General features: G+C 37.4%; 1 protein-coding gene across 1 annotated transcript; it reads left to right on the plus strand.

The window, feature by feature from the left end:
* The first annotated feature begins 3874 nt into the window (after positions 1 to 3874).
* On the plus strand, positions 3875 to 57218 carry Slc6a15 (solute carrier family 6 member 15). Its single transcript, XM_006990180.4, has 13 exons — positions 3875 to 3969; positions 4552 to 4745; positions 24754 to 25197; positions 29972 to 30129; positions 30488 to 30614; positions 31673 to 31854; positions 39148 to 39258; positions 43072 to 43313; positions 43416 to 43608; positions 48975 to 49167; positions 50486 to 50645; positions 54498 to 54660; positions 55883 to 57218. The coding sequence occupies exons 3-13, from the start codon at positions 24909 to 24911 to the stop codon at positions 56252 to 56254; spliced, it is 2190 nt and encodes a 729-aa protein (XP_006990242.2). The 5' UTR covers positions 3875 to 3969; positions 4552 to 4745; positions 24754 to 24908; the 3' UTR covers positions 56255 to 57218.
* Positions 57219 to 72089: the final 14871 nt, after the last annotated feature.

Genomic DNA, 72089 nt, shown 5'->3' on the forward strand with positions numbered 1-72089 from the left:
GGATTCTCTTTTAGCAGATTGATTAAAAACAACAATAACAACAAAAATGGGCAATAGAAATAGCTATAACTTTAGAGTGCTGTGCTGTGAATCGTTAGTGGTTAATTTTGTAGACTGATACCCAATAATCAGCCGATGATGCCCCTGGTTGCTGGGTCCTAAAAGAAGCTCCAAAATCATTGATAAAGAAATATGGTTGTAAGATTGGGGCATAGAAGACATTTGGAAAATGCAAAAAAAAATTCCCCTAAATAAATCTATTTTCAGCTCGTCTGTACACTAGATCAGAATCAAAAATTACTTTATAGCAGATAAACTAAGTATTTACTGCTGAATGTGGTCTGTGTTAAACACAGGAGGAGGTTTCCTTACTCATGTTTCTTTTCACACCAGCACTGGATTTGTGGAATTGGCAGAAGTAGCAAGTTATAATCTGTACAAAACCATAAACATTCTGACTGAATGTGTACCAGAGCGACAAAAGTTCCACATTCCCCAGAACTAAATCCAATGCACGGCCTCGTAAAACAAGGGCCTGTGAGTTTACCCCTTCCATAATGCTGTGAGACGGAGGCCATTAATAAGGTAAAACTGGGAGGCTAGGGTCAGAAATGATGGCCTTCTGTCACTTTTGGGTCCTGACAAATCTTGATCTGATCTTCTGCTAATTGACATTCTTATTACTTATCAAAATCTCAGATATTCTCTCCATTATTCAAAGGCTCTGGTTTTTAAAAATCCAAAGTAACTATAGCGCTGATGAAGGTGTTTTATACCAAAAAGTCAGTCTCCCACCGTGTGTGTGTGTGTGTGTGTGTGTGTGTTGGTATTGTATGCAGTTCTGTCAGCCTATTATATTATATTTTTAACTATTTAAATTTAAATGTTATTTTATTTTCATCTCTTTTCTGTTAATAATGACTTTTGTTATGGGAGTTTCTTCTAATCTATTTGATTATTAAGAAACTCTGAATCCTCTTTAGAAACACATTAGCTCAGATGTAAGAATACATATGATTAAATGCAGCCAACCTTTTTCCTGGAAATTGTAGAGGTCAAATCCAAATCAACTATGAAATGAGAAGGAACCACATATTTTCTTTTTAAAATTCAGATTGGGAGAAGATTATGCAGTCACATGAGACTTTGTAAGTGAAGGTTGCATATTCGAAGATTTAAAATGCACAAAACTGAACCTAATAAATAAAAAGCAAACACATTTTTTTCTTTCATGTGTGTGGGTCTATGTATGTATGTGTGTGTTTGTATAGCTCAGGTGCCTGTAATCATAGGAGCCAGATGTCAGATTCCCTGTTCCATTACCTTCAGCTTTCGCCCCTCTGAGACAGGATTTCTCACTGGACCTAGAGTTAGTCTTGCAGCGAGCAAGGTCCGGTGATCTCCTGTCTTTGCATCCCCCTGCTTCCAACAATGCTGGCTCAGTCTTTATGTGGGTGATTGGATAAAAACTCCGGTCCTCATGTTCAGTGCAGTGAGTGCTCATATCCACTGAAACCTCTCTCTCTCTCTCTCTCTCTCTCTCTCCATATATATATATATACATATATATATATATGTATATGTATATATATATATTCCTTTGAAGCCAATATGCCTGATCTAATGAAAAAGAATAAACATGTGTCAGGGTACAAAATACAACTCAAAAATTCCAACAGAATTTATATCATAAACATCAACACATAGGAAAAATGCTGTTATAAATCATAAGCAGTAAAATTGAAATTATAAGAGTGCTTATAAATCACTCACGGGCTAGTGTAGGAGTATTAAATAAAAGATTTATAAATGATTTCATGGGGTGTAAATACATTGATCATAGATTTGATACTTGCTACTGTTTTCAATAGTATGGCCCGAAAGACTAACCTTTCTTTACTTGCTTTGACATAATATTCCAGTGGCTTCTGTTCTCTGTCGGGGTACCGTCCCCTCCTCCACATCAACACCATGTGGTCATTTTGCACAGCATGATGAAGTTCGAATTGCTAGCATGACAGATATTAGCGAATTGTGCTGTAAATCTTGGAAGCAATGTCGTTAAAATGAAAATGTAAATACATTTTACCTGTGACTGGAGTTCCCTGTGCTCAGGACAATCTTTCTAACCCTAGTCCACTCCTTGTTTTCTAGGTGACTAACTCTTGTTAATTTTTTCCCTTTCCTCTCATTAAAGAAATCTGTAAATTAACACAATCTTACAAACTCTTTCAAAGCTGGTACTGGGGCCAGATCTACAGAAGACAGCAGGTCTAAGCTTAATTTTTAACTAGTTCTGTAAGTTTTGAAGTCTTTTTTTTTTTTCCTGAGTGTCATCTTTCTCAATTCTCTGAATTAGGAAAATTCGCTATACTAACTAGTTGAAGAGATTAAGGAAAATAAGATAAAACCCCTAGGTCCCTAGCCATAAGTTCAGTATTTCAGTTGTTTTCTCAATTTTTCCTTTTGGACATGAAATACCAGTCATTATTAGGGGCATCATTATATTTTGTGACAAGTAGCTTGTTCCATGCATTTAAAGAAGAGTTTGATTATCACTGGAATAGTATCAGGAACATGGACTTTAAGTAAGCACTAGTTTCAAGGAAAATATTCATGGGAACAAATCTGTCACTTTTCTCTCACAGATAAACCTAATCTTGATTTTAGAGGACAGTACTATCCATTTTCTGAAGTTCTTTTCCTAGACTATTAAGATTTCTGTTTTAACATTTAGAGCAATGTATAAGTCTATGTAAACATTTGCCTGTCATCAGTATGTGAGGGAAAAAAAACCCACATTATTATCTAAAATCTTCAGTAAGAAGCTCCTTGTAGATGTTTTCAATTTTTCCTTTGTTTTTTTTTTTTTTTCTCCTGAAAAGCATCAACACTAACAGATGAGGGAGCCTCCTAGAGACAAACTTTCACATTTAAATTTTTTTTTTTAAAAATTTTGGAGACAGGGTAAATTTTTTTTTTTTTTTTAAATTTTTGGAGACAGGTAAAAGTCCTAGCTGTCCTGGAACTCGCTTTGTAGATCAGGCTGGCCTCAAACTCAGAGATCTGCCTGACTCTGCCTCCCGAGTGCTAGGTTTAAAGGCGTGTGCCACCACTGCCCTTGGTTTAATATCTATTTTTAAAGGTGAGGTTGAAGAGAGGCAGATGGGGAAAGCACTCATGGTTCCTTTACAGGGATTAGTGGCAATGTTCTGACGTGAAATTCAGGTCTTGTGATTTCTCTCCAAGAAATCCCCAGGATTTCTCACTTTGTGAAACCCTATCTAATAGTGGCTTTACTACCAAAGTCAGCCTTAATTGGATACAAGCAATCAAAACCAAAGGGATCTTTGCAAGGCCTACATGGGCACAGACATTTCTACTGATAATATTAATCATGTAGAAATAAAGAAATGTACCTCGCTAAAGAACGAAAGCCATTCTTCAGCAATACATTCTAGGGTCATTTTTCTTTTTCTTTTCAAATTTCTTTCAAAAATTTGAAGTTTCAACGACCATTCATTTAATGCCTAGGTAATATGTTTAGGAACTGTTCAGAGATTCTACAAAGGAGGCAAAACTCCGTGATAATCGATATGTATTTATTTTAGGAATTCTCCACGTGGCCTAATTGAAAGGATGCTTTGAATATCGCAAGAGGTAAGTCAGACTTCAGCTGGTGGACACCCCTCTTGAAAAAAAGAATCTAATCCGTGGACGCAAACCTAGAGTGAGGTCCAGCTCTCTTAAAACCACTTTAACTTTGCACAACCTAACCAGAATCCCTGAGGCTGTCAGTACTCAGCTGAGATGCAAAGCTGCAAGCGCTTCCCCCCCACCCACAAAATATGTAAATGGTGGCATGGGGAGAAAGCCCAGAATCCCTCATCTCTAGACTCCCTCCTTACTGATTCTAGGAGAGTCGGAGAGCAGGATCCTTGCAACTGTCCTCCCAGAGACAAAGCCCGGGTAGGCAACTAGTGTCCATCCTTTCAGCAGAGTGGGTTAGAAGACAGATGTTAGAACGGCTCGGGGGGTGGGGGGTGGGGGAGGGAGAAGGGAGGGGTAATCTGTTTTGTTGGCTTTACGTGGGGCTTCCCCAGATCCACCTAGCATCCCGGCGGCCTAGCCCTGCGCGCTGGGAGGACGCAGCGGGCAGCCGCAGTGGCCTCTGCGTCATGGGGTGGTGGGGAGGAGAGGCGGCTCCCAGCCTGCAGACCTGGCTCGATCCTTGGCGCCAGGTCCCCGCCCGCAACCACCTCCTCTCCCCCGCAGCCTGTCGGGGGGCCGCAGCACAGGCGGGCTGGGCACGTGGGAGCCTCCGTCACACCCTCACTCATACACACACACACACAGACACAGACACACACACACTCACACACACACACACACACAGACACACGCTCACACACATACACGCTCGCTCGCGTGCGCACACACACACACACACACATACACACACACACACACATACACCAAAACACACTCACGCACACAAGCACAGGAGCCCCGGGAACCGCGCACCAGCATCCCGTGTCATTTCTCTGGCAGACACAGGCGCTCACGAGTCTCTTGGTGCCAGGCTGCAGGACAGCGACTCCCCGAAATCAAGCCTGCCCTTGGAAAGCTTTTTCTGCTCTCCAGACAGCTCCTCTGAGGCCTCTGCCACCATCACCTGGATCCGACCCTTTCTCGACCTAGGAAGGTGGAAACAGTAAGAGGTGCTGGGTCAAGAAGCACCAGAGGTAATGTCACCCTCCGGTGCTGGGGTACCGCGGTGGGTAGGGTGGGGCTCTCTATCAGCTACCCGGGAGTCAGGCGCCAGGAAGGACAGCGGGATGCACGGATGGAGCTCCAGAAAGACTCAGACAGGATCCTGGGATGGGAGGAGGAAGGGCAACGGGAAAACGTGGAAGGGTGAAGCTGGTTTCTGAGGATACCCTCTGGCTCTTCGTCCTGCACCTGTGCGAACTGGGGTTCGGGTGGTGCGGGTCTGAGGCGGTACTTGTGGGGAGAAGCACGTGGGTCAAAACGTGCCTCCATCCTTCGTAACCTAGGTGGAAACTGCCTAGTGCATCCGAGGAGACCGGCTCCTTTCCAAATCAAGTTGGGGATTGCAGGGCAGGGTTTGACACCAGCGGAGGTCCGAGAGGAAAGTTGGTGCCAGGGCAGAGATGCGCTCCTAAAGTAAATGGGAATCCCATCCTCATAAGGGTGGGAGGTGAGGCGGGAGAGACCCTTGCCTCCTACCTGAGGGGTTGTGGATCCTTGGCCACAGCCGCACAGTCTATCAAGGCAGTGTATTCATGACCCGGATTCGATTCTCTCTCGCTTGAGGCATCTTGTGACGGGCTGTCCGAAAACCCGTCTTTAGGCATACACTCAGCACGTGGCTGCTGAAGAAAAGCACAGCTTCGGGCGTCTCTGCGCATCCGGGAATTGGACAGGGTGGCAGAAAGGGTTGCGGAAAGGATGGTGGCACTGCGATCTTAAGGAACAGCCTGCTGGAGGGGGATGCCCTTACGCCTTCTACGTAGTTCATCCATCCACTCGACTCGTCTGTGTGTGACAGCGCAGAAAGATTTGAATATAGGAATGTTGTACACTGGAGCGAAAGCCATACATTCCTAACTTATGCACCAGCCTTAAGCAAAGGAATGAATCCGGATCCCATAGGGGTACTTGGTGGGGGTAGCGGTGTGTGTTGGGGGGTGGGGGTGGCAAGAGAGACCGGCCCGCTTTCAAAGGCTCCATGGGAGGATTTTTTTTTTTCTTCCAGTGAGCTGAGAAATGGCATTGAATGTGCTTGTTAACACAGCAAATCTGGCTTCTCTCTTTCCCTTTCATCCTCCACCCTAGTGGAGAGAGGTTGGAGTAAGACTGGGCGGGGCCTAGAGGCCAGCGTGGTGACGTAGTAAGTGTTTGGGTGCTTATGCAAATAAGACTGCAGCCATTGCCTCTGGTCCACCCTCCGAGTCTCTGCAGGTCTTAAAGGTATACCCATTCCTAGGTCTGAGTTCTTCCTTGCAGACCTGAGAATGATTGGGGGTTAGGGGTGGGGGGAGATGAAGGCTTTGCTTTGGGTGCCCCATTTAGGCTTCTTTCAGTCTTTTCTGTAAAGGGTATTTTATGACTGCCAGTGCTTGGTTGCCTTTCTGGAAAGCCAAAATCAGAGCAGTTACATCCAAGCTTCAAAGCCTGAATGTCTCATTTCTACGTTATGTCTTATTAAATAAGACCTAATTGCATCTTTCTCAACTTTCTTAGCCTGGAGTTGTTTGGGCACTTTATAGGGCACTTTATAAAATACTGGATGGAACGAGGTTTCTTGTTTGTTCATAAACAGTATGTGTATTCCTCTCACATTAACTTGGATGAGGTTGTATTATCCTACCAAATTTAAAATTAAATTAACTGACCATTTTTCTCCAAGTGAGCCTTAAGTGCATTCCTTGTGTGTTGCTAGGAGACAAAAATTAACAAAATTTGAAAGGAAGTTAGTGTCTCCATGTTTATTACTTAAAAATATATTACTGCACATTTCTAGTTAAAGAATCATGGTAAAATTCCAATACATATTTTTTGGAAAAGTGTTTTGTCATCTAATTAACAATAAATAGGGAGTTTTAAAAGTAGGTGATCTATCTTTTTGGAGACAAGCAGGATACCTTTCTATAAATTATTGAAATATCTAAAAATAAGTCAAAATAGATATAACTTGAGCCTTATGATTATAATCATACACTTACCCAGTGTTAGCATGTGCATGTTAAAAATGTTTCTCTGTCTTAAAAATGTACAAAATAGGAGATGCTTTAATGTTTCTTTAAACTCTGGAGTTATATGCAGTCAGTTTAAAAACATTACTCTCTTAGAATGGCAAAACTGAAAAAGACCCCAGTGGTTATTACAAACTTCAGGTTTTTTTCTTTTGCTTCTTCTTTTATCACTCAACTTTTTTGTTGAAGATTATGTTAATTCTTTACCACTACATATGCATGATCGGATATAATAATATATTAATATGCAGACTTGACTTTGAAGTGATTTCTGAGCAGATGGCATTATTAACAAAAATCCATAGGCATAGTGAGATTCGTGGAAGACATCCAGTGTTCTACAGCCAGAATCTTTCGATTCAGTCTTGGTTTATTAACAACATTACTCTTTTGCTGGTATTTAGTAATTCTGTATAAATTTCTTATGCTAAAATGTCAGCTGTGATCAGTCATTATCATTTTCTCTGAGAATTACCAACCCTAAAGATAGGGATGCAGAATAGTTAGAATAAATAAACATTATTACTAGATAACAGGAAAGAGAGAAATGTTTTAGCCTTGATGGCCAGGTTACTTCATTTCTTTTGAGATTAATCCTCAGCGATGTCCTCTGAGCGTGACTGAATGTAATCTCTGAGTAGAATGCTCATCATGGAAGCTTTCTCATGCATCAGACTGGAAAAGATCACAAAGATGACTCAGTGAATGGAAGAAGGCACAATCGCTCTCAGATGGTGTGTGTGGTTATGGAAATTGAGAGAGCTTTATAAAGAACAACTTGGTAATTCTTATCAGAATTGCAACAGTACTTTTGATCCATAAGTTTCACCACCAGGAATTTATTCTGTAGATTCATAAATGCAAGATATGCAAGACAATTTATTGGGATTCTCTACTAAGACACAACGTATGCATATAGAGTATAAACACCAGGAATATTGTAAGGCTATTAAAATAAGTCTAGTATGTTAAGAACAAAAGTGTTGATTTTTAACATCAAAAGCAAAAGAAATGCAGAATTGGAATTAAAAGTTGTATGAAAAGAAATAGGTTAGGGAAGAAAACATTGTAAAAGTGCAAGGATCAAATAAGAGCCCATGGTAGAGTAGTATTCAGGGCATCCATATAATCAAGTTAAGGAAGTATAAAAGCCAAAGAGTATTTAGGCATTTTACTGTTGTTTTCAAATTTGTAAGGAATTTACTCTTTCAATAATTTTTCATTATTTGTTTTATTTTTTGAAATAATAATTACATTTCCCCCTTCCTTTACTTCCTCCAGACCCTCCCATACAGATTGCTTTGCTGTCTTTCAAATTCATGGCCTTTTTTTTTTTTTTTTCCATTGAGTGTTGTCATATACATCCGTATCAGTCGACACATTGTTACTTGCATGTATGTTTTCAAGGTTCACCATTTGGTGTCGGTAACCAATTGATGAGATCTCCCTGGGTAAGACTGTTTCTTTTGTTCCATTCTTAGCATTTCTCATTGCCTATAGTTTTTTTTTTTTTTTTTCTGTAGAATTCAAACTGGTTAGGCGTCCCTGCCCCCTCTTTGCAACAGAGAACATTAAGGAAAACCACAATAAATAAAAATTCAAAGCTGTGGTGCCCAGTCCTAGTGGATAAATCTACACTTTCTTACCTAGGACTCAGAGAACTTTGAGCAAGAAGGGGAAAAAAAAATTGGAAGAGCCAGATGATAAGTAGTTTGCTGTGAGACTGTGTCTCCTAGTAATGTCAGAAGCTGCAGCCACAAAATCTAACCTACATGGCTGCCTAAATGTGAGCTAAACAAGGATACAACAAAACATATGGTAAAGGTTGGGGAACAGCCCATAAGGCTAAATATTTTTTACAATAAAATTGTATGAGAGAAAACTTAAGATATAATTTGTTAGCCATCTCCTTCATGGTTTCATTTAGAGTAGATTTAGTTAAATTGCTAAATTTAGCTGGGTATATAGAGACATAAAAACAAACAAACAAACAGCACTTTTTAAAAAAATCAGTGAATGCATGAAAGATTTTAACTTTAGTTATGAGATATTTACAAAATCACATGTAGTTGTTAAGCAATGAGAGCACTTGTTTATGAGTTAAAAAAAAAACAACTTTCTTGGTACTGTTAACCTCTTTTTCAGACTATCCTATAAAAGCATTCTCAAAACATTGACTTTGCTTTAATCCCAGTACAGAACCATCCCAGGATGCAGAAAATACCTGGGCCTCCTGTTCATGACCAAAGCCATTTCATTCCATTTCAAGAATGTTAGGAAATAGAACCATTCAGTAAACAGGTAGCCTTTCCACATGCCTAGTCATCTTCATTCTCACTCAGGTTTTTTTTTTTGTGTGTGTGTTTGTGTGTTGTTGTGTTTGTTTTTTAATGTGTTTCAGTAGGTTGCTCCATGGCATGGTTGTATCAGAGTTTAAGCATTCACCCACAGGATGGCATCTGGGTTATTTCCAATCTTCATCTATTGTGAGGGAAGTTGCTAGGGAGATTCCTGCACAGGTTTTTACAAAATATACCTTTGCATTTATCTGGGACATGTGTTTAGGGATGTAATTGCTAAGTAATATCGTAATCCCGCACTCAATGTTAAAGCAGTTTCCATAAGAGAAACTCCTTAACTGTTTTCTGGAGTAGGGGCCATAGTTTACATTCTCCTCAAAGATAAATGAGTGGTCCACTTTTGATTCATCCTCAGGAGATGTTAGACATTCTGAGGGGGATGTAGTGTCATTTCATTGTGGCTTTGTTTCCCTAATGGATATTAATATTAATCTTATTGTGGTGGTATTGTGTTCCCCAAAATATTGTATACCCTAATAAACTTATCTGGGGTCAGAGACAGAACAGCCACTAGATACAAAGACTAGAAAATGGTGGCACTTACACCGTTAATCCTAGCACTCCAGAGGTAGAAATCCCTCTGGATCTCTGTGAGTTCAAGGCCACATTGGAAATAGCCAAGCATGGTGACACACGCCTTTAATCCCAGGGAGTGGTGGTGGAAAGCAGAAGGGTATGTAAGGCGTGAGGACCAGAATCTAGAAGCATTTGGCTGGTTAAGCTTTTAGGTTTTGAGCAGCACAGTTCAGCTGAGAACCATTCGGATAATAGGACACAGAGGCTTCCAGTCTGAGGAAACAAGATCAGCTGTGAAGTTGGCCAGGTGAGGTTAACTGTGGCTTGTTCTGTCTCTCTGATCTTCCAGTGTTTACCCCAATACTTGGCCTCAGGTTTAATTTTATTAATAAGAATTTTTAAGATTCATGCTACATCTTATCTCAAGTGTTTGTCATCCACATAACATTCAGTAGACTGTTCCACTAGGTTCTTCCCTCAATTTGTACTTTATAGTTTTATTTATTTATTTACTTATTCATTCTTGGTGTGTGTGTGTGTGTGTGTGTGTGTGTGTGTGTGTGTGTGTGTGTGTGTGTAGGCGGAGGAACAGGGATTCTCTGTGTAACAGTCCTGACTTTCCTGGAACTTGCTTTGTAGAACAGGCTAGCCTCGAACTCACAGAGATCCACCTGCCTCTGCCTCCCAAGTGCTGGGATTAAAGGCGTGTGCCACCACCTCCTTGCTTGTACTTTGTATTTCTAATGGATGAGTTCAAGGACCATTTATATACCCGTAGTGTGAGATTTTTGCTCATTGTGTGATCTTCAAACATTTTCTCCAGTAGGGACCAAATTCAAGGCCTTCTCTTTGTTAGGCAAGTGCTTTACCCCTTAGTTAAACAATCAACACCTTTTCTTAGTATTCAGCTTGTTTCTCTCCTTTCTTTTCTTAATTAAATTGAGAAATGAAATAATATAAATACATTATTTTCCCCTCCCGTCTTACTCTCAACCCTCCCATGGTTCCTCTTCATCTCCTCCTAAATTGATGGCCTTCTTTTAATTGTTATTGTTATATCTATATGCATACAAATGCATAAATATATAAATACAGTCCTTTGAGTTCATTTATTGTGTCTTGTGTGTATATCCTTTCAGGACTCATCTGTTTGCATTAGATAACTAATGAGGGGGCACATCCCATGTAGAGGCTAATTTTTCCTCTCTCAGCAGTCATTAGTTGCCGGTAGTTCTTTGATTAAAGGTGAGACAGACTCCCTAGAGATTTCTCCCCTTCTGAATTAGCATATCATTGTTTAGGTCTTATTTAGGCAGCCATATGGCTGAGATATCATGGATGTAGTTTTCCAGTCATTTCTAGGAGACACGATCTCATAGCAGATTTCCTGACATTCTGGCTCATAAACCTTTCAGCCCCCTCTTGGCCAATATCCCCTGAGCCTTAGGTGCAGGGTTTGTGTTGGTGTGTCTTTTTGGGTGGGTAGACAATCCACTGATGTCTGCATCAGTTTGTGGCTGTTGATTCTTTTTTATTGTTTGTTTTCATCTTCTTAATATGTCTCTTCATAGTGGAAAAGTATATTTTGAAGCATAGCTTACTAACTTTGTGTTGATGGATCTTGGTTTTGATCTCTTTTCTTAGCTCTAGTTCTCAAAAACTCCCTGGTTATGTGTTTTATGCTTTATATTCAAGTCTATAAACCATTTTTTGTTAGCTTTAGTATAATGTTTAAGGCTTATTTCATTCAGAGTTGGAGTTTTGACTAAGGATGTTGATTTTTTTCTAGATTAGTTTATTAAAATAGCTGTTATTTTCCTACTGGCATTACCTTTGTATTTTATCAAAAATTCTCTGGGCACATATTTTATTCATGTGCATTTTTTTTGGATAGAGTGTTCTGTTCCACTGATACATGAATTTGTTTTTGTATTAGCCCCATTCATGTTACTTATTATTATTTATAATGTATTTTTGTGTTGTTTGTATTCTGTATTACTTTGTGTTTTAATAATTACGGCTTTTTATTTCTTTCCATGGACTCTCGGTTATGCTCATTCTTTTTGTTAGTGCATAATATTTTTTCCTGGCTTTTCTTGATATTTAATATGTTGGATATAAATTTTTTAGGCTGTTTACATGATGGAAAGTTTTTCCTTTTTCCTCAATTATGGCATGTAGTTTTGCTGAGTATGTTAGTTTAGGCTAACTGCCATAGTCCTTTCAGATTTAGAAAGCATTACTGCAGGCTTTCAAAGTTTCTTTGGAGAAATAAACTATTATTATCATGGGTTTTCCTTTTTATGTGGCATGAACTTTTTAAAAATTTTTTGTAGCTTTCAATACATTTTCTTTGCCATGTATACCTAGGGTTTTAACTATAATATATCATCAGGATTTTCTTTTCTAGTCTTGTCTATTTGGTGTTCTGTTTGCTTCTTTTATCTGTATGGGTATGTCTTTCCCTAGTTTGGGAAGTTCTCTTCCAAGATCTCGTTGAAGATCTGGTCTACAGGAGTGATTTGGGATTCTTCTCTTTCATCTATGCCTGTAATTCAAAGGGTTGGTTTTTACACGGTGCTTCATATTTTATGTATGTTACTTTCCTGTGTTTCCTTACATTTTTCATGTTCCTAAATCTTCTACTTTATCTTTGAGTCCTGGAAGTCTTGATTTTTTTCTATTTACATGGCTTTCCTTTGCATTTTTTTAGTTGACATACAGAGTTTTTCAATTCCATCTTCATTTCAGCATGATCCCTTCTTAGTGTTTCCATTTCCTTACTGAATTCTGTTCTCAAGTCCTGCATTGTCTTTCTCAATTCCACTAGTCTTATGTTTGTGTTGTCTTGGGTATCACTCTAGCATTTATTTCAGTTAATTTCCTCCTTGATTTCACTGAACTGGTTGTTTGTGTCTTCTTTGAGTTCTTTGATACAGTTTTTAATTATTCTTTTAAAATTTAGTGTCCTGGGGTAATTCTTATTGGCAAACATTTCTACATGACTGGTAGGTTTTAAAGACAAAGTACTGGCTTGATCTTTCCTACTGTTAGTATTTCTGTGATGTGATCTAGGTATGCAGGCTTTCTTAGTTAGATTTGAGTTTGTTATGGATGAAGCAGGTTGGGAAGGAAGAGAAGATGCTGGTGTGGGTTGGGGCTAGGGGGTTAGGAATAGGTTGGATGGAATGAAGTCAGGTGTACAAAAGACACTGGGCTAGTGTATAGGATGACACTCTCAGTCCAAGCCAAGAATGTGAGGTAGATCTGGCTAGGGAAAAAGATGGAGTGTGGCATGGGAAGGGCCTATGGTCTTGGGTACAGGTAGAGAGGGTTCTGGCAGAAGCATGGAAATGGTTGTGGTGCAGGCAAGGGAGGCACACTAGGCTGTATCACTGCATGTAAGACTCAGACTAGATATAGGACAGTTGGTAAGAATGCATAGCTGGAGAGGGGAAGGGAGCCGTACCAGGATAGACATAGGAGAATGAATTAGGGGGTCTATTTGGTTGGAAAAATTTGACCCAGTTCAGAAGGGACCAGCTTTTGGTGACAGGTAGGGTAGGACCTGACAGAACCCTAAACATGAGTTTCCATGTACAACTTGGGTGGCCAGATTAGGCATGGACTTTGTTTTTGGGACCCTGGTTAATTCTGGTGGTTGTTGAGAATGCATTAATGGAGAAGATCAGGAAGGCTCACCAGGCTAGACCCTGGAGAAGGGAGTGGGAGGTCTAGCTCTGCCTTTTTTTCCCTTCCAATCCTTCAAGACCAGTTTGTGCTACCCAAACATCTTTAAATATGTGTCGTTCCTCCAGAGTGCAGTTCACCTAGTGGAGGCTATATTCTTAGGAAAACAAACAAACAAACAAACCATGAAAAATCCTTGTCTGTTCTCTCAGAAGCTAAAAATTGCCAATAGCTCCAGGGATAAGAGTGGAATTATGTGCCTAATTCCTCTCTCCATGCTGGGGTTTGTTCAGGCTTCACCTTCTACTGGTTTTTTAAAGTTGTCCTAATCACTGTGAGTTCTTGCATGCAGCTGCCCTGCTGTTTCCAGGAGACAGTTTCCTTGTCTCCACCCACTACCTCTGGCTCTTAGACTCTTCCTCACCTGCCTCTTCTATAATGACCCATGAGTCTTGGAAGGCAGAGTACAGTATATATGTTCTCTTTAGGGCTGAGTGTTCTTCAGTCTCTTATTCTCTACATCTGGGCCAGTTGTGGTTTTCTGTGTAAGTCACCCCCTACTGCCAATAGAAGCTTCCCAGATGAGGGCTGTGGGATACGTTGGCCTATAGGTATAAGTCACTAGGAATCAGTTTAATATTACATCCATTTAGCAGAGTAACAGTGGTAGATTCTCCCTTGGAGGCTATATTTCTCTCCATAATTTTTTTGGACTGATAATGGTGCAGGATATGGGTTTCTTTTTGACAAATAGAACTTAGATCCAGTTGGAAAGTAGTTGTTTACAATTACAATTTGTGTACCACTATTTGTATCAATGGGCATTTTTTGTCAGGCTTCTGATTATTGTAACTCACAGGATGCACAGCTCAGCAGGATTATGATTCCTTTTTCCTTTGTTAGTGTGACGAGTACTTCTAGCTCTATGGAAGCTAACTCGTAGGGATACATCTTCCAGGTGCATGCCAGCTTAATTTTGCCACGTTCTTTGATTCTAGTATTTGGTGTCTTCTACAGTAGGGTCTAATTGGCAAGTTCTGGGGGCGGGTAATCAAGAGTAACAGTAATAGCTTGTAATGTTTGGGGGTGGGGTGGGTCTAAGAGATCTCGATGGCTACCAACTCCAAATGAAGTAACACATTCCTGGCACTGGCCTTTTCATTTGTTGGATTCTGGTGTCTATAATAGTTCATTGTTGCCCTGTTGTAGAGTAATTCCATTCTGATTATTTTTATTAATGGGTTTGAAACTTTTATAGCAGGTGGCTTCCATATGTCTTTTTGGAAGGTTATTTAATGTAATTTATCCCTCTCCAGGCCCCCTCCTATACCCTGTCCTCCATTTCCATCTAATTTATCACTTCCTGTTCTGAGATTAACCCTTTATACCAATATGCCAGGGTGTTCTACCTCCACTCCATTAAAAGCCCCACCCAATGGCCACTTAGTGATATCCTGATCACTACTAATATTTAATGGTTTGTACTCAGCATCATTTCCCTATTGTCTATCCTAATTGTTTCTGGTAGGGATAACAATTTCCCCTATCAATGCTGACTATTATTTCACAATGTGAATATAGTGGGTTAAATTATTCACTCACTTAGGCACATATATGCAATTTCTGACATGAGTTCTACTGTTGATAAATATTTGCTATAAACATTTTATATAAGTTTTGTAAGTTTTTATTCCTCTGGTATGTGCAACGGCATGGTCAGTGATCACTCAAAGAAGTCCATTGTTAGGTTCAGAAATATTTGGATAGTTTTATTCATATCAGACATATCCTTTTGTGTCATCATCTGTAATATGTAATGTAGTCAAGTTTCTTCACAACCTCACCAGTATGTGATGCTAATACTTTTTACTATTGAGTTATTCTGGTAGTGTATATATTTAATAAAGGATAGATTATGACTTTGGGATTGTCACTTGTAAAATATATTCTTCCCCTGCCTTTGATGTATCATTTGGTTATCTTTTTCCTTAATGCAATAGATAGAGATAAAGGGAATAGAAATTTCAAAAGAAACATTAGATTGAACTCTATATAGATTAAATATTTTTATAACATTTGTCAACATCATTTTTTTCAGCATTTCACAAATTTCTCATCTGTTTCCTTTTGCAATTATTTCACAACTTTAGAGCAAATAGAATATTGTTATTTTTATCCTGAACATTGTAATAAGGCTTGATTTTTTTTCCTTTTTATTCAGATAGTTTGTACTCTATATTCTATGTTTTAGAATTAAAAAAATAGATGTAATTAAATCCAAGATGAATTTCGAATTCAACACTCAGATTAATATTTAAAGAAAACTGTAGCCAGTAAAATTTAACTTGTTAGAATTTGAATTTCCTAATATAGATTTGTGGGTGTTCTAGTGCATTGTGAGCATAAAGCTTCTGGCAAATGCCAAAGCTTAGCCTGTGCTGGCTGACGTGTCAGAACTATCCCTCATCACAGTGCAGGCAATTTGGCCAGAACTGTATCTCAGTCCAGTGTAGTCGAAGCTGTAAAGCTATGCTTCATATGTCTGTAAGATGCACATATCCCTCTGTCTGCAATGCCTCTGCATAGTTTTATTATAAGTGTTAATTAAAGCATATTTCAGAAAGGCTATAAATAGTTTGGAACTGGGAACTCCTGAGACATGGGGCAAAAAATGACCAACGTATTGAGGTAATTCTGTAATGAAAATATCAGTGTGACCTGGGAAAGAAGAAGATGAAGGAGAAGAAGAAAAGCATAGAGAAGAGCTAACATCAAAATCATAACAAAATGAAATGAAAGGATAGTTGCTTTTTAAAATCCCTTTGGAATATCAGCAGTCACATTATGCCAATAGAATTGGCGAAATGGCCAAAATCCTTGCAAAAGGTGGTTTCTGAAAACCAAGGCAACAAAGAAGTAGTTTAAGTAGCTGTATGTCAGAAGGATGAATTGAATTTCTAAATTAAATATATATTCTGAAAAGAAACTCATAGTCTCAGAGGGCTTTATTGGTAAGTACTGCCAAATGCTTAAAAGAGAAATACTAATGATCCTATACGCTTTCTTTCAGAAAATAAAAATCATGACAAACCTCCTTAAACTCCTTTTATAATAGCATTAAAATTAAACAAAAACAAAATATAAGAAAAACATTACACTCACACTTTTAAAATATCTGTAATAAAATATTCAGTTTGTGAGTGTGTGAGTGTGTGTGTGTGTGGTGTGATGGTCACAATTCACTATAAGGAGAAGCTTTGGCGAGGTATGGTAGCCACACTCATCTTTGTGTATAAGGATAAGACTTAAAATGTAGTAAGGAATTACTCTGTTCCAGCAAAATACCAGGCATGGTTTCCCTTCCATCGAGTGGCCTTAAGTTCAACTAGACAGCAGTTGATTGCCCCAACCTGTGAGTGTCAGTATTGCACCTTTGGTTGTTGTGGTTCATAGGTGTTAAAGCTGGGTGGGACTGTTAATCACTTTCTCCAGAGGCAGCTTGCATAACATTTTCTGGAACTGTGAGAGCTAGACCACAAGGAAAGAGGATATCAGGTTAGATACCATTAAGTCATCTGAGTCCTATGTCCTAAGTGTGTGGTGTCTTCAGCAATAGGGGCCCAACCTTCAAACCCTAAGAGTAAACCATTGGTAACATGGATGTCTATATTGTTTTGAAAGTTATTTGGACTACCCTGACCAATCATCTAATAGGAGAGTCCTTGTGCCTAGAAATAATGCAGAGATCAACAGATCCTGGGCACCTCAGGATCTACATCATGGTTCCTGTGTTTATGGCTCAGTGGTTATCATAGGAAAGGGAGTAGAAATACTGTAAGAGCAGAATACTGGGAAGTCTACTATGAAACAGTCTTTCCTAGAAATAGCTGCATAAATAAGAATGGACTCAAGGCAATATTAATGGGTATGTTAACATAGAAGTAGGTAGATTTTGTGGATTGTCACCTCTATGCAAGGAACTGCAGACAGCTAATTAATGACTGCAAGGAGGAGAGGCAGCTTTTCCCAGGGACTAGCCCATATAATGGTAATTAAATACAGAGAGCTCAGCCTTGAAACCACATATACAACAACAACAACAAAGAACTCAGAAGGTTGTATTTATATTTGTACATGATCATGAACATACACACACACACACACACACATACACACACACCAATAATAATCCAAGAAAAAGAAGCTATCAACCTGAGGGGGGGCAAGCATGGGAGAGGATGGAGAGAAGAAAGGGGGAGATGAAATTGTTGTAATTCTATTTCAATTAAAAATACATTAAAAAATAAAATATGCTGGAGCCAAGGTTTAAAAGTAATTTTCACAGGTTTCTTCTTAGTGGTACATTAAACACAAAATACATACACTATTACATAAATTAAATCAATTTAAGAAACAGTTTTTAGTATTCTGTATTGGCATGTTAAGGAGTTATATAATTATTTTAATAAAGGCATAAATGTATGGGTCAAAGTTCAGTCTCTTATTCATGTTTCAAGATAAAAATTATAAAACCCACTTCCTGTTTAAGAAGATGTAACATTCTTTAGTTGATAAAAATATGTACACAAAAATTCAATTGCTAAAATTTTACTTAATTGAAATAGTAGATTTCCCCAGTTATATTAGTCCATAAATAGGGATGTCTGCTCTTTTTTTATTATTTTTTATTTATTATGTATACAGTGTTCTGCCTGCAAACCGGAATAGGGTTTATATTGTTTTGAAAGTTACTTGGACTACCCTGACCAATCATCTAATAGGAGAGTCCTATAGCCAGATCTCATTACAGATGGTTGTGAGCCACCATGTGGTTGCTGGGAATTGAACTCAGGACCTCTGGAGAGCAGCCAGTGAGTGCTCTTAACCGCTGAGCCATCTCTCCAGCCCTGTCTCTGTTTTTTTTTTTTTTTTTTTTTTTTTTTTTTTTAAGATTTATTTATTTATTATGTATACAGCATGTATGACTGCAGGCCAGAAGAGGGCACCAGATCTCATTACAGATGGTTGTGAGCCACCATGTGGTTGCTGGGAATTGAACTCAGGACCTCTGGAAGAGCAGTCAGTGCTCTTAACCTCTGAGCCATCTCTCCAGCCCGGGGGATGTCTGCTCTTATCACCTTTGTTCAACAATATATCTTAGCCAGTAACAACAGTTGAGTGAAAGATATTAAAATTAACTACGTAAAGAAGCACAAGTTAAATTATTTCCATTCATTGATAACATGATCACATAAATATATATTCCAGGTTATTCTATAACAATGATGAAATATAATTTATAATCACTAGAAGGGAGAAGGTTTGAATTTACAATCAGTTGTATTCTATATACAGTAAAAAATGAAGTAAAAAATTAAGAAAGATTATAATATTATGAAAAATGTAAGGTAACTAGGGGTAAATTTAACAAAATATATTATGAAACATTGTTTAGTAAAATTGATGAATACTCCTGTAAATGTAGTGATATGCCATGCTCACGAACTAGAAAAGCCCAACTTTCAGATGCTATTGTTATCAAATGAATTTACATAATTAATGTTATACTGTTTGGAATACCAGTAAACTTGGTTTTAATTAATTATTTGTGTTTTAAAATTTTAATTTTTAAATTCTTTCTTGTTCTCTCTCTCTCTCTCTCTCTCTCTCTCTCTCTCTCTCTCTCTCTCTCTCTGTGTGTGTGTGTGTGTGTGTGTGTGTGTGTGTGTGTGTCTGTCTGTCTATGACTCTGTCTGTTGGTCTATGTGTGTGTGTGTTTGTGTTTGTATGTACATATGATGGTATACATATTGAGATGAGAGGACCACTTGTAAGAGTTGTTCTTTTTTTTTTCTTTTCTACCATATGGGTCTTTTGTAACAAACTCATCTACTCAGCTAATCAGGCTTGGTGGCAAGTGCATTCACTATCTGGACTGTTTCACATGTTTTTATTGTTGTCTTTATTGGTTTATTGGTAGCCCTTAACTAGCTGATTTCAACATGTATGTTGGAAGACAGAGACCCAAACTAAAAAAATTTAAAGCAATTTGTAACAAGAAGAAAATACAAAGTGGTTTTTATTGTAACTATATATTGGTTTAAAAAGGTTTGGGGTCAAAATTGAAGTACTTCAAAGGATTTTTTTGTGAAAAATTATGTGTGAAGGTAATTAAATCAATGAAAAAAAATGTAGGGATGGGAAAATTTAAATACAAATTTAAACAAAGTTCCCAACATATTTTACGAGTAGATATTCTTATACACAGATTAAAAGAAAGATAAAATACTTTGGCATTTAAAACAACTGTGTTATTTAGAGTTCTTGTTTGCAAGTTATGGAAACCGATGCTGGCAAAGAAGCAAATGGAAAAAAAAAAAGGGAAAGGTACTGGCACAAGGCCTCACAGACACACCAGGGTGCTTGGCAATGAGATGGAAAGGGGAAAGAATGAAAGCAGTTCCTCTGAGTCAGAAGCGGGACCCATGACTACAGAAGTAGTTGTGTTCTGTCCATGACACATTTGATGGAAATTAATGAGCCACCAGCTTTTCGATAATGTTGTGTCTCCCAATGATGCAAACCCCAAACAAGGAAGAGAATCTAACAGGACAAATATGGAGAATTGTTTTCAAAAATGGTGGTGATGGTTTTCTCTTATGTCATCACACACCCTTTGTTGTATGGCTTTGTTGCCCCTTCCTTAAAAAAATGGCATTTATTTCTTCTTTGTTTCTATCTAAAGATTAGCTTGCACCTGGGCGTGGTGGTGCATGCCTTTAATCCCAGCACTTGGGATGCAGAGGCTGACAAATCTCTGTAAGTTCAAGGCCAGCTGGGTCTACATGGTGAGTGCCAGGACAGCTAGAGCTTTAGAGTGAGACTCTATCTCAACACCCCTTTAAAACAAACAAACTGTTCAAAAAATTTCGCTAGCAAAATAAGTGGTTTCATTATGAAGTTTCCATACATTGGTTGTATTGGTTGATTTTCCTTGCCTGTTCCTGTCTTCCGCCTCCCTTCTGGGCCTCTTTTACCCTTCCTTTCTCAATATGCCTCATTCCACTTTTCAAATACCATGTTTTCTACCATTCTCTATAACTCTATTCCTTAAAACCTCTTCTCTCATATGGGCCTCTTTCTTGTTTCATTTCCTCAACTACACTCAGTTTTATATAAATATACTTATGTAATATTAGAAAATAAGATCTGCATGACCTAGAATTGTGGAATAATCCTTTTATATACTGTAAAGATGTGTTGCACTCATAGTTAATAAAGATCTGACTGGTCAATAGCTAGGCAGGAAGAGGTTAGGCCAGAGAGCCAGTCTGAAACAATGTGGGGAAGAAGGAGAGCTGAGCTGGCAGCAGACAGCAGATGCAGAGGAATCAGGAGAGGAACACGTCATGCTGAAAAAAAAAATGGTACCTTCATGTGGTAGAGTGCAGATAAGAAATAGAGGTTCACTTAAGTTGTAAGACCTAGTTAGTAACAATCCTAAGCTATCAGCTGTCATTTATAATTAATCATAAGTCTCTGTAATAAGCCGGCAGTCCTGATGAAAAACTCTGCCTACAAAGAACATGTGGCATTTGTCTAAACTTGATATAGTTCATTTAATATACGTTCATTTCATGATATATCCAATTTCCTGTAAATTGCATAATTTCACTTTTCTTTATGGTTGAGTAACATTACATTGTGACTGTGCACCACATATTCATTATCAATTCATCAGTTAATAAACATCTCATCTGATTCCATTTCATGGTTATTGTGAACGAAGCAGTGATAAACAGGGATATACAAGTATCTTTGTGGTCAGATATAGTCATTTGGGTATATACTAAGGACTAGAATATCTGGGTCTTATAATTTTATAGAGAAACCTTCACACTGGTTTCCACAATGGCTACATCTGCTTACACTCGTACCATGAGTAAATAGGATTCCTTTCTTCGATATACTTCCCACATTTTAAATTATTTATTGACCATATGTGTTTCTTCTTTAGAAAACTTCCTGATTAGTTCATTGGCCTATTTAGTTTGGTACATTTTTTTTTCTTTAACTTTTGCAGTTCTTTACATATTCTAGATACTCGAATCTTATCTTCAGTATAGCTGGCAAAGATTTTTCTCCCATTCTGTAGACTGTCCCTTTACTGTGCTGACATTTTCTTTTATGTGTACACTTTTACAATTTTATGTAACCCTCTTTGTTAATTTAATGCTGTTTCCTGTGCTATTAGGGTGGTATTCAGGAAATTCTTGCCTCTACCTTGAAATACATCTCCTGTATTCTTCTAGAAGTTTAAGATTTAAAATTAAGGTCTTTTATAATTAATATTGGTTTATGCAACATGATATATATATATATAAATATATACATATATATATATATATATATTCTTTTGATGGCAAAATGGATATCCAATTTTGCCAGCACTATTTGTTGAATAGGCTGTATTTTTCCCACCTTCATCAAAAATAATGTGGCCATGACTGTGTGGGTTTATTTCTGGGTCCCCTATTCTGTTCCATAGGTCTAGATGTCTATTTTATTCAAATCAGTGTGCATTTAGTTGTAAGCCTGTCTCTGACCAGTGAATTGTTTTCAAATATGGCTCAGAGGCTTACTAGTACATTTGCTTGGGCTTACCTTCTGTAGGGTAGAATATTGGGATATATTTTGGGAATCTGTGTTTACAGTATAGACAGTGGGTGCCAGGATTTTAGAAAGTCTATATCTAGTAGAAATACAGTTACCAGAATGCTAGTTTGCCTCCAGAGTGTTTGAGGTAGAGACTCTAAGGCTGTCATATTGGAGCTGAAAGAGGTCTTTGGTGCGGTAATATGGCATGTTGTAACTGGTGTAACAACTGTCCATGAAAACCTACCTCTCATTAGTGAACCAATGAATCATACACAGTTAAAACTCTTGCTTTGTTTGAAATTAGTAGGTTTTGAAGTGATCCAATGTGCAGGAAAATAACTTAGTATTTAGGAAAAATACCTGCTGAAACATGGAGCAACATTTATTCTGGACATACAACAAATTAACTATAGACTAATACTTTCAAAGGAGTGAACAGTAGGAACAGTAGTAAAAGGGGACACTGGTCGCACCTTCTCATTGAGATGGTATTTTCACAAGAACTTTTGTGGGGCAAGCTAATTATCATTTTCAATTTACAGATGAGTTAATTAACTTGGCCAAGATCATAACACACCTAAGAGTTAGAGAGGAGATTCAACTTCAGAAAGCCTATGTTTATAAAATAGATTTAAATATTTGGTAGTGCTCTATCTCTTCACATGGGCATATTAGTTCTTATAAGATTCCATTATCATAGAAGAAGAAAGCTTATATGAGAGCTTGAAGAGATGAAGAAGTTGAGGACAGCATTTTTTAGCTTATTAGGGTCCTAGCCAGGCGGTCTTGGCACACGGTTTTTAATCCCAGCACTCGGGAGGCAGAGCCAGGTGGATCTCTGTGAGTTCGAGGCCAGCCTAGGCTACCAAGTGAGTTCCAGGAAAGGCACAAAGCTACACAGAGAAACCCTGTCTCGAAAACAAACAAATAAACAAAAAGATTATGAGGGTCCTGTCTAAACACTCCTACTTCTTTCTTGAAGTAACAACAGCACTTTTACACTTATATTTTTACCTGTTCCTCTCATTTTATTTCCCAGTTTTGATACATTCTTTTAAATTTCAATCTGCATCTTCCTCTCAACATAATTTCTACAAATTATAAATCCTATTTCCTGTTAAAGCCCCAGTGTCTGTGTGACTTTTGTTATGGTGATCCTTGTATGGCTGGAGTGCGTGATCCTGTAGCCTAGTTCCCCAGTCTGCTGCCCCATGGGACTCCACTATTCTGACAGAATGGAGTACTTGCCAGTGGCCCTCATAACTGCAATATAAAGCAATGTGCGTTTGCTTAGGTGTGATCTCTTGGTTGCTTAGCACCCATTTCCCTTATTTGTACTTATGTTCTGTGTTTGTATTTCTGCTTTTGCATCTTCTTCAAGCTCCACTCCTTCGTTTCTTGTGTCTATAAAATGCTAGTTCATTCATCATAATGACTCCTCTTGGGAGGATAGGAGAGGATTTCTATCTTGGTATGTATATTTTTAATACAGTAAACATTATCTTACCATGACATATAAATAAATGAAGGTAGCTGGGGGAAATTGACTTCTTAGACTGAGGTTTTTTTTTGTTTTGGAAGAGACCTCGGAAAACATTTTTGGTCGAAAAGTCTGTGCATAATTTAGGTTTTGTAAACCATAACGTAGTCTTCTGCTGGACCACAAGATAAGTGTTAGATAATATATGCAACTGGAAACATAAGGACCATTGGGTTGAAAGATATTATACTTCGACTGAAAGGGAGTAAGGGCATACCGAATGTAAGGAACAGTCTAAATACAGGCAATGTGTTGTGACATTCATGATAGATCTCCTAAACGTTGCCCCTCCATACACCAATCAGTTTGACAGCTTTCCCATTTTAGGTTTGTACACTATGTTTCCTATCCTTTGCATATGCAGACACCGATGTAAGAAGTGCATAAAGCATATCTTCATGTAAATCGTTCTGACCTCTTCAAAAGGGACTGAATATATCACTGGTTTTCATCAGAGATGGACAGGCAGGATTTCTAAGTGTGTCATTCCCCACTGGAAAAATGTGAATTTCTTGATAAAATAGCTTTGAATAGGTTAGAAGAGAAAAGAGATGTCACATTCCAGTGTACAATGCTGATGAGTCAGACAGATAATTGGTTTATTTAGTGCATTGTCTACATGTAGTAGGCAAAATTGTGTTGAAATACTCTGTTGTTATTGTTTAGTTATTGAAGATGGACTTTTCTCTTTATTAGATATAAATTCCTTAAAAGTGGGTACTGTATGCTTCATTATTGTAACTATTGGGTGCCATCACAGTTAATAACAAGCATGTGAATGGATGAAGAGTAATTAATAAATAGAGAAGATTATTTAAGACAGATTTACATGGTGGGTTTGAAGTTATATATGTAATTGTAATGATGAAAAATAACACATGTATAAGAAAAGACCTACTTGAGTTAGAGAGGAAAAAAATTAAGAACACTAAAAAATAAGTAGTAATGAACTGCCTATATACTGTACATTAAAGTGGAGATAAAAGTTTATTTTTTTCAAGGAGGAATTTAAGTGAAAGAAATGCATGTGAAACTCATACACATTCTAATTCACATGCTTTTGAAATTATTGAATTCTAAGTGACCAAAATCAATCATGTTTTATAGTCTTAGAAAGGGACTCTAGCATTAAAAATGAGCAAGGAAGGATGCTGAAGTATTGTTGATATTTTCACTATTAAATATCACATTTCAACTTTTCATTTCACAGGTACCTTGAGAGTACTGGGATCAGATCCAGGATCCCTAAGAATTTCTCACCTTGAATCAAGGATTTATATGATAGTCTTCTCAGATTTACTTCACTAAAAAAAAAAATTAAAAATATATTTTCCTCAAAGGTGTATTTAAAAAGAATACTTTCCAATGCCTAAGAATAGCAAAGTGGTAAAACGAGATTTAGACGATGAGGTCATTGAGTCTGTCAAGGACCTTCTGTCCAATGAAGATTCTCCTGAAGATGCTTTTAAGAAGAGTGAACTGATTGTTGATGTTCAAGAAGAGAAAGATACAGACGCTGAAGATGGATCAGAAACTGATGATGAAAGGCCAGCTTGGAACAGCAAACTGCAATACATTCTGGCTCAAGTTGGATTTTCTGTAGGTCTGGGAAATGTGTGGCGATTCCCATACCTATGTCAGAAGAACGGAGGTGGTAAGTTGTGCTTGTTTGCCTTAATGATGAGTTGCTATGCTAGTAAATGGCAGTTCCTTATTTCAGGTCGCTCCTGTTGCTGCTACACTATTGTTATTTCCGAAATTGTGAATTCCATTATAAAGCCAGGGAGACTGGGTTGCGGGAAGGGAGCCCAGCTCTGTGTTCAGATTAAGTTTCCATAGAAACAGATGGGCGTCCTACAAACACTCAGGGATTGCTCAAGGTAACACATTCTCAAACTTCTGCCCTGGATACTATAAACATTGCTGAAGTCCTGATGGGAACTTTTCTAATATGTGTTACATTCTTTTTGCATGTCAGGCTTTGGCGTTCAGTAAGAACCTAAAGCCGACAACACCACAGAGGAAACGTATGTTCTTTCGGTGACTTATTACCTCTGGATTTTACATTGTTTCATTCTTTAGCAAAAGCAAAAGTAACATGTAATTCAGAATGATTATGGTCTTTAAATGCCCTAGCACTTTTTGGATTCATGAGAAAGAGTGAAGCCAGTAATTACCATAATGCCGGTCATTCTTTGTCCTTGGGGGTTTTACACCATTAATTCCAGTTCTGTAATAGTATGGAATGACATCCAGGTTCAACAAGTACTGTAAAAAAAAAGGAGAACATTCTTAATTTTAAACAAAAATAATTTCACCATTATCAACACTTTTACTATATATAGTGGGCACATAATTATCAACATTTTAAAAAGAAAAAAAAAAACACTCTTAAAATTCTGTGGAAAAACCAGGCATGGTAGTGCACACTTTTAATCCCAGCACTCAGGAGGTAGAGGCAGGTGAATCTCCGTGAGTTCAAGGGTAGCCTAGTCTATAAAGCAAGTTCCTGGACATCTAGGGCTATTACACAGAGAGAACCTATCCTTCAAAACAAAGCAAACAAACAAACAAACAAACAAAAATCCTGTGGGAAAAAGTCAATATAAAGGAGGATTTTTTTTACTTAAGTTTTTTTATTTTATTTTATACTTTAATTTAATTTTACATATCAGCCACAGATTTCCTTGTTCTCCCCCCTCCTGACCCCCCCTTCCCCCCTCACGCACTCCCCATTCCCATCTCCTCCAGGGCAAAGACTCCCCAGGGGATTGAGTTCAACATGGTAGATTCAGTCCAGGCAGGTCCAGTCCCCTCCTCCCAGGCTGATCCAAGTGTCCCTGTATAAGCCCCAGGTTCCAAACAGCCAGCACATACACTGAGGACAGGTCCCGGTCCCACTGCCTGGATGCCTCCCAAACAGATCAAGCCAATCAACTGTCTCACTTATCCAGAGGGTCTGATCCACTTGGGGACTTCTCAGCTATTGGTTCATAGTTCATGTGTTTCCATTCATTTGGCTATTTGTCCCTCTGCTTTTTCCAACCTTGGTCTCAACAATTCTTGCTCATACAAACCCTAAAAGGAGGATATTTTAATGGTTCTGTCGTCACCCAAATCAAACTGAGGGAATTCTAGATGTCGCTCAAGAGTGAAATGTTTTCTGACTCACATGAAATCATAGATTCACTCTCCAGATCAAGGGAAAATGGAGAAAAGCCAATTGTTTTGAATGTTATAATATATGCATGTAAAGTCTGTCAAAGTAAATATGGGTAAAAGTACATATTCTGATCTGGGGAGATGGCTCACCAGGAAAATTCCATGGCGCACAAGCTTGAGGCCCTGAGTTTCCATTCCCAGCACACACATGAAGGCTGTGCAGGGTGGTAAGCGTCTTTAACATTGATATTCATGGCAGAAATTTAGGCGAATCCATGGGGCTTGCCAGCAAGCCAGGTAAACCAAAACTGTGAGTGCCAGTCTCAGTGGGAGATCTTATATCAAAAAATAAGGTGTATTTTGGTAGATGAAGATGCTTGATATTGACCTCTGGTCTCCACATGCTCATGTGCATGTGAGTGAACTTCCCTCCCCACACATCCACAAATCCAAACCTACATATTCTGTAAGGTACATTTTAATCACCAAATGTTATGAGGATTATTCTGATATTATATTCTGGTCTTTGACAATTTGGTTGGCTGAAAACAAATGTGGTTTTATTTGACATTAATTATAATTCACACACACATACCCCATGTCAAATGAATAGAGATATTCATATGCAATATTTTCCTAGTTCCTAAGATAAAATGCTAAGGTATTAAGGTGATTGAAGTATATTGAGGTGTTTAGATAATTCCACCAGGAGTGCAGTAAGAGGTTTGGGAAAGCAACTTATTTATCAGACCTGTCAGAGAGCTAAAAATTCAATTTTACATGAAATGAGCCACACATTATGTATCATTCATAAAACAGCAATTCCCTAGCAAGTTGATAATATCACAAGGGAATTATTTATTGTGTCAAAGAGTAGTACCTGTGTATGACTGTTTTTTTTTTTTTTAATGTTTTCTTGTTTGCTGGCTGGCTTGCTTTTTTGTTAGTTTCTCACTACACATTTCATATTCTAAGATTGGCAGAAATTCTTAATTTGAGACATTTCACTTTCTACACCTTACTGGACATCCTGCTAAGGATGAAGGCAGCCTCAGATGAAAGTCAGGTCTCATTCCTTTTAGTATGACATTGACCTTGATGGACAGCTCTTAGAAGCTGTTAGCCAGACAAATCTCTATACATATTTGTTTTTATAAAAGTAAAATTCAAAATAATTTCCCTACTGTTGTTTTCTTGCCTACAAATGAAAATAGAGAGCAGTATTGCATGTCTCGTGAGAAATAGGCTGAATTGGAGAGGGGTAAAGACTGTGTAGCATAGTTTCCTAGAAAACTGAGAAGTATCTTAATCAAGCATAAAACAACCAAAACCCTTTATTCATGAATCATTGGAGGCATTTTTCTGAATAACAGAAAAAAAAGAACCAGGTCAAAACATACATTGATTTGTGAAGATACTACTTTTTCTGCACAGTGCCATGCTTACTAAATCTTAGCATACAGAGGATGCCTCATATTTTGAAGTCACTCTGACAGTTGGAAGTCTTGTTTTTTTTTCTCTTGTTTGAAGCCATGTGACCTTTCCTTAGCTGCCTCATTTCTTTATGGTCAGTTCCTACACATGTAAAATGAGGTTGGTAATTATAGCATACTCTGTGTGTGTGTGTGTGTGTGTGTGTGTGTGTGTGTGTGTGTGTGTGTGTGTTGTGTGGTCTGCAAATGCATTTGTGCAGGTACATGTTCCTGTGTACCCACGGAGGGTAGAGGAGCACATTCCATGTCTGTGGGAGCCCGTTCTGGGGTTCCTCGTGGCTTTACCCAGCAGGTCCGATTAGAGGATGATCAGGACCACAGGCCTGAGTGCAGGTGTCTGAGATGGCCTGCACTTGGCTGTGCTGGGGGAGGAGGTCTTTTGCTCCACCCCTTGGCGTCTCTATAAAAACCCTGGACCAGAGACAGTCGGGGCCCGTTGGAATAGGTTCCAGGCCCTCTCGAGGCTATCCTTTATTTTCTATCTGTTTATCTCCGCAAGATTCTCCGCTATAAATCCTTCTATCTAATATTTCCTGCTGCTCGCACTCAAGAAAACTCTGGGAAGCTGTGGGGGTGGTGGGTAAACGCCCCACACATGTCCAGCTTTATCACTATCCACCTTACTTCTTTGTGACAGGGTGTATTTACCAATAAACCCAGAGCTAGGCTGCCAGCCTAGAAATGTGAAAGTATGAAATCCAATGTGTCTTTTCATACTTATTTGCAATGTTCTCTTATAGAAATGTATGTACACAACTTCTTTATCCCATCAATCAAAAAAATGATATTGCCCAGCTATTCAGTTGATTTGCATATCCTAAGTTATAATTTACATGTGATTTTGATGGAAAATTGTTATTTTCTTAACTATGGGTGTTTTGCTACAAATATAACACTTTAACAGTAAATACAAAGTGTGTTGGCTTTATTTTCTCTAACACTCTGTGCCTCCTTCCTCATAATTTTGGAAAACAAAAAGCATACGGTTCCTGAAGTAAACTCTTTATATGTGGTATATATGAAAAAAACCATATTATCTTTGCTAGAATTTTTTTTTTCTGTTTCTGTCTTCCAGATGAGGTATTTGCTCTTCTCTGGCATTACCTTATTTAGAATACAAACATTTTTTTGTTCTATCAAATACAATTGATCTCAAGTCGTGCTTTTGGAATGCAGGACTTAAATGAGTCTAGGTTAGTATTGAGTAAATAACTTTGTAAATGCTGTGTGAAGATGGATTTGAGTTTGTGAAGTCTATTGACAAAAACAATTATTTCAAAGAACTTATCCTTTATTTTCCAATGAAGTTGTTTTATCTTTTCAACAAAATGAAAGTAGGGTTATTTATAACCCCTTTTTAATCAGAATTATTCTACCCTGAACTACTTTTAAAAAATTATTTTGTATGTGTGTGTTTGTGTGTGGTGCATATGTGTGTTGAGAAGGAGCATGCATGAAGAAATCAGAAGAAGTTTCAGGACCATTTTCTTTTTCTACTGTGGCTCAGGGAATCAAACTCAGATCATCAGACTTGTGTAGCAAAGAGGTTTACCCATGGAGCCGTCTAGCAGTCCCGAGGGACTTCTTAGAGCAATTAAATCTAGAATTCAAACATTCGAAAGTTTAAAGAAAATCAGTTATATATTCTCAAAGACCTCTATGTATATTATAGAAAAACTCAAATATTGTCTTTCATGAAGTGATTAGCGTCAATGTATACTCTACTCTGACTACTGAAAACATGACACATTCTGTTTGTTCTGGTCTCTCTAGGTGCATATCTTTTACCATATTTAATACTACTTCTGGTAATAGGAATTCCCCTCTTTTTCCTGGAACTTTCGGTGGGTCAAAGAATTCGGAGAGGCAGCATCGGAGTTTGGAATTACATAAGCCCTAAACTGGGTGGGATTGGATTCGCTAGCTGTGTAGTAAGTTTCCTCCCATGACTTTTGCTTTTACGTTTACTGGTTTGGAATGGTATAATCCTCATCTCTGTAAACTGCAAGTTTTTGTCTCTGTATAGTTCTTTAATCACGTTTTAGAAGCTACTGGGACATAGAGCACTGTACAAAACCATCTATGACAGCTGATAATACTTTGTTCTTGTATTTTAAACCTTGAACGCAGAAACGGTACTTTAAAGAAAAGATAATGTCTTTCAGATTAAAAAAAAATGTCAGATCAAGACTTAAATATTATTAGGTGGAGTGAATTGCATCCCATTGTTTTAAAGAGAGGGGCAGCGGATGCGCGATAAAAACTCCATGCATTTCTTTTTGTTTGCAGGTGTGCTATTTTGTGGCTCTTTACTACAATGTCATCATTGGCTGGACGTTGTTTTACTTTTCTCAGTCTTTTCAACAACCTCTTCCTTGGGATCAGTGCCCCCTGGTGAAAAACGCATCACACACTTGTAAGACGCATGCATGCTATGTTATCTTCTTCTATTGAATGATTTAAAAACTAGCAAAGGCACAGACTTTCTTTTCTGTCTTTTAAATATGGTGGTGGGTGGGAACAAAAAAAAACAAACAAACAAACAAAGGAGATGTAATGAACATCATAGCAGACTTCCTTCAGTTATTGGAATGGCTGCTTGCTTCAACATTAGGAACAGCTCAACAAGAGAGATAAACTGGACCTCATGTAATTTTACTGACTCTTTTTGGATGAATTTAGTGTACTTAAGACTTTAGATTAAAAAGCTGTAAGGCTGCAAGCTTTCTCCTATAAACTCTATATACCCCAGGGAAGCCTCCTTTTCATTAAAGCCTACAAAAACGAAGTAAAACACTGATTTGAATTGAACTTACTGTTTTTATGTAGTTGGCTATAGTGTTTTGTAGTTTTCTTCTTTTTAAAAATATTAAGAAATGAAGAACCATTTTCTATAGAATACAGTTCATTTATGAAGTTAAAAATTTTCTATTAGTCACATTTAAGAAAGTAAAATTAAACAAGTGTGAAATATTTTATTTAATTCGGTATATACAAAACATTGCCATTTTGACTTGGAAAGTGCAAATATTGTTTTGTTAGCATGATAGTTAGCATGAGTTTTCATGCAGCAATTCCAAAAATCATGCTTCAAGTTCACATATATTATTGCATTCTGCTTTTTAACAAGATCCCTTTGGCTATCAGCTGTCCCATTTGACTGGGCTGTGTTAGTGAGCCACCTAATTGAGTCTGAGAAGGGAAATGTCAACTACTTGTTTTAATTATTGCCATAAGAAGTTCAGGTATCCCCTAAGAATTCTTAATAAATATCAAAGAGGATACCTGTTTCCCAATTTTTTGAAGTTCGCAAATTTTTGTTTTTCATTGTGAACTTGACCTCCGTTTTCGGGTACATGTTTTTTTAGGAAATGATAAGAATTAGCTAAGGGGCTTGTTTGGCAAAACCCCAAATTACACATTACAATTTTTTGATGGTCTGAATTATTGCATCTTATCTGTTTTTTCCTACAGATATTGAGCCTGAATGTGAAAAAAGTTCAGCCACTACCTATTACTGGTACAGGGAAGCCCTGGATATCACCAGCTCCATCTCTGAAAGTGGCGGCTTGAACTGGAAGATGACTGTCTGCTTGCTGGTTGCCTGGGTCATGGTTTGTCTGGCCATGATCAAAGGCATTCAGTCTTCTGGAAAAGTTAGTATGTTAGAATCCCTCCTGACTCAGCCAAGTACCATTCCTGGGTACTGCCAAACCCTTGTAGCTAAACCCCAAAATCCAACTGACAAATTGCTTGTAAAACTTCATTCTAGGTATTTACTGAAAGTGATGCTTTTAAAAAAATGTGTCTTCAAAAAGGACATAAGTAATAATCAAAGTGTTTTGCAGTGACATTTAATATGATTTATAATATCTATTTATCCCAGCAAAATCTTAAAAAAAAACACTCAATATTTGAAAGTCTGTTCAATTTGCTATTTGTTCAGTATCTGATAGTTCTCTGACTACAAGGCACCTCCAATAGTAGAAAATGATGCAATGAAGAATTTGCTTTTTTGCTCATTTGTTTGATATCATTGCCTTCTTTCAGGTATTGTTCTAAGAAATAATTACATAAAGAATATTCAAATCATGTACTTTTGAGTCTTTCTTAAAGTTCTGGTTGGCCTTAAGCTTAAGCAGTTAGAAAATTTCAAACAAGAAACAGAGAATAAACAAAAGACAAGAGCCTTCCAGGACAAATAAAAAAATTAAAAATTCTGTGCTTGAAAAGGACATTAGGTGAAGTGTGAAATCTGTAGAGTTTGCTGTTTTATTTTATAGATGATGCACTCTGAAAATAATTTTTATTCACTCTTTTGCTTTCAAAAATACTAGAATCCTACTCTTATCACTGCCCTTGTTTGAAAGCCCTTTCCATCTCTCGACTGATTCATAGCAAGAATTCAGCATTGGCTCTCTCACTGTTCCCTTATTGTATATGTATATCAATCTATTTTTTCAAAGTGTAACTGTAATCATGTATCTTTTCAGTCTAACTGGGCATCATATGTTAGAAATAGTGGGAATAACAGTAGTTGGACTACGCTACTATTATCATAATAAAAATAACTAATAGCAATAAAGCATGTCAATAATAATAATAATAATAATAATAACGATAATGATGATGATGTAACATTGGTACAGGTGATTTAAACAAAACCAGTATTAAGCACTGATGCCTAGTCCATGTTTCTTTGCTCTGGGAACTGTACTGGTTTATCTTATTAACTCCTAAAACCTCTAAGACGTAGTTACAACTTTCAGACCCACTTTACTGATTTTAAAAAAGAGATTGAGACAGATTCTCCTATACAGCCAGCTTCTCTTGAACTGGGGTCTTTCTGCCTCCTGTGTGGTAGTCGTACAGCCATGTGTCACCTTGCCTTACTGTCTCCTGTCTTTAAATAAACAGGCAGTGTTCTTCATAGGTCCTCTCTATGCTGACTCTTTGTATGTACAATATTTATGCCTATCAAATGATGACTTGGGCATGGGAGTGAGGGTGGACAGAAGTAGATCTGATTTCACCTCTGCTTCCTGTTAATTCAATTTTAGTAACAATATTGATAGTATTTTATATTGTAAATCACAGGTTACCTGACCTTTACATTCCTATTGTGGCTACTACATATTTGCATGTGAATAAGTGACCATAATAGCTAACACAACTAAATGTCTTTAAATCTTTTTGTAAATGTGATTATGTTTCACAACAACTTAGTAATTTTAGACATTGCTTTGACTGAGTTCATGTTGACTATGTAGGGGTCACTAAAGTTAGATCATAAATAAAGGAATAAGTTCTTAAGCCAGGTTTAATCACAAGCATATCATTGCTCAGGTAGTGTTATGTGGGAGGAAGGGCCTACCTTTGGTTGCCCATGGAGATTTAAAAGCTGTCATGATCAAATTTGCTAAGGTTTTCTGAGTTTGTGTGTTCTTGTCACTTAAAGACTAATGTCCCCCTTTAAAAAATATACCAGTTTCTTTCATGCTACATTTACAAGTTATCATTGTACAGGTGTGTGGAACACAAAGTTAATGTTACTATTTTAGAGGAAAATGTATAATCACCAACATAAGCTAATCAGCATATCTATCACATCAAATATTTAACAACTTTTCTGATGAGACTATTCGAAATTTGCTGCCAGTGATATTGGCGGTACTTCTCTGTTTTGTCTTTAACATCTTGTAATAAAATTGTATCAGTAGAAATGGAGTACAAGCTGTGCAGTACATGTGATTTACTATTCCAGTGAGGGGACCTTAGGGACAGGGTGACAGAGGCAGAATTTAAAACAAGACTAGTGTTGCGCTGTATTGGATGCTCTAATAAAATCCAGGGTCTCTTCCGCTGAGCCATCATCCTTATCCAAGAGTGATTTGACTGTCCAGATGGGGCCAACGCTAGCTGAAAATAACATGAGAAAAGATACAAATGTTGAAATCAACACAGCTCTTTAGTATAAATAGTGACGTCAATACGGTGAGAGAATTGTAAAGGATGACTGTAACTCTCTCTACGTGTATTAAACAAACAAAAGCCTCCAAATAGAGAATTCTGCAAGCATTAGCTAGAGAAGAGTGCTGGAAGGCTAGCATGTGCACGTTGTTACCAGGAAGTCCCACTTGGGAGATGAGAATTTGTTATATAGTTTCTTAAACACGCAAATACACACAGGGTGGAGAGAAGGACAGGCTAACTGGAACCTGCATGAGTGAGAAGAGGAGGATGTTGGTAGTCTCTCAGGCCAGGTAAACACACTTCAAAATGCAACTGCAGCACTGAATTCTGGTTTTTTTTTTTATTTTTCTACCTTTATTATGGAGGAGAGAAATTGTTGCTCTGTGAGCACAATCAACCATCAGCTGAATAAAAAGGAGACAGCAAAACTACAAAGAACAGGACTATGTTCCGGTATCAGACTATAGAGGGAATGAGAGTGATAATACATCCTCAAATAAAGAAAACCTTTTAGGGACAATGCTTGGTGACAGTGAAATTGTCTCCATATTAGACAGCTCAGTAGCACTGGCAATGTTCAGAGGCTGTGTGAGCCCTTGTTCCAACATCTTATGATGCAGAATAGAAGATTGAAAGGAAGTTTTATCAACTTGCTTCCAGTACCAGGGTGATGTTTCTAGTTAGCATTTCTTCACTATTAATGTATTACCCTGTTAAATAAGTTACAGACATTGGTTTCTTTCTTCTGAAGGCCAAATGAGCCATATATTTTATCTCTAATCCAAAACAAAGTCCATTAAGTTCAAGAGTAAGCTAACTATCTTGAATTAAGTAACTAACAAACCGCAGAACTAAAGCCAGGTGATCAAGTCCTGAACAGCTTACTGAATATGTGTTTATAATAAACATTTTAATACAAATAGAAAAACAATTAAGAATTTTTTATATATTTTCCCATTCTAGTTAGTGTAACAACATGAAAATATCCTATATAATATTTTGGTTGATAAAGTAATCTTTTACTTAATGTAATTTCTGTGAAAACTATTTTGGTTGACAACTCTAAGGAGGCTTGAAGTTAAACAAAGGAATGTATCTCATTTCTCTACTCTAATAACATGAACTTCTTAGACAATACAAGGCTCATGGACACTTCCATTCATCTATTTATTTTACAAAAGTATTGAATATTTTGTGTTTACCAGAGTCTAATTTAGTTTAGCAACAAAGCCTGGACTTAGGAAGTTTCTATTCTAGTGATAGAGGCAAACCACAAATTTGTAAAATAATTCCAGGTCCAAGTGTACAACAACAATGTGTACAATGCATGAGGTTTAGGTAGCTACATACAATAAAGCGATTTCAAATAACAATGCATATGTGTCTGTAGCATATGGAGGCATATTTAATTGAATTTATTTTTGCAATTTCATATAAGATTTTGCTATAAAAATATAGTCATTTGTTTAAATGTAAAGAATTTGTGTTTAAGAACAAGGTAGATGCTTTGTGTAGTGTGACTTAAGATACATTGTTTTAACTCTTATAATTTTATAATTAAATGTATGAACATTTCTTTGCTTAGGGAAGAATACAGTCAATGGTTTGTCATACTTAGTACTATTCATCTGTTTGACATATTGACTTTTGTTTTCACATTATAAACTTGAAATATTTCTATTTCTCTTTCTTAAGAATGCATGCAAAAATCTTCTCACTAAATCCAGATTAGTTTATTTAAGAACACAAATGTGTGTTGAACTAATAAAATAAAGTGGAAATAACTGGGACCACATAATTAGAATATGGTTTGAAAATATTATAAAAAGACTGTAGTTTAGAGAATGTGTACACAAAAGAAACCTTAACTTTCTATAAGTTCTTTTTTAATGTACAGTATTTTTGATGACCTACTGCATGCTGTGAATTAGTGAATATAGATATTAGCAGAGCATTTTGTGTCCTCATAAAGCCCATAGGGTAAGGAGCCAGGCAGATAATTGCTATATTAAGTACATCATCAGCAGAGGGAATGAGAACATGCACGAGACAGCCATTGTAATTAGCCTGGATTTTGTGAGGCTTCACATAGCCGGTCATTCAGGGCCATGCTAAGATGTTTGAAGGAAAGTTTACCAGAAGGATTGGAAAGAGGTCATTGCAGCCACAGAATCAATCATGCCTGAAGCCCAAAGGATGCTAAATGCTCCCGTGTGAATCTGGCATACCGTTCATGCAGAGGGAGAGAGATAAAGCAAGGAATGTGGGCTGGTTGCTGATGGACATTGAAGTGTCTGCAGAAACTGGTGAAACGATCGGCTTGTTATACAATAAACACTGTGAAGATCTGAAGGCTTTTCACAGTTCAGCAAACAGTACCATCAGCTTGCTAGAAAACTCCGTCCAGAAGAGTCGTGGATGTCGAATCTCTGGCATGCAGAGGAGAACTGACAGGGAGACGCTGGAGGAAAGATGAACAGGAAGTAAAACTAAGTGAGAACCAGGAAAGCCTCTCAAGTCGACTGTGAAGCAGCAAATTGAGTTTGATTTCAGAAACGTTCAGAAAGGACTTCACGCTTTTGGTAGCCTCACAATGGTGGAGAGCTACAAGTAAATGAAACCTTGGGGACTGGCACATGTAAAGAATGTGAAAGTCCTCAGAGATGATCACAAAAGCCAACCCCACTACAAAAAAAGCACCCTAATAAGGAGAAACCAGGAAATGAAAGGGAAATCATATCATCAAAGTGGAGGCCAATCTAAGATTATTGAAAAGATGTTTGTTTTCACTAATGAAAATGGAATTATTTTATTAAAATATTGATTTTAATATACTGACATTCTACACGTAGAACTAATTTGTCCCTGATATCTTCAGGATGTTTAAATATGACTTTCAGAGGATCAACTACAGAGGAGGTGCACACAAGCATCATCTTTTTGTTACAAGTTCTTCATAGTAATTGATTCACACACTGCCCACGCCGAGGCCTCCTCTGCTCTGTTTTCCCCTTATTCTCCCAGCATCCCTTCATTTCTTCTTCACACACATACGTACTGTATAGCTATTCTGTGTCTGCATGTGTATTAGGAGTGCAAGATCTGTGACTGAACAGGAAAGATATGCCCTCTACCCTCACAGAGCTTGTATAGCAGCAGACAAGAAAACTCAATTAAGGTGACTTCAGTGATGCTGTATGCTGTCACAGACAAAACCAAACCTAATGGTAATATCTCCAAGGTGATGTCATCACCTCTACTATGGCAGAATTGACAGCAGATGGTGGATTCAGTTTGGAAAAAAAAAGGAGGGGGGCAGTCTGATTTGGGGTGCTCAGGAAGACTTCTGGGAGAAGATGATTCTGTGAGCAGTGAAAAGGAGCGAGCAGGTGGTGTGATTACAGGGAGAGACTGAGCTTGCTGCACCTACCAGGTGGTCAGGGCACAAGGGCCTGAGCTCTGCAGGAGGAGAACATATTAGTTTAAAGATTTGCAGGGCCGAGGGAGCAATTAGCAATTGCTTCAATGCTATTAGGAACTCTTAGGATGCATTTAGCAGAAAATGGCACAGCTGGGATGCTGATCTCGAAGCGCTGAGCATATTGCAGATTGTCTTGGACAACTCTGCATTCATGACTTCAGCAACTGGATGGCCAGGACCATTTTCTGAACCAGAGGGGGCACAACTTAGAAATTCCCAAGTTTGCTTTTCCAGGGAGGAAATTTTTCATGTGTTAGACCTCCACCTGAAGATGCCAAGGAGATAGTTAATGCCTGCATCAAATGACTCCTTGGGATGATAGCAATTTGCTGAGTTCCTTAGAGGCAAACATGGCAGAAATAATGGTTAAAGGATTTATACTGAATGCAATGCCTAAGGATTACTTGATACATTGGCTGCTTTACAGACTTATCATGAAACATTGCTTAAAATGTGTGTAAAACATGAACTAGGACTTGTTAGGGACTTATGCCTGTTGATTTCTTTCCTAAACATTGCTTTTAAACAGTCAGCTCCATTAATCCTATACCGTATTGGTGCACTAATGCAAGGGAAATTAAGTCAGTGTTTTTCCATGCAGGCACACATGAGACATTAATAAGCCATTGAGCAGAATTAAATCCTGCTATTTGAAGCTGCATAGATGGTAAACATTTTGTACTTAAAAAGAAATTTTGCACACGTGCACACATACAAATACATACACACACCCCACAAATTATCCATCTACTAAATTGGACAATGTCTTATCATATAGTAAAACAGATGGAAGATATGTGAAAAAATGCAGTAAGAGAAAGGCAAATTCTATGTGCTTTCCCGACTGGCTAACTAAAAGAGTCTTTTACATAAAATTAGAGGGCAAAAGAGAGGCCATAGTAGAGTCTGGGGAAGGAAGAGATGGACAAAGAATTATTTGACAAGGACTCCCAAAAGACAAAAGGAATAACACAGCCTAGCATTCTGTACCACACTGGGGTGAATAAAGTTGACCGCAATTTACTGATCATCTTAAAGTAATTACAAGACATGAGTTTAAAGGTTCACAACACAAAATGTTAATTACCTTAAAATTGTTATTAACCAAACTGCACCAAGGGTGGTAGCGCACACCTTTAATCCCAGCACTTGGGAGGCAGAGGCAGGCGGATCTCTGTGAGTTCGAGGCCAGCTTGGTCTACAGACTGAGATCCAGGACAGGCACCAAAACTATAGAGAAACTCTGTCTCAAAAAAACCAAAAAAAAAAAAAAAGTTATTAACCATTTTATACATGTATTGACTGATGCTGCACCCCATAAATATATACAACACTATGAATCAGTTTGAACGAGTTTTATTTATGTGTCAAATAAGATCTTAAAGAATCCAGGACAATTAACTTTCAAAGTGACTTCAGAAGCTGTTAGGAATATTGTTAACTGTGAGAACAGTCATTCATCTGCCTCACCTATTATCATTTTCTTTGTTTGCAGATCATGTATTTTAGTTCTCTGTTCCCTTACGTGGTACTTGTATGCTTCCTAATCAGATCCCTGCTATTAAATGGTTCAATTGATGGCATCCGACACATGTTCACTCCTAAGGTATGTGTGTTATTTTCCATTACATGTATTGTAAAAATGTAGCTATCTTTAAGGGCTAATTGTTTTAACATAAATGTATTAGACTTCTAAATTAGACTATGTTGACCACTCCAGAAAAGCAGCTTTTCTGTATTTTCAATTAGACCCATCTCCAATTTTTAAAACATATCATTCTGGTTCTTGAGTAAGATTGTCAATATTTAAATTAGAAATTCTTCTACTTATGAAATAGCTTATGGTTTTTACATTAATAAATCTGGGAAATTGAGATCTGCATTTACTCATTCCCCTCTAGTTGAATGGTTCATATCCAACTGGTATGATGGATTATTTGAATACTGATGAACAACAGTATCTTTCTGCTTGAAAAACTAAAGAAAATATTAATCTCCTGAGTGTCCGCAGGTTACAGATAATATAAAATCCACAGACTCAGGGGAAGGTCCCTAGTGTTTCCTAGAACACTGTCTCAGAGATTTAGTGTTTTCTTGGGAATGGAGTCATAGCTAATAGTGGTAATCTTTGTAATTTTTTTTTTTTTTGGTTTTTCGAGACAGGGTTTCTCTGTGTAGCTTTGCGCCTTTCCTGGAGCTCACTTGGTAGCCCAGGCTGGCCTCGAACTCACCGAGATCCGCCTGGCTCTGCCTCCCGAGTGCTGGGATTAAAGGCGTGCGCCACCACCGCCCGGCTCTTTGTAATTTTTATAGACATATATATATATATATATACATATATCAGGAACTTTGCCGTTAGCTTCACGGAGACCTTGAAACTCACATTACCATTCTACTAAGCAGTCTAAGCTGATTGCTGTTCGTTTTGACTCTGGTTACTCGGAGCTAACTGGCAGACTTAATCATACCTTGTCATTTTTAACTCAGCAGAAAACAGAAACAGCTTTGGGTGTTTATGTGATTTTTGTGATTCACCAAAATAAAGTTTCAGCTCACCGTGAGCTTGTTAAGCCTCTGGTAAGGAGGTCACAGCATGCAGTTAAAACAGGTCCGACACTGGAGGTTATGTGAAGGACGATTGTGGAGCTGTGCGTGGGTCCTGTAAGCAGGGGCAGAAGGGATTAGCTTCTGTGGAATTCTTTGTCAGCTGCCTTGTTAGGAGGTAAAAGAAGCTGTGTTCTTTGCATGTCTGGCTCTGAGTTTGTGTTCATTTTGGAGGAGCAAAAAATGCTGATGTGGGCGTCTGGTTTTCTTCTTTAATATCTGATGCCACTGAGAACTTTCTAAGTCACACTGCTTTAGATTCATAAATTTCAGCTGCCTTAGAATTAGAATCCACATCAAGCCTCACATAACCAATGACCAAAACGATTGATATTCAGAGCGTTGAAGAAAATGTTTCCTGATTTCAAGGCAACTGAGTCTTCTGAATTAACTTCTGAACTGTAACTACTTTCTGTGTTCACAACTGCTTGTCACACAGTTCTGGAGTTTGATTTTAGTACATAGTTTAGAATGGATACAAATTTCTACATGGATCTAGCATTTAAAATTTCAGCGTGAATTAACATTTTTAATTTGGACTAGGGATTCTCTTTAAAATTTTAGTTTCTTTTCTTTCCTTTTTTACTTTTAGTTTTTCTTTTAGGTTAACTTCCCATTTACTGTTGACAAAATGATGTTGGTTTACTCCAGGGTCGTGGTTCTCAACTCCGTTTGCAAACATCTATCTCCAAAAATATTTACATATTGATTCATAAGAGGAGCAAAATTAGAGTGATGATGTAGCAGCAAAAATAATCTTATGGTTGCGGGGGAGGTCACCAGAGCATGAGGAACTGTATTAAAGGGGCACAGCATTAGGAAGGTTGAGAACCTCTGATCTAGGATGTGGATATAAAGATGATAATAATTATCACATGCTTTTTGTTTGTTTGTTTTTCAGACAGGATGTCACTTTATAGTCCCTGGGGGTCTGGGATTTAGTCTGGGATGGCCTCACAACTATGGCAATGCTCCTGTTATAGCCAGGTTCTGGGAAGGCAAGCATAAGCTACCACACCTGGCTATAAGTTACTTTTGTTTTTATTATTATTATCATTATCATTATTATTATTAATCTAAAACAGCCCTTCATTTATTTTTTTCATCTATTTATTTTGCATTCCTGTTGTAGCTTACCCCTTACCCCCCCACCCCATACTTCCCATTTCCTCTTCCCAGTTTCTTCCCCACATCACCACCCTGACCCCCCACACCCACCCCACCCCTATCCTACCCTGACCCCCAATCAATCTCCTTCTCATTCATCTCTGTTCAAGAAAGGGTTAGTCTCCCATAAGTATCAATAAAACATAGAACGCTATAAGTTACTTGTAATTTACATTTTTTTTTTGTTGTTGTTGTTGTTGGGAAGAAAGTACCTAAGCACACAAAATACCCTGAAACACCATGTGGCAATTTATCTTGGAATTTGGAAGCAGGCAAAATGAAGTCTTTAGAAATGACTCTTTCCTGCCATCTAGTGGTGACGCCATGCTAGACAGTTGGGTGTATTTGGAGAAATACTCCACATACTAGTTAATTGCTAAAACTATGGATCTAATCATTATGTTTAATAATAATACTCATAAAGTATTAAAAGGTACAGATAATTAAAATTACCGGGAGCACAGCATCCCAATATTTGAGAGAGACTGGTAGTTTTAGAGGCCACAAATATTACTATTTATTTCCACTTCTGACGTGCCGAGTAACGTTGGGCTGGTTTCTCATCTTTTCAAAGGCTCAGATAACAGTTTCAGCAACTACATTGGATGGGCTCCTGTGACTATTAAATAAGAAGAAAACATGCAAAGCGCTTATCTGTGTTTGTCACTACTGTTTTCATACACTATCAATATTGGACGCTTAGACTCCAGTTGATACTGTGGCAATTATTTTGTTACTCTTTCTATTGAAAAAGAAAAATTAAGAGGACTGTGGTTAACCTTGGTTTGCACTTTCATGAAGTGTCTCAGTGGCAACATTATGGTCTGAAACTTGGTACAATCCTTATTCTTAGCTCCCTGCCCCCCAATTGATATTACTCTCAATAGAGACAATTTGACCTAATGTGAGAGAGAAAAAAAATACCAATTAGGCATTTTTTTTCTGTGACTGGAAATGAACTTAAATACTTATTGAGGTCCATGTCAGCTGTAGATAATATTAATTATTTCAGTTAACTATTTTATTACATTCTTGAAAGATTTGATGCCTTTTCAAAGAAGTAAGGCACAACCTTATGAAATGTGTTTGCACATTCAGAACACTCATAATGCAATAGACTTCCTTCTATTTTCAAAAAAAAATGACCTTCAGGAGACTTTAAAATGAATGAATAAAAACAATGAAAAGCTAGAGTAGCAGCCAAATCAGACCAATTACATGCCAGTTACCTCCATCAAGAGAAATACTCAAAACTTAAGAGGACTATAATGTGAAGTGATTATTTCACTTTATGTTGGTAATTGATGTATTATGCTATGGAAAAGACAAAGAAGGATATATAATGGGAAATTATCAAGGACTAGTCATTTCTCTGTCACAATCTCCTGTTACGATTTATCTGAAAAGTTCTTTTGTAAATGGAAAAATCACTATGTAAGAGCTTGATAGTATTTCCTGTTGCATTCCTAGCTGCTTTTATAGAAAAAAAGTTATTTATTCCTAAAGGAAAATTTATTTCCCCATTTTAAATTTACACTTTGGTTGGTAAGTGTCATCTATCCATATTAGATTGATCTAATCCCATCTAAGTGAGTTGGTCAGAACTAGGAATTTATTCCTGACATCTGTTCTCTTTCATTTCAAACAGCTGGAAATGATGCTGGAGCCCAAGGTCTGGAGAGAGGCAGCCACCCAGGTCTTCTTTGCCTTAGGTCTGGGGTTTGGTGGAGTCATTGCCTTTTCGAGTTATAACAAGAGAGACAACAACTGCCACTTCGACGCCGTCCTCGTGTCCTTCATCAATTTTATCACTTCTGTCCTGGCCACACTGGTGGTGTTCGCAGTGCTGGGGTTCAAAGCCAATATCGTAAATGAAAAATGCATTTCACAGTATGAACAATTAATATCCACTTGCTTTTAATGGCACAGTTCTCTATAAATTATGCATCAAAGAACCCGAGTGCTCACTCTCATTCTGTTCTATTTTTTCAGAAATTCTGAGATGATCTTGAAATTTTTGAAAATGGGAAACATTAGCCGGGATGTCATTCCCCATCACATTAACCTTTCAGCTGTCACTGTGGAAGATTATCATTTAGTTTATGACATCATTCAAAAAGTGAAGGAAGAGGAGTTTGCTGTTCTTCATCTCAACTCCTGTCAGATCGAGGATGAGCTAAATAAAGTTAGTAAGCCCTGTCTGAGCAGCCAAGCAATTATCGTTCAGTTAACATATGCCTCGCCCCAAAGTGGGTTGCAAAATGCCTTAGGGATGCAGTTTCGAAATTCTCAGATAGCTCTGCATCTCATAGAGTGTGTTTACTTACAAAGATCTTCATTAAAAAGCAGCCCTATTGCTTGAGTCACACTATTATATACTCTCATCACAAGTAAATGAATGGCCCTTCTAGAGTGAAGACTAATCCGAATGCATATTTTGGTACAAAATTGAATGCAGAATTTGAATTTTGATTCCTGAGATTTTGATGAATGAATGAATGATAATTTTGGTTACTTTGGCAGTTCAGTTCAACAAATTCTGGTTATTTCTTTTTCTTAGACTATAATATATTTTAATCAACAAGGAATTAGGGAAAAGCAATAAATGTCCTTCTATTGGTTGCTATTATCTACTCACATTGCCAAATAGGAAGACAGAAATTGGCCATTAATCACTTTCTCTAATATAGTTTTTTATGTCTGGAACTCAACATCAATATCTCATGCTGGCAACTGTGCCTGAAGCCATTAACAATTATAACTTTGAATTGTAAGAGGAAATATAGTTTCTAGTTTATTCATTCATTTTTTAAATGAAATACCACAATCACTTTGCATAGTCTCACTTTTTTTATAATAATAATATGTTTCACTCTGTGTGTGTGTGTGTGTGTATGTGTAGTGTGCACATGAGGGCACTTTCCCATTGGGCATGGGCAGAGAGACCATAGGTTGATAGGTGTCATCATCAATCACTTTTCTACCTCATGACCTGAGGCTGGGTCTCTCAATGAACCTGGAACTTGACACTGTGACCCACAGGGATCTGCATGTCGTGTCTGTGAGTGTCAGCAAGCCCTCACCCCTGTACTGCCATTATAGACACATGGTAACAGGCCTGATTTATACATGGATGCTGGGGATCTGGACTAAAATTCTCATATTTGTATAGCAAACAGTTCACCCACTGACCTGTGGCCTCATTTTTTTCAGTAAAAAAGTATTTTCAATTTTATTTTTCCCGTGGGTGTATATTCATTGTATATAGTACTAAGTTTCATAAGAACAGTTTCATTTAGAAGTTTTATTCCTCCCATACATATTCCTCTTTATAGCTCCGCCCACTCTTTCCCCCCCAAAGTTGTTTACACTTTAATGCACACAAAACTTAATATATATCTGTATGTCTTTATTTAATGTATTTATTTAATGCCTATATTTACATATATATGTATATATGTGTGTGTTAGACAGAAAAATAAGGAAAACACACCAAATATGCAAAATACTGACTACTAAATAATAAGAATCAAACAACCCATTCAATAAGTGGGCTAATTTTTCCCACTAACCACACACACACACACATACACACACACACACACACACACACACATTTTAGGAAGCACAAATAAGAGAAAACATTCACAATCAGTCCTTTTGAAACTGACTAAATATGTTTGATATGATTATCTCCAGTTCTACTCAACTTTCTGTAAAAGGTGTGACTTTGCTCTTTAGGCCTAAAACAATTCCTTTGTGTATATACATACCACGTCATATCTGCCATTCCTCTGTTGATGGGCGCCTGGTTGGTTCCATATCTAAGCTGTTGTCAACAGTACTACAATAACTAATGTTCATGTATGCCGGTTGGGGTTTTTTGAGAGAATACCAGGCATGGTACAGCTCAGTTGTATTGTATATCTACTTTTAGTTTGGGAGAGAACTTCATAGTGATTTCCATATAGAGTGCACTAGTTACATTCCTACCAGTGGTATATGAATTCCTTTTCTCCACAATCTCATCAGTCTTTCTTGTAATTTCTTTTTGATGACTGCTACTCTGACTTCAGTAAGATGGAATAGTAATGTAGTATTAATTTTCATTTCTGTCATGGCTAATGATGTTGAGTCCATTGTATGAGTTTATTTGTACTGCAGCTTTTGAGAAATATCGGTTCATTTCATTAGCCTGCTTACTTATTGGATAGTTTGATTCTTCTTATTTTAGTACTTAAAGTTCCTTATTTACTATAGATATTAATCATTAGTCAGTTGTGTGGCTAGCAAACTTTTATCTGTAGGCTGTCTATTCACTCGATTATTTCTTTTGTTTTACATATTGGTTTTAATGTCATGATATCTAATTTTTCAGTTGTTTTCATTATTTTGTCTGCAAATGGAGTCCTATTCAGAAAATCTTTGTATATGCCTATAATTTTGTGTGTTTTCCTAACTGCTTTCTCTAACAGTTTTAGTGATTATGAAAATTATCAATTAATCCAATTTTTTCTGAACATTAGAAAACGGGAATATTAGACTTAGATAAGATAAATATGCAATGGATTTTTTTCATTGAAAACGTGGGGTTTTTTTTGTACTTGTTTGAAAATATATTCTTCTCTCATACAATATATCTTGATCACAGGTTCTGTTCCCTCCATTTTTTTTCTATCTCCCCCACCACCTCCCCTCTTTCCCAGATTCACTCCCCCTTCATCTCCTCTTCAGAAAAGAGCAGGCCCCCAAGAGAGACCACCCAAACACTACAAAATAAGATACAGTAAGACAAGGCAATAGCCACCATCTCAAGGCTGGAAAGGCAATCCAATAGAAGGAAAAGTGATGTTTTCATACAACGCATTCTAATAACAGTTTCCCCTCCCCTAGCTCCTTCCAGCTCCTTCCCACTCCCCCACCCACCTATCTCCAGGCTCTTTCATTCTCTTTCTAATTAGGAAAAAAAAGAAGAAGAAGAAGAAGAAGAAGCAAAGAAACAGACAAAAATAAGTGTTTCTTGCTTTGTTTTGTTGTTTGAAATTGATTTTTCTTTTTCTTTTTACCAGAACATTTAATTTTATTGATTTTCTAAGATGAATAAAACATTTTAAAACTTTTTGAAATCACATTTTATAGTTTAATCTATTATTATTATTATTATTATTATGTGTGTGTACATGTTTATGCATGCATTAGTGTGGCATATGTCAAACAATGGAGATCAGTGGACACCTTAAGGGAGTCAAATCTTTTTTTTTTTTTTTTGTCAATCTGTATTTAATTTTTCATATCAGCCATGGATTCCCTTGCTCTTCCCCCTCCTCCCCCCCCCCCCCCGACTTTCTCTCAGCCCACCTCCAATTCCCATCTCCTCCATGGCAAAGACTCCCATGAGGATTGAGTTCAGCTTGGTAGATTCAGTCCAGGCATGTCCAGTCCCCTCCTCCCAGGCTCAGCCAAGCGTCCCTGTATAAGCTCCAGGTCCCAAACAGCCAGCACATGCACTGAGGAGAGGTCCTGGTCCTACTGCCTGCGTGCCTCCCAAACAGATCAAGCCAATCAACTGTCTCACTTATTCAGAGGGCCTGATCCTATTGGGGTCTCCTCAGCCTTTGGTTCATAGTTCATGTGTTTCCATTCGTTTGGCTATTTGTCCCTGTGCTTTATCCAATCTTGGTTTCAACAATTCTTGCTCATATAAACCCTTCTCTTTCTTGCCAATTGAACTCCCAGAGCTCCACCTGGGACCTGGCCTTGGATCTCTGCATCCGGTTCCCTCAGCCATTGGATGAGGTTTCTAGCATGACAGTTAAGATGTTTGGCCATCAGAGTAGGTCAATTCAGGCTGTCTCTCAACCATTGCCAGTAGCCTATTGTGGGGGTATCTGTGGAATTCTGGGGGCCTCTCTAGCACCCTGCTTCTTCCTATTCTCATTTGGTTTCCATTTACCATGGACTCCTATTCCTTGTTCTCCCCCTCTGTTCTTGGTCCAGCTGGGATCTCCTGTTCCCCCAAGCTCTCTTTCCCTCGACCCTTGCCTTTCATTACCTCCACTCACATCCAGGTTGTTCATATGGAAATGGATCTCATCCATTTCTCTGTCATTGGGCAATCCCTGTGTCTTTCTTAGGGTCCTGTTTTCTAGGTAGCCTCCTTGGAGTTGTGAGTAGCAGTCTAGTCATCTTTGTTTTACATCTAGTATCCTCCTATGAGTGAGTACATGCCATGTTTGTCTTTCTGAGTCTGGGTTTCCTCACTCAGGATGATTTTTTTTCCTAGATCCATCCATTTGCCTGCAAAACTCATGATGTCATTGTTTTTCTCTGCTGAATAGTATTCCATTGTGTATATGTAACACATTTTATTTATCTGTTCTTCAGTTGAAGGGCATCTAGGTTGTTTCCAGGTTCTGCTATTACAAACAATGCTGATATGAACATAGTTGAGCAAGTGCTCTTGTGGTATGATTGAGTATTCCTTGGGTATATGCCCAAGAGTAATATAGCTGGATCTTGAGGGAGATTGATTCCCAATTTTCTAAGAAAGTGCCATATTGATTTCCAAAGTGGTTGTACAAGCTTGCATTCCCACCAATAGTGGAGGAGAGTTCCCCTATCTCCACATCCTCTCCAGCATAAGCTGTCTTCAGTGATTTTTCTTAAGATTGGCAATTGACTTTCTATAATTCAGTAATTTCTTTTTTTTAATTAAGAAATTTTCTCTTTATTTTACATACCAACCACAGATCCCCTTCTCTCCCTCCTCCTGCCCCCAGCCAGGGGGAGAGAGAGGAGAGATTCTATGAGTAAGGGACATCGAGATCATGATGGGGAAATGTACAGAGACAACCAGGCCAAACTAGTGGGAACTCATGAACTGTGGACCAATAGCTGTGGAGCCCCCATGGGACTGGACTAGGCTCTCTGCATATGCAAGACAGTTGTTTGGCTTGGAGTGTTTAGGGGGCCCCCTGGTAGTGGGATCAGGATCCATCCCTGGTACATGGGCTGGCTTTTTGGAGCCATCTACCTATGGTGGGACACCTTGCACAGCCTTGATGCAGAGAGAAGGGCTTGGACTTGCCTCAACTGAATGTACCAGTAATTCCCCCCCTTCTCCCCATTCTTTTAAGCTAAAACATTTATTCTTTCCATTATCTGCTTTCTTTATTCCAGATGACTAAACTACTTCATAAGCCAGAAATATTTACGTACATACATATTGTGTTTTGTTTTTATTACAATAAATCAGTGTTTACATTCATAAGCTTTAACAAAATTTTAAAAATATCATGTATTTATTAATATAGTATATCCTTCCTCTATATTTGAAGTAATAAGCTACAACCATGAGGTTGTATATTCTGTTTAGGCACTCTGAACTGTATTTCCTTCTTTGGTTATTCAACACCATCAGTCTGGGTCCTGGGAATAAGAACTCCATTTAAGGAATAAAAGCTTATGTTAGCATATTTCTTTGCAGTAGTTCTGGCTATTACTTAATGATTTCCCCACTTTCAGGTTATCGCTCTTGTCTATGTTCTGCAGGCTGTGCAGGGCACTGGATTGGCTTTCATTGCCTTTACAGAAGCCATGACTCATTTCCCGGCATCTCCCTTCTGGTCAGTGATGTTTTTCCTCATGCTGATAAATCTCGGGCTTGGCAGCATGTTTGGAACCATTGAAGGGATCATCACACCTATCGTGGACACGTTCAAAGTGAGGAAGGAAATACTCACTGGTGAGACTCCACTTTTGACTTTCAACATGTACTGTGTGGTCCATTTATTCTGGTGAGAGATTAGAGACTGTAATTTGACTGTGTTATCTCTGGGATTGTACTAATATCTATATGATAATAGATTATACTTCATAAGAATACAATGGTAGGTATTATTATTTTAGGGTATTAATTCTTTTAGGAGAAAAGTTATATTTACTATAAATTACATTTACATTTTTATCTTCTCCAAAAAGTAGTTTTTATTTCTATCCTATAGTGGTTACTTGTCTATTACTGTGAAAAACCACTATATCCAAGGTAACTAATTGAAGAAAGAATTTATTTGGGGGGGGTTCATAGTTTCAGAGGGTTAAAGACCCTGAGGTAGCAGGCAAGTGGAACAGTATTAAGAACTCACATCTGGAACCACAAAGAGGAAGTAGAGAGAGCTATTCCCTCCTTTTAACTTTACTTATCTATGTTAAAACAGGATTGAGCCATATAATATAGCCATTACTTATTTATATTCCCTGCCAAGAAGCCCAAGAAAATAGCTTTTAAATGTGTAGAAAACGCACCAGATTACAAATGTATCTAAGTTTTTATATTAACAAGTGTCCCTAAATTTGTGAATCTATGTCTTAGATGTTGATCAGGAAACAACTTTAAGATAGTTCCTTCTCTTAGTTGTTTGGATAATCAAAGTACTCAGCCCTATTAATCATTGCTTTACTTTGCACATTCAAGCTATTCAGGCAAGATAAATGTATAAATATGGGTTGATGGCGAGGCTTTTTCTAATTGGGTTTTTCTTGTTATGCTTTAATGACATGTAAAAGTTTATTATAATGATAAGATACTATAATGGCAGTTACTATTTCAATCAAATATGAGCATATGTAAGTTTGATAATCTCATTATAAGGCACACTAGACTAATTATTAATTCAAAATTGCATAGAGATTTCAAAACTACAGAAGCTTATTAAATGTAGTGATCTATGAGAATGTGCTACCAGGAAGGTCACTTTTCTATTAATAATAGAAATATGATATGGATATTTATTTTTAAAATTGTCATAAAACTCCCCTTCAGGTATTATTTGTACTCAGTAGGTGGAATTCCACAGAATTAAAGAGATGGGATACATACTTTTAACTTAGTAGAGGTTAACCCAGTGTAACCTGCTTCCAACATGTAATTTTCCAAAGAATAAGAGAAGTTATTGCCTACAAGAAAATATAAAAATAAAACCTGTTGATTGAATGTAGTGATAATAAAGGAAAGTCTTGACTTTGGTTAGAGGCTAATTTTTTTATTTGTTTATTTTCTTTAGTTATCTGTTGCCTCCTAGCATTTTGTATCGGCCTGATATTTGTGCAGCGCTCTGGAAATTACTTTGTCACAATGTTTGATGATTATTCTGCTACATTGCCTCTGCTAATTGTGGTCATCTTGGAGAATATTGCTGTAAGCTTTGTTTATGGCATAGATAAGTAAGTATGCTTGATTGCATGCAGTTAGCTTTCCTTCCACTTTTGAAAAGTTTGATCAATATTTCATTTGAAAGGGGAATGGAATGAAAAGGGATGAATCTTCACCAAGTCTAGTATTTCACAGTCTCTTCTTGATTGAACAGTTTACTTACATATACTCCCTCAGTGCATGGGGGTTGAGAACTGCAGACAACCTAAGGTTGTCTAGAATTCTAAGCATGGGTTTAATTCTTATTATCAATGAATAACTTCCACACTTGAAAAGTATTTGATATGTTCCATGACCTTAAGTTCATCTGACTTGGTATTGTTGCGCACATTTCATATATGGAGAGGCTAAGAAGAATAAGAGGCATCTTATTCATTTAAAACCTGAGCAGCAGTGGATCTGTGACTCAAGATTTCCCCACTTCCTTCTAAAGCTTATGCATTACTTCCTAGGTTATATCTTTTATGAGAGGGGAGAGAGAAAGAAATTGAGAGAGAAAGAGAGACAGAGACAGACAGAGAGAGACTGGCACCCAGAGAGAGAGAGAGAGACAGAGAGAAGGAGTTAATGGTTTCTAGTGTCAGAAAGATTTTGGGAAATGATCTGTTCGATTCTGAGATACATATATATTCATTTCACACAGACTTCATATGCAATTAACTGAATTTTCTATATGTTTAAACCCAAGTTGCACACTTTTTATGAGAAAGGGATGTATATTTGATGTGAAATGAAACGTTCAAGTTCATCTCAATGGATAAGTGATCTTTGAAGTCTTTATTCAATATATTTAAAAATAATTGTTTCCACCTGACAGATACAGATTGAGTGATGAGAGTCTTGTGGAAAGTGCATTTAGTTGAGGACTAGAGGCCTCTTATGTGACATAAATAGCATCATTGGTATTGAGTGAGTATTTTGACAAAGTTGAGACTGTCTTATTGTCCAAAGCTACAAATCAGGAAGAATAGGAATTGCATTTAACAACCATGTTTTATTAGCGAAAGCAGCAATTAGAAATTTTAGAAGTGGATGAAGTCTTGTGCCTTAATTGTGGATGAAGAACTTTCTGTGTCTTCATGGAAATGCATGGGAATTAAGGAGGCTTGGGGATAGCTCAGTGAGTAAGCATTTCAGCTCGCACAGATACTGTGGTTCAGATTCCTAGAACCCATGGAAAACACGTTGGTTGGGCATGGTGACTTGCCTGTAATCCCCCTATAAAGGAAGCAGGGGCTGGAAGTCTCTAGGAAGTTGGCTAGCCAAAAAAGTAGTGTTCAGTAAGAGACCCTGCCTAGGTATATCATGATTGAGGAAGACATGTGCCTTAGATACAGTTACTATTGCTGTGATCAAACACCATGACCAAAAAGCAAGCTGGGGAGGAAAGGGTTTATTTGGCTTACACTTCCAGACTGTAGTCCATTACTGGAGAAAGTCATAACAGGAACTTAAGCCGGACTGGAACCTGGAGGTAGGAGCTGATACAGAGGCCATGGAGGGGTGCTGCTTACTGGCTTGCTTCCCATGGTTTACTCAGCCCATCTTTTTATAGAACACAGGACCAGCAGCCCAGGGATGACACCACCCTTCCCACCATGGGCTGGGCCAGTCTAAAAAGAAAGAACAGATAAACAAGAGGAGGACAGCAGACACCACAGGTCTGAGAAATTGCAAGGACAATCTTTGATAATTTCAAATATGGAGGTGTCCTCATCTTTTCCTTCTGAAAATTCAGGAAAATTGATGTTATTTAAGGTAGTCAAGTCTTATGGAAAATAATTCAAGAGAAAGGAACTGAGAGGATGAGATACATAGCAAGCCATGAACAATTAAAAGTTTTCACAAGATACTCAAAGTTTTAGAATTGACCCATATTTCCAAAGGGTGTAATTGGGGAATTGTTTAAATTTTGAAAAATATGACAGAGGAAAAGTTGATGCAAAAGCAAAATTTTGGGGGTTCAGGAAATAATTGTGCATAAAATATAAGTATGTCATAAATGAGACTCAAAAATAAAAGAGACATAAAAGAAGGCACAGTAGTTAATTATATGGGATAGAAAAGAATTTTTATTATTTATTTATTTTTACAAAATCAAGTAAAAATAATGAATAACTTAGGAATGGGAATGGGACAGAAGTTAAGAAAACATAAATACATTATGTATATGCATATATATATATTTATATATAAGCAAACATAAAACTATACTGAAAAGAACTGACCTGACATAAGTGTTAATGTGATTGTTGAAAGGGTGCACAGAGTTCTTTAAAACCAGATGTAATAGCCAATGCCAGATCTCTAAGTTATTAGTAAAAGAAAAAATATTGAGCATCATACTGAAACAAAACTTTATTTTGATAAAGCAAACTATTTTCTAGTAGAAGAATCGTTTGTCAGCAGGCATTTTTCAACTATTATTTGTTAGCTATATATGTGTATAATCAAGAAAAGAAAAAATATTTTTGGACATAACTAAACTGATATTCAAGTGTAGTGATTGTTGACAATTACAGTTATGAGAAACTGTCCACTAAAGATATGGAGTTAGATTTCTAGAAAGTTTGTAAAAAATATCAGTACAAGGATAACTGGGTGGCATTAAGATTCGTTTTTTTATTTATCTATCTATGTAGTTAGTATTTCATTACTTTTTTTATTTATATGTTTGTGGATCACATACTACAGTGTACCCATGGAGGTCAGAGGACTATTTTTAAGCTTTGATTCTCTCTTTACACTATGTAGTTTCTGGGTATCTAACTCAGGTCACAGGTTTGATCATCAGAACCTTCACCCACTGAGGCATCTTGGTGGCCCTAAGATTTACTTTTAGCTGAATACAAAGGGAGATGATTATTTTTACAGTGGCAAAACTTTTGCCATGTTGGTGCTGTATACGTAAAAGTCTCAGTATCTTTTCTTATAAATTATACCACAATTACCAGACAACTCCACCCCCAGTCCAGCATAAGTTTATTCATGATTCCGCTTCTAAGCCTAATTTGTGAGTAGAAAAAGAATCAGCTGTCTTTGTGAATGAGAAAACGGAGATGGCCTTCGGTAATTGTCACTGGGAAACTATAGGACAAAGTAAAGAGACGATCCTAGAGGAGGGACTTGAAAGATATGTGAATGAAATACAAAATGCGAAAATTCTTTCAATTATGACACTACTAAAAAAAACCAACAACAACCCCCCCCAAAACCAGTGAGAATTTCACAAAGTATAAACACCCACTGGTGGTATTTGATGGTGGCATAAAATCATTATCATTTTTTGTAAAATGATAATCAGGATGTTTAACATAACAGCAAATTCTGCATTTGTAATACAGTTCCTAGTCATTGACTAAAGGTTTAAACATGATGCTAGTAACTTCATTTTGTTTTATAAGTAAATATTCATTGGGTAAGTCATCTTCCATTATGAATTTGTGTGTGTTTGTATGTGTGCATGTATGTAAAGACAAGTTTGTCTGTTTATGTGCCTGTGGAGACCAGAGGTTAACATTGGGTTTTCTTCTGTTGCTAGCCATTTTCTATTTTGGAAGGGGTTTCTTCCTGGGCCAGGGGCTTGCTATGGCAAGCAAGCTCCTGAGACTGCCTAGTCTTCATTGCCTCAGCACCGAGGTTGGTATGCATACTGATGGACCTCGTTTTTTTATGTAGATTCTGGAATTTGAACTTGAGCCCTCGTGCTTGAATGGTAGGCTCTTAACCCATGGAGCTATGCCTCTACTCTGAATTTGTGATCCGTACAAGACAAACTAAAGTGTCTAAATCTAGATTCCTGTCAAGTTAGTAAGGCAGTGTAATAAGATGGAAGAATAATTAAATATTTTCTTTTCATCCAGGTTTATAGAAGACCTAACGGATATGTTAGGCTTTGCGCCAAGCAGATATTACTATTACACGTGGAAATACGTTTCCCCTTTAATGCTACTAACATTGCTAATTGCTAGCATTGTGAATATGGGATTAAGTCCTCCAGGCTATAATGCATGGATCGAGGAGAAGGTAAAATACGAAATAAAGAAGTTAGCTTATTTTGAAGTGAAAATATACCACTTTAGAAAGCTTTCTATTTTATTTGCTTCATAGTATTTTATTTATTTTTTGTTTGTTTGTTTATTTATTTACTTATTTGTTGCTTTTGAATGATGTTGCTTTGGTTTGGGGTATTATGGTTTATAATTTGTACCTCCAACAGCTGTGATGTTTATACATTGTAAACTTCTATTGAGCAAATGACACTCATCACCTTTCTACTTATCAACCAGATCTCTTCCTCTTACCACTGAAGAACAGTGGCTGCATGGTCTTTGACTCTAGGAAGCATAGTAAACTTCTGGAAATATTCTTTTATATAGAAATTCATTACATTCCAGCTGTTCCCAACTCTTGAAATACATATAGTGATGTAGACATAATTTAAATAAATATTGAATCAAGGATTTATGACAGTTACTTTCTGTGAGCAGGGACTATAGAAGGTGTGTTTCCAAATAGTATTAGTCACACTGGCTCAAAGATGAGATCTGTATTGGCTGTTACAGACCAGTGCACTTATTTTAACTACTCCATGGTCAATAATTCTACATAACAATCACACATTCACAATGGAAACACAGACCAGGTTTTCAGATTTTTGAAAGATAGTATGGTACACATAGCAGATGTCTGTTGCTTAGTAACAGTACCCCAAAACTTAGTGACAGATAGTTTTGCTTAATTATTGTCAAGTCTTTTGTTTTTCTTCCTAGACTAACAGATGTGGTTGCATTCGGTTTGGGAAATAGAATCTCTCTCTCTCTCTCTGCCTCCCTCCCTCCCTCCCTCCCTCCCTCCCTCCCTCCCTCCCTCCCTCCCTCCCTCTCTCCCTCCCTCCTTCTCTCCTTCCCTCCCTCCTCCTCCTCCCTCCCTCTCTTCCTTCCTCCCTCCCTTTCTCTTCTTTCTCTTCCTCTCCCTTTCTCTTCCTCTCCCTTTTTTCCCCCTTTATCTCATCCTTGGGTTCTCTCAAACACTATTGGATAAGGGCAGAATTCTAAGAAACCAAAACATAAATGATCAGACTTTTTAACTATTGAATTTGCTGAATATTACTTCCATTACTTACTGTCACTCTGAGCAAGTGACATTATAATCCCAGAGTTTGGCACACAAACCCAAGAGCAATGTAACTCTTTCATATGTGGGCATACGAAGAAGGCTGACAGTTATTTTTCCTTGGTTTTATCAGGCATCAGAAGAATTTCTGAGCTATCCAATGTGGGGGATGGTTGTCTGTTTCTCTCTGATGGCTCTTGCAATACTTCCTGTTCCGGTTGTTTTCATCATTCGTCGCTGCAACCTCATAGATGATAGTTCCGGTAACTTGGCCTCTGTGACGTATAAGAGAGGAAGAGTCCTGAAAGAGCCTGTAAACTTGGAAGGAGACGATGCAAGCCTCATTCATGGAAAGATACCAAGCGAAATGTCATCTCCAAATTTTGGTAAAAATATTTATCGAAAACAAAGTGGTTCCCCGACACTGGACACTGCTCCCAATGGACGCTATGGGATTGGGTATTTGATGGCAGACATGCCGGATATGCCAGAGTCAGACTTGTAGCTGAAATGGAAGCAGAAGCTGTGTGTGGTTCATTTTTATAGATGAGCGTTGGTTCTACTATGAGAAGCATTGGGCTTCACTTATCAGAAGGTGATCTCAGGTGTCCATGGCTGTGGTCTTTAATCCCAACAGTGTAAGGCAGTCCAGGAAGAGCATTCCTCACTTTACATCTGCAGAGATGATTGCAAACAAAGCTTACAGTGACTGAGGTCATGTTTTGCCAGGATTTTTTAAAACAATACTTTTGGCATATTTTCAAGTATTTCTATCTCTTAAGAAAAAAAAAAACAGGTGTTACCTCAGTTTCTAATAATTTCTGGATTTAATATTATTGGCAGTTTTAAAATCCCCGGTATATCTTACAAGCTATAATTTCGCCTTCAGGGTGAGTCCCAGTATTACCAAGAACAGTTGTGTGAGTTCGTGCCTCTCAGCGCATTTTCATGAATACGTTCTGTAGATAGGCTGTACTTATTTAGGCACTAACTGAAGAAAACTGCGAAGTATTTTCTTATGTGATAGCTATAGAGAGCAATAGAATCAAAGAATGAGAAGGCACTGGGGCGGATGACATGTTAGTCAGAGGTGACAGAGGATCACATGGGATGTCTGTATATTTTGTGTAAAATAGGTGGGTGAAAATGACCTAAGAGAGAGTTGCTCTACACTCTCTAGAATTATGCAGACTCTGCATTTTTCTTATGCCGTGTGCCTAAAAACCTACGTAATATTTATTGTGGTTTCGAGATCATTTATAGTATATTTATATAATATACTTGCAATGTATAGAGATGTGTATTGGGACTCTAAGTGCTGATTTGGAAACTTGAAGCAAGATAGTATTTGATTTCATATATTTCTGTTTTGCTTCATTTTATGCAAATACAAATCCTTTTTTTAAGTGATTGTTAAAACTGTATGGCATTACATTTTAACCTACAAATAAACAACATTTAAACAATGGTGTTTGTCTTCCTCGTTGATTTTCCTTGAATCATTTGAACTGGATTATGGCCCCTTACAATTCGTGACCTAGGTTGTCTTACATTTCAGCCAGCACTTAAGCATTTTGTAGTAATCATCACGTTCCCAGTGGGATTAACAAAGTCACAGGGCTGTGACCACTTTACAGACAAATAAACAATAGCGTTTAATGATTAATGGGTGCTCTAATGTCTCAAAATATGGAAAAAGGCATATAGCTTCCAAAAAAATGTGTACACAGTTGAAAGCTTGCTTCAATTGTTTCATGTTTGACATTAGCTAGAGAACTGGAAATGTAGGAAAAATAACCTGAACACACAGTGCAATTTTATTAATTATAATTTTTACCTCCTTCCCTTCTTTCTTTCCTTTACTGGATATTGAACCTATGAGCATATTGTGCAATCTAGGCAAGTGTTCTACCACTGAGTTATATGCACGCCCAGCCCTGTTAATACCCATGATTTATATGAGCCCTCTACATTTAGTAATTAAACATTCACACAAGTCTGTTTTACTCCGCTTCCTCCCTACTCTCCTGGTGGTAATTCATTGTGCTGCTCTGAGTTTCCACTAACAATAATGATAAAAACAAACAAACAAACAAACAAACAAACAACAAACATATCTCAGACTTAAGTGGAAAGCATGTAATATTTGACTTTCTGTTACTGAATCTTATCATTTCTTTGGTTCCTTCTATGTTGTTCCCCATGGCAGTATCTCGCTCAGCTAAATAATGTTCCTCTGCTTTTATATATAAGCACTTCTTTATCTGTCAGCACTTTGATGGACACATAAGTTGCTTCCATACCCTCATTCTTCTGCACAGGGTTGCAGCAGAAGGAGCTCTGTGAGGGGCTGATTTCATTTCTCTTCTGACATAGTTTGTCATTTGGGATCCTACCTTATATGGTGAAACAGGTCTCCATTCTTTATTATCAAACTAATTAAGACTAAGTCAGGAAGTCTATTTTTGATTTGGAGAACAATTTCCAAGGCCCCCCATTTGCCACACAAGGAACATTGGCTAAGAGGTGAGAGCAAAGTGAAGGATCCCTCCTTTTTTTATCGCCATGTTGTGTTGTTAATCCTTCAGCTGTCCTTTCAGGTAACCTTTGTCCTGATGTCAGCATCTGTCAAATAAAAGTCCGAGCAAGCTATGGTGCTTCTTGTCTATGATCCCAGTACTCAGAAGATGAGGCAAGGGATTGCTGCATGTTCAGGTCCAACCTGATCTCCAAAGTGAAATATAAGAAAGCCTATGCTGACAGGTGGTGGTAGCACACGCCCTTAATCCCAGCACTCGGGAGGCAGAGCCAGGCGGATCTCTGTGAGTTCGAGGCCAGCCTGGTCTACAAAGCGAGTTCCAGGAAAGGCGCAAAGCTACACAGAGAAACCTTGTCTCGAAAAAACTAAAACAAAACAAAACAAAATAAAAAAGAAAGCCTATGCTACATAGAATCCCTAACTCTAAATAAATAAGTAAATAAAGGTTAACATTACTCCATATACATACTGAGTCAATGCACCATGATAATTATAATTAAAATATAGATACAATTGTATTTTTCTTATTAATTCCCTATTCTTAATTCCCTTTTCCTTTATTAATTGCCAGTGAGAGTTTTATCTGTTCTTTCTCAGATACTGTGGTATTTAACAACCATTAATAATTGGAGATAATCCTTCTCTAACGTCCAAAATTTGAAGTTAATTGATTTTTTATATTATCTTATCAATATTTGGTCTAATTTACATCTAGGAATATCATTGCTAAGGGATGTCTCTTTGCAGTTACAAACAGAATGAAAAGAGGTAGAGTCCTCAACGCAGTGTTGAGAATAGAATGGGTGGCGGAAGAAATGCTCTCATTGGTGAGGTTAGTGTGTCAGTATAGGAGGCAGCATCATGATATGATTAGGTGATGAAACATAATTGTATAAAGATACATTTAAATTTCTATATTTGTGTATTTTACAATCATTTTACATTACAATCATTTTATCATTAGCTTTCATTTCTTTCCCTTCAATTTTTGTGGAGAACCAATGAATTTATTGGACTTGCTTAGACAGCATGGGTGAGGGGTTACATACTGAAACATGAGTACATCACTACCACAAGTCCTACTCCATCATGGATAACAGCATGGAAGGTACATCATGTAGTTGCTCTTCAGTTAACTTTTCACTTTCTATACATTCTAGTATCTCCCAAGATTATTGGAAGTCAGGGATGGGGGGTTGTTAGGAAGATGTAATGGCTGCAAATATAAGATCCACTCTTATTCTACTAGGAAGTGGTAATAAACTTTCTAGGTTACATTTCTTTTTATGGTAAGGAAGATAAAAAGGTACTGATGAGATGTCTGAGTGGCCTGACCCCAACTCTGACAACATGAGTTTGTGTCAGAGTTATATTTGACTCAGAACCCACCGGGTAAGGTAGATAGACCTCCACTTGTATGCTATGACCACCCACTCCCACATACAAATACATGTCAAGAATTTTTGTATCTTAATTTTATATATATACTCTTTTTACCTTCCAGGTCCTTTACATATACACTATGGCTTCCAGTTTAGTGTTTCTGTGAGTTTCCTGAATGTACAAATGTACATAGTCTCTCTCTCTCTCTCTCTCTCTCTCTCTCTCTCTCTCTCTCTCTCTCTCTCTCTCTCTCTCTCTCTCCACGGTTTCTCTGTGTAGCGTTGGTGCCGTTTCTGGGAAATCACTCTGTAGCCCAGGCTGGCCTCGAACTCAGAGACCCACCTGGCTCTGCCTCCCAGGGCTGAGATTAAAGGCGTGTGCTACCACCGCCCAGCTCTTATGACTTTCTTTATGAAAACGTGTTTGAATGGGATGGTTCCAATCATTCCACCCCTTTGCTACCCTCATCCCAGCCCAGCAGCACTTTGTCCAGAGTGTCCAGAGTATGTGGGCCCATCTATCTATTTATAATTATGAGTTACTTTTTACCCATGAAAGGACTTCTCAGTTCCACAGACCTTTGGTTGTCATCTTCTACCAGATATCTAGAACAGACAATAGATAAATCAGCCTGTACTGCTGAGATTTAAATTTCCACTTTAAAACCAATATATTTTAATTTTTTTGTGAAATCACATTTTTCTTAATTACAAATGCAGTGATTTATTTATAAAATCTTGGGAAACATAAAAAAGAATTAAGAAAAATATTAAAATTAGAGCAATTATAATTGTAAAAAGACATGCAAGAGATTGATACATAGTTCTAAGAATAAAATTTACTCAATAGGCGATGGTGGGATACCTTGCACAGCCTTGAGGCAGGGCCAGGGTCTTGGACCTACCTCAGTTGAATTTACCGGGCTTTGCTGACTCTCCATGGGAAGCCATACCTTTTCAGAGGAGGGGATGGGGGGTGGGCTGAGGGGGAAGGCTGAAGGGGAGTGGGAGGAGGGATGAGAAGGGGGTCTGTGGTTGGTTTGCGGAATGAATAAATATTTCTTAATTAAAAAATTACTCAATAAAGGCAATTATAATAGTTACAAAAACATGTCCTTTCAGTGTCCAGTAAATTTTACTACAGTGTAAGCTAACTTGAGAATATTGTACCCCAGTCTTCCTGGACTTTAGGACATGGCATCTGAGTATACTGTAACATTAGGTCATGATATTCTATTTACACCCTGACATGAGACCATTGTCCTCAGTGTACTGTAACATCAGTATATATTACTCTACTACTCTAATTTGAGATCATGGTACCTACTTTAACATTTTCAAGTAGAATGATCAATAGGGCATCCATTTAATCTGTCTATGCTAGCATTGATCTACCATATCCACAAGGTAAGATGGATCCAAAGATGCAGACACAATATGACATTTTCCCTGCTTAATTTCAAACTTATAATGAGTAAATGCTACAAAGATCAATATGGGAGCATAAAAATCAAGTTAAATCAGTATCTTATAATATTGTGAAATGGGAGCCTGGATTGTCCAGACATTACTAAATGTACTAAGTAGTACCATCTAATATTTTAATTCTATACTTGCTTAATCAACTTTTGGGAAGAAAAATTTGAATGAAGCGACATAAGTTCTTTAAACTTAATCATATCAATCATTTTTCATGAACTTCTTCACACAACCTACCAAAGTGAGATTCTCAGTAGGAGTTCCCAATCTTTATTTCCTTTAGCCAGTTGTAGTCACTAGTAAACCAATTCTAGAACTTATTGTGGGTAGACAACTAATCATTTACATAACACTTACCTCAACATCACAGTATATGTTTATTCTCTATCTAAAGCTGCATCACAGTAAGTCACAGCCATAAAGCATGGTCAACTCTTTCTTATTCAACAGTGAAATATTCCCAGTTATTAATAAAATACTCACATTCCAACAAATCCCAACTTAAACATCTAGATACACTTATTTTATGATTAAAATGTGGAAATTCATCCAAGAGCACAACATACCCTTGTTCTAATCAACCACATTGTGATTCATCTTTCTGCCTCATTTTAGGAAAGAAACTCATTCCTATACGAAACCTCGGGTTTTCACAGCCTTTAGCTCTTTATTTTATTTTTTACTCAGGTTAAACTGACCTGGTTCTCTATTTTCAAGTCTGAGTATGTAGATGGTTCCAGATCAGGGTCATGAGTAGAAATAATCATATTTTTCAAAATGTTGATCAGAAAAATATTTTTATAATGTGTATGGTGATAATAAATAAGATGTGTATTAATTATGAGGGTTTTTTATTTGATTCTTCCTTGATAATTTGAAAGTGCCTAACTCTTTATAAATATCATCTTTGTGGGAACTCAACAATTATACACAATTTAAGGTATACTATTTTATTATGATCATATAATTTTGAGTAACATTACGCATAAAATTCAGTCTGCTAGGGAAAATAATTTTGGCATTAATAAGCTGCTCTGAATGAAAAGTGATCACAGAGTTTGTCTGACAATAAACTGAGTAGAATTTTTACCGGCACATTATCATTCTAGTCATCAGAGAAAAGGAAGTACTTTATATGTGGATGAGCTTTTATTTTATTTTAATTGCCTCTGTAATATTATTAAAGAAAGACACAGGCAATAGACTGAGGAACACACTGGAGTTCCTGCTTTCCTTTCCTGTGTCACTAGTCAGCCTGCTTTCCATCACTGATGAGCCAGGCATGGCCAGCTTGTGTAACCTCTACTGATGAGTTGACTAGCATTTTAAAGAGAATGATGAGATTAAAATCGCAGTCTAGTAATCTAGATTTTCTATACAAGTATTGAAAGATACAGAGACAGTTATAACATTATTGCTCTTAGCTATACTAGGCTTGATTTTTCAAAATTATTTTTATTTCATATATATTGGTGTTTTGCCTACATGTATGTCTGTGTGAGGGTGTGGGATCCCCTGGATGTGGAGTTTTTATTTAAACAGTTGTTAGTTGCCATATGTATACAGGGAATTGAACCCGAGTCCTATGGAAGAGCAGCAACCAGTGCCCTGAACCTCTAAGCCATCTCTCCAGTCCCTGGGATTGAATTCTTTTTGTACTTTTGAGTGTACTACTAAGGAAGATGTGAATACATTTATTTGTGTAGCTCATATATTTTAAGAAGTTCTATTTCTTTTCAAAGATCATTCATCAAAGATGATTCATACTTTATCCATAGTAATAGACATACAACAAATACCTAAAGTACAGTGGGAAAGCTGGTTGGTTCACTTATCGATTGGCTAAATATATATATTTTTCCTTTTATTTTATTTTACAATACCATTCAGTTCTACATATCAGCCACAGATTCCCTTGTTCTCCCCCTTCCTGCCCCCCTCCCCTTCCCCCATCCCACCCCCCGCCCCCGTTCCCACCTCCTCCAGGGCAAAGCCTCCCCCAGGACTGAGATCGACCTGGTAGACTCAGTCCAGGTAGGTCCAGTCTCCTCCTCCCAGACTGAGCCAAGTGTCCCTGCATAAGCCTCAGGTTTCAAACAGCAAACTCATGCAATGAGCCCAGGACCTGGTACCACTGCCTAGATGCCTCCCAAACAGATCAAGCCAATCAACTCTCTCACCTATTCAGAGGGCCTGATCCAGTTGGGGGCCCCTCAGCTTTTGGTTCATAGTTCATGTGTTTCCATTCGTTTGGCTATTTGTCCCTGTGCTTTATCCAACCTTGGTTAGAACCAATCCATGTGTCAGTACTCATTTAGATGGTACTTTCCTTAATGGGGCTGTATCACATTCTCTGCTCATCCTTGAAAGAGCATTCATCACATTATATTAAAACTCGTTCCTACATTGCCCAATCAACTCCCAAAGCTCAGAAATTCTGTTTTGGTCAGAAGCATATATCCAGGACATATGTAACATCTAACCGGAATGAGTGAAGCATTGTTTAAAGGAGGAATAGGAAAGAGGGAGTGGTTGAAAACAAAGACTAGAGGTAGTATCAGAAGAGAAGGAACAGCTCGTGTCTCTGTGTTTGCTGTGGGTTGGATGTGGTTGGTCCCTTCAAACTTCTCTGTTTGATGCATTTCCCCACGGTCCTGATGTGAAACATGGTGAAAGGTTTGAATAGGAAGTTACTGAAAGCACCATCCTCAGAGTAGGTCAGCGCAGTCTTCTTGGACCACAGAGAATTCCTATAAAGTCATTTGTTCTGGAAGAGCAAACCTGACTTTGCTCTCTTTCTGGATTCCCGTCTTGCCACGTGAACTCTTCCTCTCTCTTGCCACTCTCCTCATGCTGCTGTCAGCCAGGAGCCTACAAAGCCAAAGTTGTTCTTATCAGAACTCGGATTGATGAGGGTAATGGGTTTGACCATTTAGACTGAAATAGAAGCTGAATTAAACCTCTTTTTTTTTGTTTTTAGCAATTGATCATGCTTTGATATTCTGTCAAAACAAAGGAACACTGACAACTTCACTGTTATAGAATAAACTTAGTCTATTTAACACACACACACACACACACACACACACACACACGCAAATTTATATTCACATATATGTTTATGTATTTTTTAAAGTTGAAACCATTTAACATGGATTGAACTGACCAACTTGACCAATTAAATGTTCTTTACCAGAATCCAAAATAAATATCCAAGGTCTTTGTATAAATTTTTCTTGAAAAGAGGTAAGTTAGAGGTTGTAACTATGTATCCTAGCTTCACATAATGTTAGCTTTGTTACTTAATATTCACGTGATTTTCTTTTTCCTTTTAGAGTTTTCAAGGCATGGGTTCTCTGTGTAGCCTTGGCTGTTCTAGAACTCACTCTGTACACCAGATTGGCCTAGAACTCAAAGATCCGCCTGCTTTTGCCTCCCGAGTGCTGGGGTTAAAGGTATGTGCTACCACCACCATGCTATTATGTCATTAATTTATAAAACTTTTCCATGCCTCCATTTCAATATCTGAAGTTAGGATGAGAGTGTTTAACACTTAATGCTTACGTGAAAACATAGCAGGCCAACAGTACATCATCATCAGCTCTGAACCTAGAATAATAACGACAAGTGATACATGGCTTCACTCTGACCTAAGCATAATTTTTGTTTGTTTCTGTGTGGGTTTGTGTGTGCGTGTGTGTGTGTGTGTTTGTGTGTGTGTGCATGTATGTATGTATGTATATATGCATGTGGAGGATATAGGTCCAAAGCAAAGGTCTTCCTCTCACTTAAATAAATAAATAAATGAATAAATGAACTGAGATCATGTATTTGGCTACATGGGATGGTCAACAAGCTGTCAGGACATTCCTGTCTCTGCTTCCACAAAGCTGGGATCACTTGTGCATACCACCACACCTGGCTTCTAATGGAGATGCTGTGGATTTTGACTGGATTCCTTATAGTTGCACTGCAAGTGCTTTACCAAGTGAGCTATCTCTTCTGGCCCTTGACATTGTCTTCTACTTCATCCAGTTTTCCAATCTATGTTAACCAGCTACAATTTAAATGCTAAACCAATTTTTAATCTATCTTCAAACATATATATATATATATATATATATATATATATATATTAAGGACACACACATATATATGTGTGTATATATGTGTATATATATATACATACATTTGTATATGTGTATATGTATATATTTGTGGCAGGGTCTCACTATGTAGTACCAGGCAGCCTTGAAGTAACTTTGTAGACCTGGTTGCCTCAAACTAATAGAGTTCAGTCTACTCTACCCGAGTGCTGAGTTAAAGGCGTGCACCACCATGTCCAGCTTTGTCCTCAAACTTAAATGCTTCACCGTTATATCTCATTTTCACATAAATTATACTATTGTGTTCCATACAAGTTTGAAGTACATGATGTGATAAAGAATTTTCTTGAAATGATATATTGATCACTCTAGTGGATAAAAGGAAACTTAACAATTATATTTAAAATTAGTTAAATTAATGAACAAAACAAAACAAACCAATAAAGAAACATAATAAAGGTAAAGAAAGAATCGTTAGTGCTTAGACACTATTTATCTGAGTCCATTTTGAAATGGACATGTAAAGTGCCTGTCATTTAAGTTTCTTCCAGAAGAGGGCAGTAGCACATTTCCTTATCACTAGAAGATTATAAAGTATTCATGTTCTGTCCAAGTCATTGACACTACTAATTCAGCATTGGAAATTATTTTTTTCCATAAAATTCTTTATTTTCTTGACTTTTCGTTTTATATTATAAATCTTTACTATTGTGCAATTTAAAAACTGAATATCTTCATTTTTTGAAAAAAAGGACATTGAGAAATAGAAAATAACCAACATTATTCTTTTTACTTTTTCATTTTATGAAAATTGATTTTATTCTCACATAATGCATCCAGACTGTGATTTTCCCTCTCTCTACTCTTCTAGTTCATCCCCACCGCCCCTCTCATACAGATCTATCCCTTCCTGTCTACCATTAGAAGGCAAACAGGGTTCTAAGGGATAATATAATTAAAATAATATATTATATGATAAAACAAAAACTAACAAATCATCAGAATAGGACAAAAAAATTGAAAATAGCTCAAGAAAAGGCACAAGAATCAGATACAGACACAGAGTCCCACTCATTCACACACTCAGGAATCCCATGAACACAATAAACTGAAAGCCTTTATATATATATATATATATATATATATATATATATATATATATATATATATATATATATATATATATATATATGGGTCATATAGAGTAAAAGGAGAGAAAAACAAAAATAAATAAAATGAAATAATAGAATAATAAGGTAGGGAAAAAAGCCCTTACACATTATGAAACAAGGAAATTCCAATGATGTGGTTGGATACATTTTCCTTTGGCCATTTACTGCTGAGCCTACAGCCATCTATTAAGAGTAGTTTGTTTCCCCAGTGAGACTCTTCTGGAGAAAATGAAATTTTCATTTGCCAGTGGTTATCAATTGGAGATGGCTTCTGGGTTAGTAATGAGGACATGTCCACTTCTCCTTTCAGCTCTAAGACCCCATCAGGAGCAGACCCATGCAGGCCCTGTGCATGCTGCCTCAGTCTCTGTGAGTTCATACATGTGTCAGTCCTGTTACCTTGGCGTTATCCCACTCCTCTGGCTCTTCTTTCTGCCTCCTCTGCTGTCAGGTCCCCTGCTTCCTGAGGGGAAAGATTTGATGGAGACACCCACTTTGGGCTATGTGTTCCAAGGTCTCTCACACTATATTGGCGGTGAGACTTTGTATTCATTTCCATCAGCGGGATCAAGCTTTTCTGATGATGGCTGAGCAAGATACTGATCACTGTAGATTCTCATTAGAAATCATTTTATTGCTTTGTACTTTTATGAAAACAGTAGCATTTGGTTTTGTTGTATGTCATTGAACTATCTAATCTCAGGTTCTCGGTTACCCGAGCAGTGACAGGTCAAAACACATATTGTTTGATTACTTCCGCTCAACTTGGGCCACCATTGCACTATCATATCTTGCAGTCAGGACACCGTTGTAGAGCAAAGCATTTGTGTTTGGGTTGGTGATTACCTTTCTCCTTCGGTAGCATGCAGAGTAACCTCCTGTACCAAAAACCCTAGGAAGTAGGGGTGAAGGCTCTATGTAGGCATCAGCTCAACCTCTCCATGTTCACTGTGTTGTGCAGGGGTTGTCTGAAGCAACAAGGACTTGTCATCAGTTTGTGGAGAGCATCCTAGAATCTTGGCAACAGCCTGCTTGGTTCGGTGGTTGCTATGGGGACCCTTTTGGACAACTCAATTAGATGCAACCCGTTTATAGTACTGGAAACTTAATTTGGTGAAAAAAGGTGTCCAGTTGGGGCTCTGTCTACCTCATTATTTGGTGATTTCTTTTATATTGCCTTTATATATGTATATGTTTTAGGAAGCTTCAACTCTATTGGGTTTCCATAAGACTCCTCAAATGACCCTCGATTTTAGCTGTCTCTCCCCATATTCTGTTTTCTCCTTCTTTCCTCCTGCTCCACATTTGATCTTACTGTTCCAGGCCCACCCCCATCTATCTGTTACTATCTATTCTATTTCCCTTTCCCAGGAAAAACTATCTCTTACCCCAGTATTGTACTACATATGTGAGTTCTGTGTTTCTTGGATTGTAACATTGTTATCATTAAGTTAACAGCTAATATCTACATACAAGTGAATACACACCATAGCTGTCTTTCTGGGTTTAGATTACCTCACTCAGAATGATTTTTTTTGTAGTTATACTCATTTCCCTAAAATTTTCATGATTCATTCTTTTTAATGGCTGAGTAATATTATTAAATTGTTAAATCCATCATTAAATATACCAGATTTTCTTTATCCATTCATCTGTGTGGGACATCGAGGTTATTTCTAATTTCTGGAAGAAATGGACATGGTTGAGTAAGAGTTTCTGTGGTAGAATGAAGCATCCTTTGGGAATATGCCCAAGAGTAGTATAGCTGGATCTTGAGGAACATCAATTCCTATCTTCCTGAGGAACCACCACGCTGATTTCCATAGTGGCTGTACAAGCTTGTACTCCCACCAGCAGTGGATGAGTGTTCCTTTTACTCTGCATTCTTACCAGCATGAGCTGTGACTTTCTTCTGTTGCTCTTAGCCTTTATGATGTCTGTAAGATGGAATCTTGAAGTAGTTTTGCTTTTCATATCCCTGATGGACAAGAATGCTAAACATTTCTTTGTTTCTAAGCCATTTGAGTTTCCTCCATTGAGAATTCTCTCTTTAGAACTGTACCCCATCTTTTAATTGGGTTATTTGTGTTTCTTTAAATAACTGGTTTCCTGAGTTCTTTATATATTTTGGATATTAGTTCTCTATTAGATATATAATTGGTAAAAATCTTTTTCCTTCCTGTAGGCTGCCACATTATCTGAAAGATGGTATCCTTTACCTTTTAGTGTCATGAGATCCCATATATTAATTCTTGATCATTTACCTGTGCTAATAGTGTTTTGTTCAGAAAGTCTTTTCCTGTGCCCATGAGTTCAAAACTATTACCTATTGGTTCTTTGTATCTTGTTTGTGTTAAGGTATTTGATCCATTTGGAGTTAAGTTTTATGCATAGTGATAACTATGGATCTATTTGATTCTTCTACATGCAGATATCCAATTTGACTAGCACCATTTTTTGAAGATGATGCCTTTTTTCTATTGTGCATCTTTGGATTCTTTACTCAAAATCAGGTGTCCATAAGTGTGTATATTTATGTCTGAAACTTCAATTCTCTTCCATCATGCAATGTGTTTGTTTTTGTGTCAATATTATGCTGTTTTCATTATTGAAATACAATTTGAGGTTGACCCTCTAGCAGTTCTTTTATTATTTAGGATGGTTTTACTTACTTGGAGTTACCCTGATACCCAAACCACATAAAGACTCAACAAACCAACTGAAAGAGAACTACAGACCAATTTCTCTTATGAACATAGCTGCAAAGAGTTTCAGTATAATACTTGCAAACTACAAACTGAAAGAAAACAAACACACTTTCATTTCACTAGACACTGAACAGGCCTGCAGCAAAATGCAGCACCCTTTCCTGATAAAGAAGTTCGGGAGAGATGATGGGTACAAGGACTATAGCTCAAAACAACAAAAGCACTTTACAGTAAGTCCATAGCCTACTTAAAAGGAGAGAAATTCAAAGCAGTTCCATACATGCAGGAACAAGACAAAGTTGTCTACTCTCTCCATACCTATTCAATAAAGTACTTGATGTCTTAGCTAAATGAATAGCACAACTGAAAGAGATCAAGGCGATAAAAATTGGAAAGAAGTACACATATCTTTATTTGTAGATGATTTGATAGTATATCTAAGTAACCTGAAAGATTCCACTAGGAAACTTCTACATCTGATGAGCACATTCAGCAAAGTAGCTGGATAGAATGCTAACTCCTAAAAACTTAGTAGCCCTACTAAATATGAATGACAAATAGTCTGAGAAAGATGTCAGATAAACAACACCTTCCACAATAGCCTCAAATGATATAATGATATATTATATATTTTATAATACATTTTATATATTTTATTATATAATATATTGTGATAATTCTAGCCAAGCAAGTTAACAACATGTGTGATAAAACTTTAAGTCACTGAAGAAAAAAAAATGAAGAAGATGTCACATCTTCCATGCTCATGAATTAGTCAAATTAACATAGCAAAAATGGCCATCCTGCCAAAAGCAATCTACAGATCCAATGTAAGCCCCATCAAAATTCCAACCATTCTGAACAGATATTGAAATCTTCAGCTTCTTATGAAAACACAATATTATTAATTATTAAAAGAAAAATACAGATATTGAGTAAAAATGTTGCCTTCCTAAATTAAAGCAAGTTAGAAGATGAAGTACATAACAGGTTGCTTTTGTAGCTAATGATTGTGGGTATTTTAGAAAATAATATTTTCTATTAATGTAAAATACTTAAAAGTATGAGTTAAGCTTTTTTTTTTCATTGCTGAGATATTTAATATGTGAAGGTGTCTGCTGGGGGGTGTCTTTCCATATGCTGTGAATATATGTTGATCCCATTGATTAATAAATAAGCTGGTTTGGCTTATTACAAGGCAGCTTAGAGTCAGGCAGGAAATCCACATAGAGAGATTGGAAAGAGAAAGGCTGAGTGGGTGAAATGCTAGGCTGCCATCCTAGGAGCAACAAGTAATGGGATGCAGATAAAGCCACAGAACATGTGGCAATAGATTAATAGTTGTGGGTTGAGTTAAACTATAAGAGCTAGCTAGCATGAGGCCTGCCATAGGCCATACAGTTGATAAATAATATCAAGCCTCTGAATGATTATTTTATAAGTGGCTGAGGGACTGCAGGGGTCAGGTGGGACCAGAGGAGCCTGAGACTGTGGGGCCAGACAGAACATGAGAAAACTTACCGCTACAGGTGTCTCTGTGGGAATGTGGATTAGCTTGCACAAGTTATCATTACTCACTTTTAAAACAATACTAACTTTTTATCGCAGTGTAATAAAATTAACTTATTCAAACCATTTTGAAGTAAACAGTTTTATTGCTAAAATTTGTGTTAGAAAAAAGTCTTCACCATTTTAGTGGTAACTGTACAATTTACAATTTTGGCTTTGGGAATATAGGAATTGTTTCAGAAAGTCAGCTATGTGCTAACCACATGTCAAATAAAGGTCATATGAGTGACATCATAGTTGAGATCTTCCTTCCTGCAGTGATAATCAACACAATGAACATCATTTTAGACTTTAAGATGAAAATCTGTTTCCCAGCTTTGTAGTGATTATCAATTAGCAGAGCCAAACCTCAGAGAGTCTGAGGTTTAACCAATATTCTAGCATTAAGCCTCAAAAGTTTGAAACAGGCTTCCTTTAAAAACTAGGACATTATAAAACCTAGGTCATTAATGTTCCCATATCTACACTTAGGGCTTGTGAATCTCTGTGTGTAAAGGAGCCATTTAAAATGCTGCTTGCATTCAAGCTAACCTTTAAGAATGAAGATAACTAAGCTAAAAGACATGAAGTCTACTTCTCCAGATATGAGAGTAGCAAAGCCAACTTGTGTTTGGCTTCCATATGCTTGAAAGGATGAATTCCAACCTTTGATTATCAGTCTGTAGGTTTCTTTACAAGTGAAGTCTATCTCTTGGAGATATCAGGGAGTTGGATCTTATTTCTTAATCCAGATAGCTAGCATGCATCTTCTGAAAGGTGATTGAAGACATTATTCAGGGGAGTTTCCTAATGCCAATGGTATCCTTGGTTGTTTGTCTGTTTCTTGGATTATTTTTGCTTGTTTTTCTTCCTTACCTTTTTATTACTAGGGTTATCTTCAATTGCTGTGCTGGACATGGTGCATTTCTTTTGAGCTCTCTTTTATTCATCATTTAATCTCATCAAATTTCTTCTTCCCACTGCTTTGATGGTTGAGACTCTCCTCCTCCTCTGAATATAATAATCTTATAAGAATTTTCTACAATTCACAGCCAAATATTGGTTTATAGCTATTGTTCTCTACCAGTGCTCTTTATAAAATGGCCAATTTCAAGATGTGTAGAGAAAATAAAAAATAGACTTGGGGTAGCTTGTTGGCTAAGAGTAAGAAAGTTCAAGGATGATAACCCTATACTACTACTGGACTAACCCTAGGGATTCTATGCCAATATGCCACAGAGATACTTGCCAAGACACACACACACACACACACACACACACACACACACACACACACACACATATATATATATATGTTTTACTGTTCAAAATAGTCAATATAGCAACCAGTCTGGGTGTCCAGCAGCAGAAGAAGATATCAACACACAACGTGTATATATACTCAA

This window comes from Peromyscus maniculatus, chromosome 18, assembly GCF_049852395.1.
Source record: "Peromyscus maniculatus bairdii isolate BWxNUB_F1_BW_parent chromosome 18, HU_Pman_BW_mat_3.1, whole genome shotgun sequence".
In the NCBI taxonomy this organism is placed as follows: Eukaryota; Metazoa; Chordata; class Mammalia; order Rodentia; family Cricetidae; genus Peromyscus; species Peromyscus maniculatus.

Excerpts from the sequence above, each read along its gene's own strand:
- Slc6a15 (XM_006990180.4), top strand. The coding sequence starts at position 24,909 with ATGCCTAAGAATAGCAAAGTGGTAAAACGAGATTTAGACGATGAGGTC. Across the intron at positions 25,198-29,971 it reads ATGTCAGAAGAACGGAGGTG|GTGCATATCTTTTACCATAT; the intron begins GTAAGTTGTGCT and ends TGGTCTCTCTAG. Across the intron at positions 49,168-50,485 it reads GAGGAAGGAAATACTCACTG|TTATCTGTTGCCTCCTAGCA; the intron begins GTGAGACTCCAC and ends TATTTTCTTTAG.